Here is a 72,089-nt window from a genome sequence, read left to right on the forward strand (position 1 = left end):
TTAATACAGATTTTATATTCAGTCTACAATTACCTATCCAAGTTAACCGCCATAATAGAATAAATGGCCCTTGTTTAAGCTGGGATGGTGATATGTAATTTCCTTTCCAATTGTACAAAATATTAATACATTCTATTAATTTATATTTTCAAGACTTATTAGGGGAAGTTTTATTTCTTAACATACACCTTAACTATACAATTCCAAAGTGATTCGCATTCAGAACGGCACAGTTAACATTGGGCATAGATCCGTTAATTGCCACTGAGTGCCAGCACCACTCGGAACAGAATATTAGATTTTCTCTTTCGTGAGGCTAATAATCGTGTAAGTGCAAAATTTATATTTTAAAAATACGAACCTCTTTCATTTATTGGGGCTATTACGTTACACAGTTTAGATGCATAATTTGTTAAACATATATTCGTGTGTTCAAACCCTGAAATAGGGAAAGTTTTAGTTTTTCATTGCATGCTCTGGAGACTGCAACTGAACCTGGAGACGAAAAACATTTCTTTGAACTGGAGTAGATCAATAAATAAATACAAAGATTTATAAACTTTTCCCCTTCAATTGCTTCAGATCTGATATTTTCAGTTTATTTCAACAATTTTCTAACTCATGTATTATACGTGCTTTTTCTTTCTTCTCACACGCAGTAGGTAGTGAAATACTGCATTATACACACAATAAATTATAATGTCGTTAATTTACCGAGCAAAGTAGCTAATTTGACTTCGCATTCTGGAGGTAATGAGTTCGATTCGCAACTTAAAATCTTTGACTAGACGGCTTAAGCTCCAGACTCCTGCACCAAGAAGTTAGTAGGCATGTAATAGCCTTTCGTTACTCATAGAAATTGTTCTTTATGTAGCGTAATAAAATTTAACTACGAAGCTACACCAAGTGAATCACTGACATAAAGTTACAAGTATTCACGGTTCACATAGAAATTAAAACTTAGCATGTTACTGGCTATAGTTGAGAAACCAATAAGACAATTATGAAAAAGTATATCTTTTATATTTTCAGTAGTTAAAAACGGGGTTGAATTAGTTCCCCATGTTATATAAAAGAGGGTTCTTTTAAACATTAAATCTCATATTTTGAACATTGGAATTGGAATAAAAACTTAAAATTTGTTTAGCTTATTGATTTTTGATTGTGTTATCTAATAAATCACTAGAAATCAACTTTAGAGAAGTTTTATGAAGAACTGAAAAATCTTCCTCATGTTATTTAATGGAACATCATCTACATCCCGTGATCATTAAGCACTTCCAGTATGACTATAATGATGAGAATTTTCATATTTGTAGTCTCCTAAAACTAATCCACAGAAAAATTGCCAAACGTGAACAATTTTTAGTTTGGTGCCCCGAATAAAAGATCATAACTCGGTATACTCGTAGGGTTTTGAAACTGCTAAACAGGAAAATCGTCACCAAAATCTGTGTTTTGGTTGTTCTTTTTGGATTTCTAAAAGTCGGCCCCATGTATTTTCCTAATATTGATGCCAAAAGGTTAAATTAAAGTGTTTCCTAATCCTCATAAGAATCTTCGTTTGTCTCGATTTACAACTTTTGTTTTGATCCCTTTTTTCTCATGGATAACAAAATAAATGCTGCTGTAGAAATAAAATGCTAGTGAACAAGTATAGCATTAAGAAGTAAAGGCTGAACTATGATGTGCAAGGCTGTAGGTCGAGCAAACATGAGAGTCTGGGGAAGAAACTCTTAGCGGGTCAAATAGTTAATACAAAATTCAGTAAATTGTTTACAAAGATTTTCAAACAATACTTACCAGATATAATTTCATGGTTGTGACGATGTCTCTTATGTTCAAAGAAAAACTGGAATATAAATTTCCCCCAGAAAACAGTATTTATATGCTCGAAGCAATATGCATTTAGACGTGTAAACATAAATTAAGACACTGAAAAACTTCTTCTTAATCACCTGATTTAACATGTTGATTACGGATATTTCTATGGTATTTTTCCTGTAGAATATTTTCTGTATCTTACACAATCATTATGACAGAATGTGAGATGTGGATAAACAAGGAAATGTCATGGGGATAGAATAAACAACATTTTAGCAACAATAAAGTTTCTTCCAAGAAATATATATTATAATAGTTTTCATGAAACTAAAATATGCATATTTATAAATTGCATATATATTACGTGGCAAAAATATTACTACAACGTTCTTTGTTTGATGTTATTATTTGACGGTATCTCGCATGCATAAAGAGTTTCCTACAGTTTTTTTTCTAAGTTTTTCCAAGTGGCAAACCAACGTAAAAAGAATTCAAGTGGATAAGTTTCAAAGCCTAATCTGCCGAATGGGAATCCGGCACACGTATCAGAAGATCATGCCCAGAACTAATCAAAGAAATTTATTTTAATGATTTTCACCTCAAATCTCTCTCTTTTTTGCCTGTTTTTGATTTTGTTGAATTCACTAAGATACTCTATGGCTTGTATAATTGAGATATTTTGATATGAGAAATGTGTTTTCATTTGGAATATTCTTTACAAAATTATTCAAAGATAATTTTATGTTCCGATAACACTATTAAGTCAGTGTACATATTTTTGTATTTAAAAATTATTTCGTTAGAAACCACGATTTTTCTTGTATATATTTCAGTATACGGATCAAAGCTGTAGCAATTAATTTTCTGAAACGACTTACGTTAGAGTTTGGTATACTGGTACATATAAGATACATACTTTTGCTCACCATTATGCACTCATCTTATATAGATAAATAACATGATGTAATGCTATTCGAAAATAAAAATAGGCATACCGAGTGGGTAACATTGCTATATTTACAGCGTTCATGATAATGCTTTTGAATAACCTCTGTAGTATATGTAACGTTACTAACATTTCTTATAGATTGCTTAAGAACATTTGAAGTTACATCGATAATTCGAACATTTAAAATCCGAAACATCAAAAATCCAAACGCGGTTCTTAAAAGCTTTTTACATTTTGTCTTAGCGCTAGCGATGAACCAAGAACGCCGGTCTTGGTCTTGGTCTTGCATTTGCCCATTACTACTTCAGATAATGACCACCTATACTTTCCAAGGTTATATTCCCTCAATAGCAACTACTGTTATAAAAGCTTGTTTAAGTTATGATAGTTTCACAAAAGAAGGAATTTCAGAAGTTAAGGAATTTCACAAAAGAAATTACTTCTACCTACGATTTTAAGCAATTTGCTTCCCTACGCTTATTTATTTAGAGCTTGTTTAGGGGAAAGAGTATACCAGTGCCTCACAGCAGTGGTGCTAACCTCGATTTCCTTATCAGACAATAAAACAATTTTCAACTTGGAAAATTATCTTTCATTTTGTGCGAGGAAAATGGATGAATTATAAATTATATATTTTGAAAGTAAGTGGTTAGGCCCGGCCTAAGGAACCTCTTACCACCTTTCGCCACTAGTAATAAAAGTAATGAAAATTACGTACTTTGTAGTGTAATATACAGGAAAAGGAGGGTTTTAAAAACAAAGAACCAAGATAGGATTAAACAGGTTGTAGCAAGGTACTCATTCCTATACTAAGAGAATGTTAATAGTATCTTGATTCATCTTCCGTTAGAATGGTCAAAATCTGAAGCGAAATCAAGTATTCAAACTCATAGATTCAAATAAGGGCATCATTTAGGGAGAGTAGAGGGCCTGAGTTTGAGAAATATATTCTTTTTAATAAATTGTATAGTATGATACGAGTACTAATGATGGCGTACAATCTTGCTCTTCATCTAGGAAAATTTGAAATGATGTTACTGCATTCAGATGAAATGAGAAACAAGTAATAATATTTTCTATGTGTCTGATGAAGACAACGATAATTTGTAGAAACTGTAATACACCATTATACTTTTAATAAATAAGTGTACTAAGGCCTTATCAGGAAGTGTTAGCTATTCGAGGAATAAGTTCCAGAGCTGTGATGGATAGAATTACATATCAGTGATATCATTTAAAATAATTTAGAAGTTCCATAAGCATGTAAGTTATAACGACTCACCAAGGGTAGTCGTCAACCTGGTCCGTCTAAGTAAGATATACAAATATTGAGTGGTAGTATTAATTTGCATGTAAATTAATTATCTTTAATAATTTTATAGCATTATTCTCACCTTTTCTATTAGAATGATAACGTCGATGAACGTTGCTAAAATGATTTATTAGCTGATATACTTTATAATATATTTTCCTTCAAACTGTCAAGCACACAAAACTTGCTGACTAGGTATCCATAGAACATTTACATAGCAATAACTATCCCATAATAATAATTTACATATCACAAAAACATTCTTCTTTTGTTATTATCAAATTAACATTCTATTAAGTATAGTGCACATGTATTAGCACTTTCTGCCCAAGGTACAGGTAATTATTAATTTATCCAAAGTATTTTGTTATATAAAATGTCGCCCGACAATTGGACTGAATATAAAAGTCATGAGTGAGCTTGGCTTTTATCTTCAAGAACCACTGGTCCGTTTACAATAGTGCTCTTACTTTATATATGTTCTTCATATTTTGATCACACCTCGTATATATCTTTATTACATTTCATATATATATAGATATATTTATAACAAATCGTACACTTCAATAATACTTATCTTTTATTACATTAATTATATTTATTTCATTATTATCAAAAACATCGTCGCTTATTAATATAATTAACGAGGGTGAAACACAAATTACTATGATTAATAGTTTTGATCATTATTAAAACAGTGATGTTATAAATAAATGTTTAATCTTTCAGGGCGCTTTAAATAACAAATAAGTTAGATGTTGCATTCTAATGTATACATCGTGGCACTAAGAGATCATAATAAAGAAGAATCTTGTTCGGATAATATATAGGATAGCTCATAAAAACAGTCGTCGAATAATTAGTTTTATAGAATAGATCTTCTTCTTAACATAATCTTTGACAGTTAAATTTTCAACATAAAACCAATCTAATATAAATAACCTTCGCTTTTAATCATTTATGAATCGAATTATAATTCTTCACATTAAGAAGAAAGAATAAAAATCATTTGAAAATTAACTTTCCAGTCTACCTAAAACTCTATTTAAGCACTTCAAGTATTTATAAGAATCGTTTTCATTATCAACATTAACTCATAAAATTGAAAATAAAAGTTCACAAGAATCTATAACTGATATATGTTTAACCTAATTTCATTAACGGTAATCAGGTTACGTTCGTACTTGCATATGAATTTAATAAAGTACATTGTACTGCACAATCATTATTATGTCCCGTATTATTATTCGGTACAGGAATTACTGTGATACCTGGATCCGGATGTGAAGTGCCATCTTTTGATCTCCAATTATGTCTATCCGCGTAGTTCGCTGTATTGCTAGAATTTTGCCATACATTCGGTCTATTTTTAAACCTATTTTGATTATATGGTCTAACATATGGATTACTACGATTAATTGGGTTAGGCGGATTCCCTACATAACTTTGTCTATTTTGCTCATTTTGATTGCTAGAGTATACTCGGCTTAGGTTATGTTCCGTATTATTCACACTTCGGATATTTAAATTCCGAACAGGCACCAAATGATCTGAATTATTCTTATTTTTACCCATTCCTGCTTGTTGATTCATGGCATGGTATTGAGTTTCATAGCATTGGACAAGCATTAACAAATGGTTGAAACTCATACACTGTGTGGAAAATAAGATCTGTTGCAATTTAAATGGAAGCAAATTTCGAATCGATGCTATTATTCTCGATTCCGATTGCAATGGATTAACGACCTTTAATTCGTTGTATGTATTTACAACAAACTCTACAATAGATTTATGCAATCGAGGATTGAAGTGTTGATTTCTAATGGTAGCATCTCTATTCGCAAGCAAAAAGTCATTTTCATAATTTGCGATTAGTGCCGCTTTGAATTCATCATATGTATTGATGTGATCACGTACAGCTTTAAACCATAATGAACAAGGTGGGAGTAATACATGAGGAATTAATTTCATATATTGTGATCTATCTATACACATAATATTGCATTCGTCCTGGAATTTCTCTAAGAAAGAAGTAGCATTCTCGTTACACCTACCACTGAATTTGCTCATAGCTCGAATTTCACTCATCTTAACACTTAATTTTACCTTCCTTTTATCATTCCGTGTACTTATCGGGTGATAGTTCTTATCCATAACATGATGTGTCGTTACACCATCTATGTTTCGCCCATCTGTACTCTTTGGATGTATTTCTTCCAATATAATATCATCATCAGACACCGGCGAAGGCGAGTTCATCTCTGGTGAGTGGGGAAACTCCAAGCGATCACTACACATGTTATTACGGTATATGTTGTCCTTAACCTGTAGCATTCTAATTTCTTCCTGTAACGTAGCTATCGACTGCGTATTTGCTCGTATGTTGTTAGCATTATTGATGACCTGGATCTTTTGTTGTTGAACAGAAGATTCGGTTACTTCCAAATCCTTTTTTATATCACTGATTTCTTGGCTCAGGTGGTTGTGATTACCCTGGCATTCCTCCGATATTCCTTTTAACTTTTCCTCGAATTGCGAGGTAATATCGCTCATCGTCTGAATAATTAATTGTTTCGTTTCATCCGACTTCTGTTCCATCTTCTGTTCTATCGTCTGCTTCAATTCTTCGTATTGCTTGTTAGATTCATCAGACTTCTGTTCTATTCGTCTACTTAATTCTTCAGAATTAAGCTTCATCGTCTGCTTTAATTCTTCGTATTGCTTGTTGGATTCATCAGACTTGTGTTCTATCGTCTGCTTCAATTCGGTAGACATCTGACTCAATTGCCGCTGTAAGACTAGCAAGATTCGGTCTTCCGATGTCATTCTTGATGTTACACTAGGTTCACCGTTGTCACTATTAGTGGATTCATTCTCCATTACTTCAGTGTCCATTTTCCTTATGATTATTCTACCACTTCTCAATATGGTCAAATTTGTATTCATTAAATTAATTGTAAAAGTAAATTCACCCTTACTTTACTTCGGGGTATATAATTTATGAAAGGTCCCGGGTGAGGTAAACCAAAATTTTTATAACGACTCACCAAGGGTAGTCGTCAACCTGGTCCGTCTAAGTAAGATATACAAATATTGAGTGGTAGTATTAATTTGCATGTAAATTAATTATCTTTAATAATTTTATAGCATTATTCTCACCTTTTCTATTAGAATGATAACGTCGATGAACGTTGCTAAAATGATTTATTAGCTGATATACTTTATAATATATTTTCCTTCAAACTGTCAAGCACACAAAACTTGCTGACTAGGTATCCATAGAACATTTACATAGCAACAACTATCCCATAATAATAATTTACATATCACAAAAACATTCTTCTTTTGTTATTATCAAATTAACATTCTATTAAGTATAGTGCACATGTATTAGCACTTTCTGCCCAAGGTACAGGTAATTATTAATCTATCCAAAGTATTTTGTTATAAAGTATGCATAGTAATAACAATACTTTTTGATAATTCTGGTTATACCACTGTATCCGAGTGGAAACGAAAATTGTTTGGTCCAAAGTCCCGCAAAAATTGAATCCGATCAGTCGACTATTTAACTTGGGAATGTGTGGTCAGCACATTAATATTAAATCCTATCTCCAATTATATTGTTTCCTTTTCCTTTACCGAATTTGGTTATTTTTAGTGGCTCAAACTTCTCGAATTGCCTCATGATATTTGACCAACATTGAAAAGTATATTACCCACCGGGGATCAAAATGGTAACCTTCGTATTGAATGATTTACAACAATATACGCTATTAATAAATAATTTTGTTTGGCTGTGAGTACTCTATTTTTAGCGCTATTCAAAATAGAATAAAATAAAATGTTAAATACGGAAATTTTATCCTAAACACCAAGAATCAGAAATTGATTTTATTACGGTATATTCAGATCTTCCTTTGTCAGTGTTCGATATTTACTTCGAATGGTGGTTCGATGTTTATTTTATTTACTTCTTTGGTAATGTAAATGTAAACCGTAAATCCCTGAATATTTGGTTGTATCCAGATAAATTTTCGCAATTCTTAAATTGTTAGATGGAAAACTTTAAAGTGTTATAACCAAGTATTAATATATTGAGAATCTAAAGAAATCCAATTTACTTAGTAGCTTAGTGTTTATCTAATAGTAAGTGTTTGAAGTGAGGTTCTATGAATTCAAAAATGATTTTAATAGCTTTCCAAAATGATTTTAATAGAGCTTTATGGTTGTACTGGATACGTGTAGCAAAGCAAAAAATAAGTCTCTTCAATGATTTTTCCGAGAACCAGAGCCGTAGCTAGAAACTTCTGCGCCCGGGGCAAAGTACAATTCGGCACCCCCCATACACTCACCACACCAAGTTTTTCCCTTTCTTTTTCTTTACTTACACGAAAAACAGCAGCTGTTGTTATACTGCACTGAATTTTTATTAAGCTGCTTGGGCAGACCATTGGAACAGCCAAAAGCAATCATTATGTATTGTTTTACAAATAAGAGCTGTTTTCAAGAGGCGTATTTTGAACTTTTTGTTAAACTTGACGAAAGTACCTTTGTTGTACACAAATCCACTTGAAGAACAGTTACGAAAATTTACAATAAAACATTTTTTAACATTTCATACTATCGATAAGAAATTAAATTTCAATACATTAGAAACTATATACTTTTAAAATGTTTAAAATGAGTATCAGCATTAATTTCCAGTAATAATTGTAAACTTTTGTAAGTTTATTCTGTATGTAACCACAGAAGTAGCATTTTAATTTCGATTCTTTTAATATCAGCAATTACACGGGTTGACTTTGTTAATGATAAACTTTCTTTAATTACTCTAGGGGTCGGTGGTGTGATATTATTGTTTTAAATGTACATGCCCCAACACAAGATAAGGATAACGATATAAAAGATATTTTTTAAGAAGAAATATCACGGGTATTGGACCAAGTCCCGCGATACCATATGAAAATTCTATTAGAAGATTTCAATGCGAAGGTAGGGCGACAGGATGTTTTCAAACCGGTTAAGGGGAAAGAAAGTCTGCATAAGGAAAGTAATGACAACGCTGTTAGTTTCGTGAACTTTGGAAAATTCAAAAACCTTATCGTGAAGAGTACAAAACTCCTACATCGCGACGTTCATAAATACACATGGCCCTTGCCAGATGGAAGAACACACAATCAAATTGATCACGTTTTAGTAGATGAAAGAAAACAGTCTAGCATAATTGATGTTCGCTCGTACAGAGGACCCGACTGTGACACTGATCATTATCTGGTAGCAGCGATAACGAGAGAAAGAGGGAGATTATCGCTGAATAAAGAGAATATTCAACATCTGAAAACCGAGATATTAAGTTTAAAGAAATTAGAGGAAAACCATTTGAGAGGGGAATACCAGATTAAAGTGTAATAAATTCCCATTTTAAGGAGGTTTTGCGAACACTAATGTTGAAGATACTTGGGTTCAAATTAAAGACAGTATTAAAATTTCAGCAAGAGAAAAAATGGGGCACGCGGAAAATTAACATAGGAACAAATCATTTTTCGACCAGAAATGCACCACACTAACGGAGAATGGAAAATAGGCGAAACTGCGTTGGCTACAAAATCCGAACGATATAACTACAGTAAATTTCGTTGGCATCAGACGGAAAACTTCCAAAATGTTTAGAAGAGAGAAACGCGATTTTTGAAAACTTAATGAACTAGAAGATAATAGTAAAAGAAAAAATCGAGACATGTTCAAGTGTATCAACCTCGCGCGTATATATATTCAAGAGAGACGACGGAACAATTCTTACTGATACAGATAGCATCTTGAATAGATGGAAAGGTTTATTTGACGATTTGCTTAACACACAGCCAAAAACTAATGTTTGTGGGGAAAGGGAAATGTACAGCAGAACCATACATTTCAGAACCTAGCCGAACAGAAGTAGAAATTGCAATAAAGAAATTAAAGAAACATGAATCTCTGGGTGTAGACGAAATTCTGAGTTAATTTTAGCTAAAGAGGACATTTGTAGAACAAGGTACACAAATTCATTCTCCTTATCTGGAACAAGGAAAAAATACCACAAGAATGGAAAGAATTAGTCAGTGTTCCAGTTCACAAGAAAGGTGACAATGTGGATTATAATAATTTTCGAGGCATTTCTCTTGTGTCACCATCGTAAAAAGCTCTCTCAAACATTTTATTAATAAGATTGATCACATACACGGATGAAATTAGAGATTGTTAGTGTGAATTTAGACGAAATCTATCAACTATGGACCGACCAGATATTTACCATTCGACAAATACTCAAAACGAAGTGGGAATACAGTATCCCGGTACATCAATTATTTATTGATTTTAGAAAGGCTTACGATTCTATTAGGAGATAAATATTATACAACATTCTTGCAGAATTTGGAATACCGAAAAAAGCTACTTAGATTAATTAAGATGTGTATAAACGAATCCTATAGTAAAGTCCGAGTAGGAAAATTCTCGTCCACGAGCTTCCTCGTGGAGAATGGCCTGAAACAAGGAGATACGTTGTCGACATTATTATTCAACTTTATTCTGGAGTACGCTATAAGAAAATCATAGATAGCAACCAGGGTCTAGAGCTAAAAGATATTCACCAGGTAATGGCGTATGCTGATCAAGTAAATCTGATAGGAGAAGATAGGTGAACAATAGAAGGAAATGCAGAGACATTAATAAATGCTTGCAGGCTTATAACTAAATGCAGAAAAACTAAATACATGGAAGTTCACTGGGATTATAATACTGCAAATTATGGACGTGTCAAAGTATCAAATAGTATATTCGATAAAGTGGATACTTTCAAGTATCTAGGATCAATATTAACAGACCAAAATCATATCCACGAAGAAATTAAATGCCGACTAAAAGCAGGAAATTAGTGTTATTATTCAGTTCAAAATCTTTTGTCGTCGCAAATTCTTTCGAGAAATTTGAAGACCAAAATATATAGAACGATAATCATGCCTGCTGTTGTGTATTGTTGCGAAACATGGTCGCTTACTTTAAGGGAAGAATGCAAACTGAAAATATTGGAGAATAAGATTCTGAGACGAATATTCAGACCCAAGAGGGACAGCGATCGGGAATGGCATAAACTTCATAACGGCGAATTGCATAATTTACACCCTTTAGCAAACATTGTTAGGGTCATCAAGTCTAGGAGGCTCAAGTGGGTAGGTTGTGTAGCGAGAATAAAAGAAAGCAGGGGCGCTTTCAAAGTTTTGACTGGAAATCAAATCGGAAAACGTGCATTAGGAAGACGTAGGCGCAGATGGAAGGACAATATTAAGATGAATCTCGCAGAAATAGTAATACAAAATAGAAACTGGATTCAGTTGGGTAAGGACAGAAGTCATTGGAGATGTTTTATGAACGCGGCATTGAACCTCTGTGTTCTATAGGCCATAAATTTAGTTAGTTATTTTACGATATCTGTGAAATATATCGGAAATTCAGAAGGGTTGTGTTTTGTCTGTATGTAGATAGATAAAACAGAGCACAACTGATACGTATACACAGAAAACATTTCCTGGCGATACAAGTAGTTGATGGTGAAATGATCCCAATGAAGTCATTCAAATTGGAAGCATTTCATATGTCAATGGAATAAAAAATCACTGGTTGTGATTAGTCTTTGGAAAAGAAGAAATTCGTTGGGTTAAGTTCTGACCCTTTTAGCCCCTACTCTACGATTTCGAATACGTTATTATTCCCCTTGTTTACCTTCATTTTTAATATTCCCGCGCAAACAACAGCTTGCATGCGTCTCTTCCCTCCTTTCATTTTCATACCTTCATTCTCACCATCGTGATTAATCCGATTGGGTAGAAAAACGTGATTAACTAAGCAAAGTCATCACCATCACAACACTGAACACGTATTTCAGACTTGGACCGTTTCCGATTTTGAAAATGCTGCTGCGTACACTATAAGTCATTACTCGACTCCTTGTATATCATATCGTCATTAACAAATCGTATATAATAACTTTCTTTAAGTAATAAGTAAAAACTTTTTGTGACTCTTACTGAAGCGCTCGGGTTGCGAGCGAAGCGAGCAAGAAAATTTTTAACAAGTGTATTTCTTTGCAAACCAACAACAATATTGATTTAGTAGGGTGCCAATTCTTTTAGAGGGCGCCGTGTCGTTTACTCTTTTCCAACACCTTTTCTTTCTTTTTGCTCGTTCGGTGCCCCTTGTTATCAGCGCGCAGCCCGCCTTTCCTTAGCTAAGGCTCTGCCGAGAACAGATTCGTATATACGTATATTCGAACCACTATAGATATGAACGTTTAAATGACAATTAAGATCATTGTGATATTCTTCTTTAACGATTTGAATTCATATCATATTTACTGTTGATGTTAATATTTGTCCTTCCTTAACACTACAAGCACGGAAATTTTGAACCCCCTAGAAGCACGAAGCAGTCAAATTGACTTCTTTTCCGTTTCTGACTAAAATATAGAGTAATAGTGACACAGTATGAACGTTTTTAATGATATTCGTAATGAGTCACATTCACAAGTAAGCCTAGGAAGTATATAGTTATTTTATTATTTTTATTTATAAGCATTAAGTTCATTAATATGATGTATTAAAAATATTTATGAATAAAATATGTTCGATATCAGTATTTTTAAAATAATGAAAAAATAATCAAAGATTACTCTCAACTCTTAGATATTAAATGTTTATTGTAAAATAATATCTCCTATGATATCTTTCTAAATATCTTCTTAGGAGTAGATTATTACAAAGTCGACTACATTTGGCGCAAATTACTCGCTTTCAGATCTCTGCAGTACACATTCCACAAACATACTTTCGACATTTGAAGCATATCTCAATCATTTTGCTGTTTTATACAATTGTACTTGACATTGTCATGTGTGTGTGTGTGTGTGTGTGTGTGTGTGTAAGGAACTTCATCGTCTTCAGATACACTGTAATTCTCATCAGCGACATTGACCATCAACTCCTCGGCCAAACGTTGGAGATATCGTCCCTACTGATTTTATTTCATGTAAATGATCCAGGAATTAAAATATGGCAAATCAACCATGTTTAAGAAAACGTACTTTAGCTACCGCTTACACGCACATCTCACAGTATGTTTCTTCTCTATTTGATCCACGATGCCTATACCAAACTGTGTCTGATTGTAATATGTTATAGTTTCGGGTCTTTCCTTGCTGTTACAGAAATTGACACTGACTTATGCATGGAACTCAACATAAAAACGCTTTTGTTCCGCTTACATTTCTACACAGTTAGTGTACTGCCACTCTGATCGCAGTAAACATCACAGTGAAGTAGGTCTTTGTTTTTATGGGAGGAGCAGGTAGTGGTGGTGCTTTAGGAAACTCTCTTCAGTTTTGCTTTTTTGTTTCAACTGAACTAGTAGAGCTGAACTTTTAGCACTAAGAGATTCAGCAAGTTTCCGTGTGAAGAAGTTATCACATGTCACATTTATTCTTTATTTTAATAAAAGGATTTACAGAGCTAGGCACTACAAATTCATCTTACTCTATTCCAAATCCTTGCCTAGAAATGGAAAGCCATTGATGTCGGCAAGTAACCAGATCTTGATGCCAAATTTATAGGATTTATTTGGCATATATTGCAGAATTCGACATCTGACTTTCGTAGAATAGAGTTCCTTGTCAACAGTCACGTTGTCATGTGGTTTGTAACATTTTATGTAGTTCTCAAGAAAGGTATCCTACAGTTCGGATGCGGTTGCGAATTTGTTGGTTTGAAGTCTTGGAGATCTTGTCACTTTTTCATCAAATCTCAAGTACCGTCTTATTTCACAGAACCCATCTCTATTCATTGTTTTCCTATAAATTGGTGACCCGGTTGTTCTCTCGAAGAACCGTAATGGGTATTGCTGACGCACCAGTAGCACTTCGGTAAATAAAAAGGCTCAAATAAGATTGTAGTTCTGAAAGAGCTAATGTCCATGTTCTTGATTTCAGTTGGCTATTTGCTTCAGGAATGTTGCACTTTGGGATATAATTCATCATTGAGTCATCAAATAGTAAACGAAAAGCACTACTACATTCTTCCTCAGACCTCGTCAGTCCTGGAGCTTCGTGAACAATATTCTGTTTAGATATACGGCAAACGTCACCTTGCCCCAAATCTAATTTTGTCACATTGTTCCATCTGGAGCAATAAACTGTCACCAGTACTGGCGTTGCCTTCCCATCACTGTCTTCCACTTCTTCGTCACATAAAATGTTCTCTTTAGGTTGAGAATTACTTCGGTTTCAATCTTCTTCACTGAATCCTGCAAATTGTCATTATTCTCTTCAGACTCATCTTCTGAGAGATCATATAAAAGTCGAAATATTTCTTGAGGTCTCATCGTAAAATATCACATGTACACAGTTCACCTCAACCAACTACACGTACAAACTAAGATGCAGATATTGGGCACCTGTACTTGAACTATTTTTTTTTTTTTTTGACGATAAATCACTACGAGATATCTTGTAAGGCAATGGAAAAACTTCTATAAAGTTATTGTTGGAACTAGATATCACAATAAAATAATAAGTTATCTTAATTTTTTCTGCTTCAAATTTCAATTAATAAAGGTTTCAATTTTTCTTTTCTCCAGAAACAAGAAGTGTGTTAAACTGCCATTTGTAAATCAGAAATAGATACACTATATTTCCATATTCTTTATAAGGCAGTCAAAATGACTGCTTCGTGCTTCTAGGTATAACTGACACTAGCGCCCCTGTAGAAAGGGGCATAAACTTGCTATTAATACTATCAACAAGTGGACACAAAAATATTAAAAGTCAATGAATTTCAGGGCCTTAGCGGAAACATTACAGTAGTGATACGAAATTATATTTCTTGAAGCAGTCAAAATGACTGCTTCGTGCTTCTAGTGTTAATGGCATAACGAATTGTGATTGTGGAAAAATATTATCTAAGTTAATATATGGTTATACGTAGTTCTAATAATAGGGCAGTTTCCTTCTCTTTTACTACCCTTATGCAAATATATATTGGCTCTTGTCCAGTGTAGAAATGAAAACAAAAGTTTTAAAGAATGAAATAAATTAGTATTTACAATGACTTTCTCTTTATAAAATCGTCCATTTTCGGAAATTAAATTTAAACTCCTGAATCCAGAGAGTTCAAATATAACCTCAGAACTGTTATTACGTAGAAGTAATACATAATTTTACGCATACGTAACAAGACCAGCTCTCAACTATACAATTGATTGAAATAAAACACATTTTATTCGAGTTACGTCGTGAGCTAAAATCAAAATATCCTATGTTCCTCGTTTCACGGAATGTATATCAAAACCTTACAGAGCTATAAATATGCAGATCCTGCTGAAAACATGGTATTGTGTATTCTCCCCTCTCCTTTAGTTTTCAATGGTCAAAATCTCGTGGATGAAACATCAGCGCCCAAAACTCGGCAAACCAAAATCTCACGTAGCCGAAACCTCATCGCCTAAACCTTTGGGTTCAAAATCTTGAGTAACTTAGAGCCGTATCCATAGAAGCATCTTAACGAAATTCTTTCTCAAGATCTGTGTTGGGAGGTGAATTACTATTTCATAATCCCACTCAGACAATATTTTGAGATAAAAGTTTCCAGTAAGAAATTCTTGATGACTTTATTCATAAACACTTCTCAAGACAAGCTTTCGATTTCCCTAATTCATAGTCAAACAAAGTAAACAGTAGAAATGGCCCCATATTTTGTATAAGACATGAATAACAGTCTTGACCAAGATGGGTTTTTGCTAAGAAATTCTCAGAACATATTTAAGAATAAGAGTTGTTTCAAGACTGATATTATATCAAAAAATCTTGAGTGGCCATCATCTATGAATATAGTCCTAGAACCTCTCCAACCGAAACCTCGAGATTGTGACGGTTAGGCTAAAAGAGACGGCGATGATGGGAAATGAATGAAATGGTGAAACGAAGAAAGTGGAAGGAAACGGGAGAACTCCGAGAAATGAAACGCACACAATGTTTGTCACTCAAAGCTCACTTGACCCGAGCTGAGATCGAACCATGGACCCCATGGACCAGAAGTGAACAATCAATCACTGAGCCACCGCGTCTCAAGATGAAGGAAAAGAAAAAGAAAGGCTTAAGTAACATAGGGTTAATAATGCTTACTTTAGACTAGTAATTCTCAACCTTTTTTCATTGACGATACACTTTACTCGTGCCCACACTTATTTGAGTGCCCACTTGTATTTCGCTTTAATTTTTGCTATGAATGATGAACTCAAATAAAAGAAATAACTTTATTACAAGTATTATTAAGTTTCATATATTAGTATTTATGTTAATTTTACGTTACTTAAGCAAACCTAATTTTTGTTTAAAATGAAAACATGCTATTAAATACTTTAAATTTTACGTGTTTTAAAATTTTTGATAATTAAATATAATTATTGAAATTGTCAATTAGAATCTTGTAATACAAAGAGATTACAAGTTTCTGCAACGATCTTAATACAAATAATTCCAGTTTAGTGTCAAATCTTTTAGCACAGTGCACTCTGTTATCTGTACATACAGAGAGCATGGCAGCTCAGTAATAGAACACTCACCTCTGGTGCGATATATAGGCACATATTTATGGTGCTAAAATATATGTCGTTGTTGCCAATTGGACGCAGTTTACAGTTTTTATTCTGTTTAATGTAGTATTTATCTATTGATATATTGCATATAAAAATTGCCTGAATATAGCATTTTATTGATCTATTGCATAAAAAGTGTTTGAATATAGTATTGATTTATTGATGTATTGCATATAAAAAAGTGTTTGAATGTACTATTGATTTACAGATGCATTGCATATAAAATGTATTTTGAATATAGTATTGATTTATTGATGTATTACATATAAGAAATGTTTGAATATAGTATTTAGGCCTATTTATTGATATATTGCATATAAAAATTGATTGAATATAGTATTTTATTGATGTATTGCATATAAAAGCACTTGAATATGGTATTACTTATTTGTGTCTTGTACATAAAAATACACGTTGTTAAGTTGCAAATTATGTCTATTTTGTTTATTTTTTCCTTACATTGACACTCCTGATAATCACTCAGAACTGCTTGTAAGATATGAAACTCATTGGTAATATTATTACGAAAAAAATATCCATTGCATTTCTTCAATAGCTTAATAATACTTTATTTATTGTTTCATTTGCATACATACTTTATATTTATTCATTAACTTACATACAAGCAGTACAATGCATTTTATATCGAACAATAAAGATTGATTTCTTCAATCAAATTTTTCAGTAATAATATTCTACTCTTTGATTTCAACGATTTCAACAACAAAGAAAAGAAACTGGCTACGGGACTCGTGGCTATCTACTGGAATTATTGCTTCGCCTAGGTTTGCTTACATGACAAATTAAATTAAACCTACAGACGGAACATATTTACGCTGTAAAACCCAACAAGATGTTCTGTTTTCTTGTAGATAATATGTTCATTTTTAACAATGCTCCAGAAATAATGTTTAAGAAGTTCTGTTAAATTTGGAAACTTAATTTTTAAGCCTGATTACAGAAGTGTATGATGATACAACTGTGATGATATCTTTAATGTTATACCATTTATAGAAGTGGTAGAAGTTTCTTCGACAATTGTATTATAGTATTGGACAGAAATAATCTAGTTAATACACTGTACATATCCAATATATGTTTTATTAAACTTATTCACTCAACACTATAACTGAGTTAAAACTTAAAAAAAAAAAAAAAAAAAAAAAAAATTAAACAGCATGGTACATGTTTTAGATCACTTGGATATCAACACATTAATAAAACACAGTTTGACCCAAGGATGTTATAAAATAGAGGATTTACCCATACGTATCATCATCATATGAACTCAATGAAGCCAAAAAACAATCAAGCATCGTCTGAGCCGGCACGTCTGATTGGCTACTTTCGTTTCCGCCGTGATTGTTGGCTCGGAACATTGCCATCTTAATCTCGGTTCAGACGTGCAGAAAAGTCTGTTGCGGGCCGGAAATACATTGGTTCTTTATCATTCATGCCACATGTGCAGACTTTCCCGCACGACTCTGCTGCGGACCCGCAACGGGCAAAAATTGAGTTGCGGGGACTGCTGGCTCGCAGCGAGTCCGCACAGGTGTTGCGGGTCGGAAAACCATTGCTGGCAATGATCTAAAGCCACACGTGCAGACTTTTCCGCGCCCGCAGAAATGGAAAGCGAAGAACTGAATGAAGAACGAAATACAAAAATATCACGAGATAGTGCGAAATGTATAGAGATAGAAATAATAATAATAATAATAATAATAATAATAGTAATAAACGGGATGTATGGAATAAGGTGTGTGAAACCTTATGTGAGAAATTTAATGAAAAAACAGAAGAAAAAATAGCATTGGTATGTATTTTTATTACTTTTCAATGTAAAAATCTAATATTCATGCAGTGTTTACATTTGATTTTCGTTTAGCGTCCCTTTCCAGCAGAGAGGCTATGAATACTTTTTTGTGATAACAATAGACAACAAATACGCTTGGAGAAAAAGCCTTTATTGTTAATGCAGTTTCTTTCATGAGATTTCTTGTCACTCACTCCGGAATGAACCGACTGTTGTTTATAACGTACGTTGCATTATACTTTAGTTCGAGGTAAGGGCGCCCATCAGGGGGGGCAAGGTGGGGGCACAATTTAGGGGGGCACAATTTGCCCCCCTAAAAGGAAATTGTACTTGGGAATATCGAAAACCCAATAGAATGTTTACATTAGTTGTAGCAAAAATGAAACTATATTTGAAAAGTCGCTTATATTTGCCCCCCCCCCCTTGAAAACCACAACATGGGCGCTCTTGGGTCGAGGTCACGTATTATATAGCTTCTGTGCTCAAAAGGGACGCTGAAATCCAAAACAACTATCAACATAATAGCAGAACAGAAAAGAAAGAAAAAACATCGTTTTTCGGCTGACAATTGTTGTCTTTATTTGTTTATGTACTAAATTAAAAAAAAAATAGAGTTAACACGAAAATTGTTGAACATCAGGGTACTCATGTGGTTAAAAAATAAAAAAAGCATGCTCGAGATGTAACAGAAATATTTTTGTTTCTCGTGCAATTGATAATATTGTGCACGTCGTTACTATTCTAGAGATAATAACTGAATGTTTTCTTACATAAAGAACAACTTAAACAAAGTTATCTTTCCATGGAACTCTACCTATGTCGATTACAAAATAATCAGCCCATCTGTTTCTGCTTCCGTTTGCTGCGTTGACTCCTTTTGGTGTGCTACACGTATTGGGGATTTCCTCAAAACCTTCTATCGTTAAATGTCACAATTATAAAAATGTTTCCTTTTTCTCACCTTAGAAATGGATTATTCGGAAACACTAAATCCATTATTTTTATTTAAGAGTTTACATTAAGAATTTTACATCTCCAATCCAAGCGAGTCCTATACTTTCTCAATATATAACGGGAAATGTCACTACTATAGGAATGAAATGAAATCATTGAGTTTTACGTCGCACGATTATACCAGGTAGGCTAAAGGAAACAATGATGATGATGATAAATGTATGAAATGGTGGAATGAATAAAGTGGGAGGAAACGGGAGAACCCCGAGAAACTCACGCACACGGTGCTTTTCGCACCACAAAGCCCACTTGACGCAAGCTGAGATCGAACCAGAGATGAACACACTATCATTGAGCCACCGGATCCCACTACTATAGAAATCCCCCATCTCCCCTTCAAGAGAAAATTTTCGAAGACGCTGAAACCTGTGCTCCATTATTTTTAATATGAGCTTACATGCCGAATTTTACATCTCTAACTGAAGCGAATCCTCACATTCGGTAATTTGGGAATAAATAAAGGGAAATTTTACTATTATTGAAACGCCCCCTCTTGAGCGGGATATTCGGGAAGTCTCAAATAAATATCTTATTTTTAATTTAAAGCCACGAACTATGTCAAAAAATCGAAATTAGTCACGCAATTGTTAAACTACGCCAGTGGCCGCTAATAACGTCTGAAAATGTTTATGAATAGGTCTCCGAAAGTTTAACTTTCTGTGCTCTTACAAACGATAATTAGTTAACATAATTAACTTACCTTAATGTAACAGCCAGAGCTCCTCCGTGGCTAAACGGTTAGCGTACCCGCCTTTGGCGTGGGAGGCGCGGGTTCGATTCTCGTCGAGAGCTCATGTGGTTCGGATTCCACGTTAATCAGTAGGTCCACGTCTCATAGCCTCGCTGCTGAACGGGACGTTAAACTCAAAATCAACTCATTAATGTAACAGCCAACATTTCAATTGGTGGTATCGGAAGTCTCATGAAATTATCTTCTGCTTTGATTTTATCACTTATTTTCGATAAGAGTTCATCAAATGAAGTGATGCTCATGCGAAAATAATCAAAGGCCTTTTCTTCGTCATTGCGCAAATCAATAAACATGGAAGAAAATTCACCTTTAAGCAGTCGTGAGCTTACGTACGGATGAACCCAGTATCGTCTGTTTCTTCCTTAGGATTTTACTGGCTAAGTATACAAAAACAGTACGTTTTTTTCTTTCAATTTCCATCTTCATTCAACTGCAGCTGAAAATAAAATGAGCTGTTTTCTATGTCTATGTGAAGTGGTTGGGCTGAGACGCCCGCACGAGTCTGCTGCGGGCCCGCAGCAGACTTTTCTGCACGTCTGAACTGGTTGATGTTTGACGCCCGCACGAGTCTGTTGCGAGCCCGCAACAGACTTTTCTGCACGTCTGAACCGAGCCTTAGTGGCTTGGAGTGGGCAGAGTAGGTGTGGCGAAGCTGTGACGTATGGCTTCACGATTTTGTAGTATGGGCATATCCTCTATTTTATAACATCCTTGGTTTGACCAAATCATTTTGTAGTTACATAATGTGATGTACTTTCTTGGTTCATTAAGTTGTTAAATTGCTTATTTAGACACACTTTAACATTATTTTAAGCACTGTTTATTATACTCCTTCGGTTTGCTTTACATTGTACATTAACTATCTAAAATTAAAGTTCAATATATTTGCTAATAAGAACTTTATTATGTAAGATGTTTTGAACTTTAATTTTAAAAAATTGCTATTTCACTTACTATTATCCACGTATTCTGATTGTTACCAACTAGAATTCTTAAGCATTGAACACCAGTGGAGAAGACATTTTGAATATTTCGTACATCTACTTTACCATTGATAAAAGAAGCCAGTTGCACGAAATCTTTGCAATGAATATGCGTAGAATTTTCAAACGATGTAAAACTTGCTTGTAATACGCCGTCTATTAGTTTATCTGAAGGATTTCTTTTGTCATTTCCAGTCTGCACAATCACTCTTTCAAGTACAAGAAGTTGAGGGAATATTATGTCGAGAGTATCTCCTGGCTTTGGAATTCCCCAAAACATACCTGGAGCTGGACTGTAAGCGTATTCTGGACGAAATCCATTATATATTTTCATAGTTGTGACTAGATCAGCTGAAGGGTTTATTACATTGTATTGTTTTGTTGGAGCAACATTAAAAGTTTTATCTTTAAGTTCTTGTGTCTTATTTATCAAAGTGGAACGCAAACCATTGTGTTGAAATAGGCCAGGAATTCGACGTGTTGATAGGCCAGAATCAGGAACATTAAGTGAAATAAAATGTTCAATAAGAATATCGACTGGTTGTTCTTTATAGAAAAGTTTGAGGAACCCTATGATTCGTTGAAGATCTTCGTCATGAAAGGTTTTTCCGATAGCTAAAAATCCGGAAAACTCTAGTGCTACCCAATAATGATTAGTATTAAGAGCAATGAACTGACGAATTGCAGTGAGATAGTAATCAGCACATATTACATCATCTTCTAGCACCATGTAATACTCGGAAATGTTTTTACTGTAGGACATCAGGTACGCGAAATCAAGCACTTGCTTTGCGCGCCAGTGAACACGCTCTGGAGAGTCATTATAAGTTATTCGGGAATACCGAAAGTCTAAATCAGGATAGATACACAATGGCGCTTGAATCACTTGAAGAAAACCTGATTCCAAAGCCTCTGTGAACAAATATTTGATACGTTGTTTTCGTTCTTCTCTGTAAAGTAAAATATAAAGCCTTATTAATATATAACGATTACAAGTGCAACATGATAATTAAGATTATCTTGCACTTTATCAACAAAATAATCCTTCACACTCTAATTCCAAGCTTTTTGCGATAAACTAATCTTGGTGATTTCCCAAAAGTTTCGTTTATTTACTTATACAAGTATATATAAAAATGTGCTAAGTCTCTGATCAAACTTTGTTATGATGATATTTCTTTTTTAATTTCATCGTCTTCAAAGAAATTAAAATTTAAATCAGGTTTGAAGCACTGATGAATTGTCTTTACTGGCATATATACGTAAAATATAAAGGAAAATTGGTTGACTATGGAAACAGGATGCAAAGTGTACGGAGCGAAGCAAATATGGATTTCGAAATAGTATAAATACAAACCGTGAGCACCGACCGTGAAGTAGCTTCAATAGATTTTCTTGTTACGAATAGGCGAACTTGAAGAACTGCACCCACAACAAGTCTACTAGAGAAGATGGCGTTGTCGTGTAATTGAACTCCGAATGGAAGCGTCGATGAATGCGTCAGTACCGAGGCTATTTGGTTCAATAACGAAGAATAAAATAAACAAGGCAAATATGAATTCCCGTTTAATCATTTGATCTTTAATACCTAGGTAATTTCATTTCGAATTTAGCTTTATATCTCACTAGTAGAATGCCCGTCCTTCCCATGGGAAGAATACTAATGAGTACTAATGAGGGATATTTTGGAGTACTAATGAGGGCTGAATTTGGATTTAAACGGCATTGGAAGTGTCACTGTTAAATGTCAGCAACCCCGAAAACAACGGATTCGGCACTAATATATGTCCATCATTTCTATATGTCTGCCCCTTACCCTCCCTAAGTTGCATCATCAAAGTGTAATGATAGAAACCAACTCAGGCCCAAACCTCACCTATGTTGAAAATTTGATCGAGATCGGTCGGGTGGTTCAAGAATTATTAAGTCACAAGCATAGTCACTTTCATTTATATATATATATATATATAAAGAGAGATAATAGTTCATGACAGGTAAATAATAGTTTTAAACTAGTATAGAAAAATTCAGGAAATATTCTCCGGAGATGACAGGTCAGACCACAGTTTAAACACATAATGACAGTTAGAAAAGTAGTTATAGGTCAAGATAAAATGCGTTTCTCATTTGAAATAAGCCATAATATCCCATAGCTTTTACATTTGCTTGAAGTCGGCATACTGTCGGACCCCAATACCGCATTCCGGGTACCTTTAACTTCACGGGTTCCACAGGTGCCCAATTTACGGAGGCTAAGTGTAGCTTCAAGCCGCTTTGGATCGAACCCGATTTATGTGTAATCTTCTTACCAACTGCGCCATTATGTACCTTACATACAGTTACAGTACCACAAAATTAGGAGAAAAATCAATATCGGCGATTTGAATTTTCGTTTTGGTCCTAAGTCTTCTGATACGTTATAGGAAAAATAAACATAATACAGTTTAACCAATTGTATGTATCGATATAGACACACAAAATAGAAAATAATACACATAGAACCCATGGGTATAGAAATTAGAGCTACGCGATTCTTGCTTTACAGAATTATATCAGGAGCATCATTTGGGGAGAGCAAAGGGACAATTGCTACCTCTGACTTTGAGAAACACATGCTCTTTAATATGTATATTAATTTACTAATAAAAAAATACATCCCACTCTTACGTCGGTTTACAATCTTTTCCTCTGACAAAATCTGAAGTGATGCTATTGGATTGTATATAAAGTGACGTTATATAATTGTAATACTAGTACAAAATACAACCAATTCCAGAATGATTTTGTAGTAATATCTGACCTAATGAACCCAATGATTTCCTACGGTTCTATTCAGTCAGCGTAATAACATGAATCGATTCAGCGATATTTTTCTTCCCATAATCTGATAAAGAAAATAAATCGGAAACCATGGAAAGGTATGCTGTAGTCTAAAAATTACTTTCTCCTTATTTGTGTGTGTTTAGTTATGTGATATAATTTGTGTGCACCTTACATGGTATCGTTTGACTAGTCATAGTTAGTATGGTTTGTCTTGTAGCTCTACCGGACATAATTTGGTTGTACATCTGAAGAAAGCCTGAAGCAAATTCTGATATCAACTTTCAAAGTTGTACATATACTCGTGTTACATTAGAATGGATGTTTGAATGATAGAATCTACGAGGTGCTATGCCAATGAGAAACTAGAATACTTTCCACAAAGACTTACGATTAAATACTTGCAGCCGAAAGAAAAATATTTAATCACGTTTCTGTTTCTTCTCTATGATCACTTAATTAGTTAGAAATAATCTGTACATTCATTTTCAATTTGATTTGTAAGTAGAAATAAAGTAGTTTGATTGCATTTTAAACCATTTTAGTCCAAAGCTTCAAACATTTCAAGTAACACTGAAAGGAAGATTCAATAATTTTTCTATAATGTGCTGTATTTCGTTATAATTCACAGCCCTTCCTGAGATTTTAGACTATATGGTTTACCTGGTATCACAATATTATACGAAAAAGATAAGGTTATAATAATTACCGAACGTTTGTATCCGTGTCAGCAAGAAAAACAACCACAGTCACTCCTTCTCTTTCAACTTCTGTGGACTTTTCTAACAAAGAATTCAACGTTTGCTCCAAATATCTCTCTTGTCTTTCCACGCTTGCTATTCCTATTGTCAAGAACCCTTTATCCTTTCTTCTGTGGCCGAGAAGCGGTGCTGCAGAAGCATTTGGAAACCCAAATTGGTGCCATGGTCGCTGGTCGCAAATTTCATCAAAGGATTGTGTAATGAACTGAGTGTTAGCACGTTTGAATTCTGTAATAAAACAAATTGAGTCTTGAGAGCACTCGTAAATGTCGTAAATGTCTAGTTTTCTAACTTTTTCAGGAGACTGTCTTGAAGTGATAATTGTACCCTGGTAAAGTAGAGAGTTTGAGCTTTGCGAAACTGTTCACTGCCAACTTGCATATTACCAAGGAGCTATTTACAATGGACATACGATATTTGTACACTAAACATAGCAGGTATCAACGTATCGAAATAGCTGACAGTCAATATTGAGAAAGATTGGACATATGACATTTGTGCTTAATATAAAGTAATAATTTATTTGATTATATGTGCATCTCTTCTGATATGGGACTATATATTTTAAAATTACGGAAATATTTCAACATTTTATGCATATAAGAGCGGGGAGGGAACTAGACAGTTGTGGTTTTCATCACATAAAAAAACAACATATTTTCATAAGTATAATGTACAAGATTACTATAGTAAAATTTAGAACATAGAAGATAGATTGTTACCATAAACTTAACCCATATAGTATTGTTCCAAATAGAGTATCCAATCAAAGTACGTACTAGGGGAAGGTAGAAGTTCTTCCAATAATCATTTTTGCGAATATCATTTTGATCGATACTGAACATCGGCAGGAATTTCTCATGTAATGGAAGTGAATTTTCCCAGTTTGTCAGCAAACAGAAGAGAAGTTTAAACACTACTCCTATATTTTACAAAGTCAGATATTTCAAATAGCCACATCACTTTTAAGAGGATATCTTCCCAAATAATTATTGGTTGATTCAGCTTTGAAACAGGAATTGGAAGAAAAGGCCAAATAAGAACAAAGGACTTAGTTTTCCATACTATAATACTTTATTTTTTACAATAGTTTTCCATACTATTGTAAAAAAAAATAAAGTATTATAGCACAAATCATAAGCACCTACTGTGAGTAGACCCCGATTCTTCCGCGCAAAAGGTGCGTAAGCTAACCAAGTTGTCATGGGAAAGTTCTGTACTAAATAGTGTAACAATATTACACAGAGAGTTTACATGGGACAGACCCTAACAATGTTTGGTAAACCGTATAAATTATGTAGTTCTTCGTTATGAAGTTTCCGCCATTTCCCATTCCCGTTTCTTTTGGTCCGAATATTCGTCTCAAGATCTTGTCCTCAAATACTTTCAATCTACGTTCTTCCCTCAGAGTAAGCGACCATGTTTCGCAACCATGCAGAACAACCACGCCCGTATTTAGGTAAGTGCTATTCTGTGCTTGAGCACAGGGTGGCAGAATTTAAGGGATTTAGTAAAATTTTGGATTTAAAAAAATCCCAAAAGAGTAATATTTAAAACTAGCAACCCGCGAGAAATATGTTAATGTGTTTAATTTGCTCTAATTAGAGTAGTTACTAATTAGGTAGCTTATCTGATTATTTTTAACAAGTCTTCCTCTCCCATCCCCACGCAAAGGGGTGAGGATGAACTTGAACGTCATGAAAACTGATACCATTAAACTCAGCGATCTCGAAAATTATTGCCCCCTCCCTGGAGACTGGAGTATGATCTTGAAGTCAAATTGGATTAAAACAGTCACTATTCATCTCAGCGACCCCAAAAACTATGAATTCAACTCTAATATTGGTCTTTTCGATTTTTAAAATGCCCCCATTTTATTCTTATGGGAACTTTGCACCCCCATTTCTCAACTCAAGTGTAACCTAGGGACCTGGAATAGGTCATTTGGATCATTTCTTTGAGAGCTTTAAAACGTATTAAAATTTCATGTTTCTATCTATTATGGTTCTCGAGTTTTAAAGCGCTACAGACAGACAACTTATTGTATTATTAATATAGATACTATTAAATCATTACTGATAGTGAATAATGTAAACAATTATTTTGCTTATCAATAATCACCAACAATTATTGGTATCTCACAGTGACGTCCACCAATGGATGTCAGCCAATCCCAGCTTCAAAATCTCGCCCCAATTAGGTCTCTAGTAGGCTACTCTCTCTCTGTGTGTGGACTTGGGTGTCGCTTACCTTCCAATTTCAAACTATCATGTGTTCACCTTGCACAGGAACCTTCGGGTCAAACACCTACCTTCGGGCAGAACACCACATCATAATCATTGAGAGAATTAGGTCTTTTAAAATTACGTTGCAAATTTTGTAACTTGTAATACCTAAACTGCTACTCAACAAGAACTGGTATGTTTGTAAAATCACGGCTTGTTTCCTTGTTTGAGACATAAGTTTGTGCAGGGGCAGCAAATTATTTAGAGCACAGGGGCGCATAATATATAAATACTGGCCTGAGAACAACAATACTGGCAATGATTATCGTTTCATATATTTTAAGCTTCAAATTCCTTGACAGAATTCGTGATGATAAGAGATTTTGAACTGAATAATAATACGAATTCCCTGCTTTTAGTCGATATTTAATTTCTTTGTGAACATGATTTTCTTCTCTTAATATTGATCCTAGATATTTGAAAGTATCCATTTTATCAAAAGTATTATTTAATATTTTAACGCATCCATAATTTGCCGTATTACGGTCCCGACGCACTTCCGTGTATTTTGTTTTCTCAGCATTTACTTCTAAACTCATGTCCCTGCAAGCGTTTAATAAGACCTTTGCATTTCTTTCTATTATTCTCCTATCATTCCCTATTAAATTTACATCATCAGCATACGCAAAAATAATAACAACAATAATAATGTCTTCGATTTAAAATAAATGTAAGAATTTGTTGTGCAAGATTGACTTAACCGAATGAACTGTTGAATATATTTCTTCTGATGTATCCACAAGCAACTTGAAAATTTGTTCCTGAAACTGCCATGAACATAGTTGTTTAGCAATGTGCTACTGAATTCGTAATTTTGATGGTAAAACATGTTACCCTGTATCCTGGTCCACACAGAAAAACCGATTCAAGAGAAATGGTAAAAGAGCTGTTAAATCTGATAGTACTGAGTCTACAATATCCTTCTATTATACCATCAACGTCTTTCCAACCTATCATCAGACATGTCTTTTGCCTATCCAAAACTTGCTCAGGCTGCTGTTTTGTGTGTTTGTTTCATTTACTAGGAATGAAAAAAAAATAAAAATAACATTTTAACGTCATTGAACAAACGAGTACCTTAGAGCAGTTATTTTTTAAATGCCGTTGTACGACGTAAGAACATTGTTTTATGATGAAAGAAGAGAACAGATAAAGCAATGGAAAGGAAAGGTTAAAATAGGAGAATATAATAAACAAGCGTTGGCAGTGTACAAGGGTAGTCACAGATTCATGACTAGCATTTGACTACGTCATCAATCTTCTTGATTGCCTGTTGCCACTGCCTTTCAATGCCAGATTGTCTGACTGCTCCATGTTCTCTTTTGGTCTATTGAGAATAGAAGCAGTGATATAGGCGATAGAGATAATTTACTTGAAAAAACTGACGTAGAACATAGATAAACAACTATGTTCATGTTGTGTGGTCTATTGAGAATAAGAGTAGCGATATAGGAGATAGAGAGCATTTAGTTGGAAATGACTAACGTAAAACATAGATGAACAACTATGTCATATTGTGTGGTCTATTGAGAATAGGAGCAGCGATATAGGCGTTACAGAGCATTTAGTTGGAAATGACTGACGTAGAACATAGATAAATAACTATGTTCATGTTGTGTGATCTATTGAGAATAAGAGTAGCGATTTAGGCGTTACAGAGCATTTAGTTGGAAATGACTGGCGTAGAACATAGATGAACAACTATGTCATGTTGTGTGGTCTATTGAGAATAGGAGCAGCGACATAGGCGTTACAGAGCATTTAGTTGGAAATGACTGACGTAGAACATAGATAAACAACTATGTTCATGTTGTGTGGTCTATTGAGAATAAGAGTAGCGATATAGGCGTTACAGATCATTTAGTTGGAAATTACTTACGTAAACATAGTTTTACACACACACACACACTTCACTGTTAATTTATTTTTCTTCTTCTCTCGCATTAGAATTGAAGAATGCATTATTGTATACAAAATTATGCAGACATGCACAGATGTATAATAATAACTAGCAGCGTTCACCCCGCTTCGCTGCGGTCACCCCGGAACGCAATAAACTTTGTTACTTAGATAATTTTTACTTTTTCGCTTTCAAGTGATATGATAAAAACCATAGAAGATTGCAGTAAATCTTAACATTATATCGCCTGTCATTTATGTTAACCCGCCCCGCTTCGCTGCGGTCATCCCGGTGCTGGCATATTGTAAAAGTGTCTGTAAAAATAAGCAAATCAATTTAAAAATTTTAAACAGAAGATTCAAGCTATTTTCCGCTGTATATCGCCTGTCATTTATGTTAACCCGCCGAGTGACACGGTCATGCGGGTTGCATATAAATACGTTTATTTTTACCTATGATGAACTAACAAAGGATTTGTGGACACCTGAATGGTCAATTATCTCAAGACACTGGTAATTAAAAATTAAAGTGATATGATAAAAACCATCTAGGGTCCAAATCCTAATAACCCCCCAAAAATGAAAGAAATTGGTTCAGCCGTATTAGCGTGATGAGCGGACAAAGAATTGTACGTTCTCTTTTATATATATAGATAAATTTAACTACGAATTGAATGTTTGTCTCTAAGAAAAGTACACTGAAGTTCAATAAGTATATATAATAAGTAATATATTGTGTATTGCGAGGTAAGTTAAGGGAAGTGAAAATTACATTTACTCACCAGATACAGAAATTTCTCCATTATGTTGTACTATTTTGACATAACTAGTTTTGGAAGTATTAAGCCCATAGAAATTAAGACCTAAAACAAGTAGCACCACTGTGGTTACAGCAAAGAGCAAGCCATTATAAGGGTGATTCATTCCTTCCTGATGTCATAGAATGGACATTTTTATTTTCTGGATGTTCTGTGGTAAATAAAAGCGAGTTAAATTTAACGAATGTTTAAATTATAGTTTTAGTACATTATCATGAATACTCTCCTGTAATTAAATGTCACTTCTAAAGACGCATATACAGCCTTTGTCAAAAGTCTGAGCACAGTATTGATTTTTCACATTTTTCCAAATAAAAGACGTTGTGTTCGTATAAAACTATATTTATTCGACTCGTTTTTGAAAATAAACAACAATGTTCATATAAGGATACGCAAATTTATGATCTTGTTGACATCAAAACAAATTTATTGAGGTAAGTTTGTCAGTAGCTGTCTTTTTACTTCAACAGCTCGATAGGGATGAGCCAGGCTCAATTGAGGTGATGGCTTGAGCCAGTTCGGTTGGGTTGAGCCATCGGTTCGGCTCAACTGAGCCGATGATTCGAACCGGCTCGGCTGGGGTGAGAAATCAGCTCGGTTCGGTTCGGCATGAGTAAACCATTAACTCGAGCCGGCTCGGTTGGGTGAGCTGTTGTCTCGGCTCGGACCGATAATGAACGAGCTGCGAGCAGAGCCGCTTGACAACCCTAAACCCGGGATGAGCGATTTTGTACATGTTTGGTCAACGTCCTATAACTTTTAACAATTTTTGGCTCGAGCTTCTACTTGCTCCTACGGAAATAAAGCAAGAAGCTCGTGACCGTTGTCCTTGCCTCCTGAACACTTCTCGACAACCGAGATCGACAGTCAACTTGTTTTTAGTGTTCAGGTACAAACCACCTACCTTTCATAGTTATACACAGTGTTATAATAATAATAATAATAATAATAATAATAATAATAATAATAATAATAATAATAATAATAATAATAATAATAATAATAATAATAATAATAATAATAAATTGTAGTAGTAGTAATAGTATCATTGATAATTATATTGTCTGTGAAGGATACTTGAAGAGAGTATTTGAAACTACACACAGGATTTAGCTCAAATTGGCTCGACTCGACTTGAAACTCGACCCGAATTCAAGTCGAGTCAGAGAATTTTTTTCGAGCCGAGTTCTCGAGTCGAGCTCAAAGATGTCTGTTTGGAGTTTCAAAGAAACCTCGCCCGAACTCGCTCGTGCCCATAACTACAATTCATAAAGTAGCCGAGACCAGTTTATTAATAGCAGGTTCTATTTAGCTATTTAAGCGAAATGTTTAAGAATACAAACAAAAAGCACTTTCTTTAAAGTCGGCTCAGACAAACATTTCACAGCCAATTGCTTTTGTATTGAAATTATCATATTTTCTGTTGACTGTAACTCTCCGTCCATTTTATTTAAGTACCATCAGAAGAGCAATCAAACAACCTGCCATTACAGAGGAGATTTAATTCTTGCAAGCAAATTGAACAAATAAGGCCATCACACAGGCTTATATTTGCACCTCTAACTCACAAGGAGACTTACGGAATTGTCACTCACCGATTTGAATGAAATTTTGCACACTTGTAGACCATCGAAAAATAATCGACACATATTTTTCTGTTTCGGCAATGGCGAAGATTTAAGGGTAGAAACCACTCTTTGAAAGTTAGAGGTGGACTCTAAGCATAAACAGAATACAATTTTTAATATAGAAAAAAAACACTGTCAGGAGGGTTTTAGGACAGCTGATTCAGAATCTGACGTCAAAATTACAAAATTCAAAATGGCGGATCCAATATAGTGATTACAATTACAAAATGTCTTCTGGTTTGAAATTGTCTGCAATTAGCCAAGAACAATTTTTATGGTTGACAGGGATTACTACGAGAAGATTGCAGACCGATTGCAGACCGATCGGGATTGCAGACCGATTTGAAACCCCTTTCTATTGATTTAAAACCCCTTTATTTTAACGGAATGCTTGATTAAAATGAGTCTCTGCAGCTCTCCCTATTCGGAGTGCTTATGTATAGTGCAGAGTTGGTGTGGGTCAATGAAAACTTGACCCACGACCCACTGACCCACCACCACCTTGACCCAATCTGGCTCATGACCCACCACCCTCCGTGACCCACTCTGACCCACCACCCCCCATGAACCACTCTCATCCACTTCGACCTACTCTGACTCACCAATCCATCGTCTTCAACTCTGAACACGATCCACGGTCTCTTCTGAACTGAGTAAAGGGTCTTGTAATAAAGCAAGACTGTGAAATTGTCACTAATCGGAGTTTGAATTTCTAGTCAATCGCTCAAACACCACTCTATTACAATAACAGTAGATCTGACCTTTACGATATAAAATGGTAAAGTGTTTGTCAGTGAGGAAATTGAAACAGTTCGAGGTGGGGGGAAATTAGTGTGTGCCTAAAATATACTTGTACTAAGAGAGTATTCTTTCAAGTGTTAATTTCTGAACGCATTCCACAAGAAACTTCTATTCGCAGGAAAATACCCCTGTACAATATGGAAAATGTTATGGTTTCTCAGTTCACAGTATTTTTCTCACAAAAGACTTGAAAAATCAGTTGTTCATAGGGTATAAAGGTGTTCGGGTACCCTATGTGAGAGCATTTCCATAAAGTATGCTCATAATTGTAATTTGTGTAATCACTAAACCACCACGTTAAATTTAAGTTACAAGTATGCGTAATTGTAATTATTATGAATATTTATTCAAAGTAGTTTACCTAAAGCAAAGAAGAGACTTACTAAAAATTAGGTACAAAGTTGAATAACAGAAATAAGCCATTAGTAATATTATAAGTATACATTTTCCGTAATTCGTAATTTTCCACCTTAAAACAAATCTGAAATCGGATTTATTTCCTGTTGGTAACTTTTTGGCGGTAAATCATCCGCAGTGGAATGATGTCCATCCTTCAGCCAAGAAATAACTAGCTCGTCTACTTTGAGCTTGTCTAGCGATGGGCCATTAACATTGATGAACAACAAGTTACACAATGTTTGAGCACTTAGTGTATTTCTAATACTAGTCATCTGTAAATTCATAAGCGGAAATCCCCAGTCGCACTCTGTGGTGGAAATTGAAAATATTTCTACCCGATTTCTGCAACTTCTCATCGACAATCTACTTGTTAGACTTAAGCCTGATAACGATTTTTCTTGGTCAGGTTTGAAATACTCAGCAACAAGTATCATCTCTCTATCACCATACAACATCTTTTCCATATCGACCATGTCAGTTGGCAATGTCGACCCATGTAGAACAGAAACTTCATCTACCACGCCTTTGATAGGGAATCTTGTGAATAAATTATCAATTAAAGCCTGATAAACTGATGACTTCTTATTTGTTTATAAATTTAATTTTTGTAATTACACATGAAGGTTTGATACCATTACCAAGTTCCCTCCCCCGTCTAGAAAGCGAAAGGGAACGAAGTTTCTGGAAAGTGTTCAGAGTTGAATGGGAATTTCCCTCCTTCTTCAACTTCAATTACCACACTGCTGTTTGCCATTTCCCAAATTACGATGAATTTCAATTAAATTATCATAGTATAATTATTTCCTTGTTGAATTATCAATACTTTTCAGTGGAAAAAAGGGTGAAATTTCAAAGTTCCAAATCAAAGTAAGTAGATCAACGTAAAGGGGGAAAAAGTGTAAAATTTTCCATACAATTATGCGTACAATCCAAACTTCAAATTTCCGTGTAATTAAGCTTAGAGTACAAATTTTATGCCTATTTTTCTCACAACTTTATGGATTGATTGCCCTGTGCTGTAAGCGCTCCATATAATAAACATAAGCTTCAGTAATTATTATAGCAGAAAGCAATGGATATATGAAGCCAAGCACTGTATTTTTTGTTTCTAATTTCTTTTTCTTAAATAACATTGATCGTTTTCGATCATTTTTACAAACCAGCTCACTACCAATTTTCCATATATAGAAAGTCCCCCCACACACACACATAAAGGAGAATTTAAAAAAAATGCTAGGACACATTCTGTTTATTTTCAATAAAGAGTTAATACACTGAATTTCATCTCCGTAAGTTTAAGGGCTTGCGAGATACTCATTTTTTTCCCCGCAAAAATTTGGATCCTCACTATCTCCTTAGGATATGATGCATTTTAATAAAAGCAATATAACATCCATATTTGGATTAAGGCCTAACTATATACCAAAAGCAATTTCATTTGACTTGGCAATTTGACCGTGATGATCAGGCACACATAGTTACATTTATTTTTTTTATATAGTAATTTATATATTACAGTGATTCAAAAATGCATTTTTTCGAGTAGTTAGCTCCTCTAAAAACTCACAGGTCTCGAAAGCCAAGTAGTAGTGTAAGTCCTTTTGCTATTATTATAATTAAAAATATCAATATCCAAAAGTGCCTGAAGTTTTTTTTTTCACTTGGTTAAATATACTTACCTCAGGTAAGTAGACAGAAACAAATGGAAAAGGAAGGGAAATGAAGGTCTTGAAAGTTAAACGCATACAAATTTACCAGTCTTCAGAAGATACTGTCTACAATGCAGTGAGTAGAGAGGGTCGGTAGATCATACTGAGTCGGTGGGTCGCAGTGGGTCACAGTGGATGGTAGGTCGCAGTAGGTCATGGTGGGTGGTGGGTCACAGTGGGTCATGGTGGGGGGTGAGTCACAGTGGGTCACATGCTGTTGGCCCACGACCCAATGACCTACCCAGAAAACTTGACCCACTGACCCACTCCATCTCTGGTATAGTGAGTATCCTCGCCTCTCACTATGTCAGAACTTGTTAGTATCCTCAATTGTTATAATTATGAATTTATTGAGAAAACGCTTCACGGCAATGATATTTCGCAAAAAAAAAAAAAAAAAAAAAAAAGTTTTTGATGCATAAACATTGTTTACACCAAGCTCACCTTATTACAGCAATAACTGTGACAAATCGCAAAATGCAACACAATCTTCTTCCAAATAACTGTTTTTGTATCACGCATATCTAATAAGATTTGCAAATCTGGGAGAAGAGAACTGATTATGATTTGGATCTACATTATATTATTACGGAGATGTAAATTTATGTTATAGTTGTAGAAGAAATAAGGGTAGAGGATCAGTAAAATGTCTCAAAAAGTTTTTCCACAGCCTAAAGACGAACACATCAAGGGGCTGAATCCTATCTATTGTTAGTGCAGAATGGTTTCTATTTTGAGATAGTCTTTTATTCGTAAAAATAGGCTGAAAAGTTGATGAATTGTGACCACTGCACGAATCTAATAACAAAATGGACTTGATTGGGAGAAAAACCTCTTGAAGCCATGATCTCACAGATCTGATGTTAATTCTCCCAAATTTGATGCTTTCACAAGGATATTTTCAGATTAAAAGAGGTTGTTTTGGATCATAGGGCCAAATGTTCCATTTTTTTCCTGGCAAATAATTAACAACGGTGATAACAATACTATTTTCAGAAATTAAATGTTGTATGGTGTAGCTATGAGTCATAGATTTATTGACTGTGCCACACTTTCTACTATTATAGCAGAATGGTATCCCTGTAAACGCTATAGTGAGAAGTGCAGAGACTCACTTTAATCAAGCATCCCATTAAAATAAGTACAGAAAGGGATTTCAAATTGGTCTGCAACCTCCTAGCAGTAATCTATGTCAATTATAATTGTTCTGGACTAACTGCAGAGAATTTCAAACCAGAAGACATTTTCTAATTGTAATCACTATATTGGATCCGCCAGTTTGATTTTTGTAATTTTGACGTCAGATTCTGAATCAGCTGTTCTAAAACCCCCCTGGCAGTATGTTTTTTCTAAATTAAATGATTGTTTTCGACCTATGCTTCGAGACCACTCCTAACGTTCAAAGGATAGTTACCACTCTTAAATCTTCACCATTGCCGAACAAACAAACAAACAAACAAAAATACTTGTCGATTATTTTTCGATGTTCTACAAGTGTGCAAAGTTTCATTCAAATCGGTGAGTGACACTTCCGTAAGTATCCTTGTCAGATGAAAATAAGATATGTATACTCACACTCTGAAGGGTTTACTGATTGCAGCACTACAGCTATTCAAAAAGAAAGTGTGTTGTCAGTGAAAACAAAATACGGTAGTTCGCATTTTCGACGAATCGGGAAAATTGAAGAAATAAATGAGAAAGCAATAATCTTTTTGTTGTTTTTTTTTTAAATCACTTTGCCGTTTTCAAGATGACAAAGTGTGGGTGCCAATTAGTAAGGTCCTAAGGAAACTATTAGTTTATCATTAGAATTCACAATTGCTCCAGGGAAGACCAAAGATTCAATAGAAACTAAAAACTATGTAGTGAAATCAGTCAAGTTTTTTCCAGTAATGACATTTTAATTAGGAAGATAAGAGTGTTGTTTTGTTTTTTTATTAAGTGTGAACTGTAGAAATAAAAATAATCCCTAGAATAATGTTACTAATATATTAATTTAATTTACAAAACATTTTTATTATGTTCGTACAGCTCACCATTTCTTGTGAAATAGCACCATTGAAAGAAAAAAAAGGAAAGAAAGAAATGCTGACCATATCTCAGTATTAAATTTTAACACCTATTACTACGCAAAGAACAATTATTTGTGAAATTTAAGATCTTTCAAGTGTGTCTGTTTTGAGATATTTCAGGTCGAAGGAAAATTTGTAGTGTTTGAAGAAACCATTAATAAAAATTACACTCTAGATGTTAAACTTTTATAGGAAGTAATATAAAGGGTAATCTTTTTAAAACTCACGGATTTCATTTGGGTCTAGAATTTCTAACTGAAGTACGATTTCCACGCGGTTTGTGGCAAATGATCAAGGAAGAGTGGAAGATTTATGGAACTATTTATGGAACTATGTTTACTGGTTTAAATTCATCCGGGGTAATATCGACCACACTTCAAGAAAAACAGCAAATATTCGTCAGTCTACCTTACAATTGGAATGAGGTTTTGGATTTTTGAAGCGAAATTGCAGAATACAAATTAAGTGTTAGTGAGAATACAAATTAAGGTTTAGTTGTAACTCCTATAAATCACATGTTGAATAGCTATAGACGTTTTTTCTTTCTTTCTTCGACAAAGGACGGAGAGATTTCTTGGGTGACCTAAGGTGTCCATAACTGACATCTTCCACCGCACCATCCTGCGGGAACTGATACCTCCCTGTCTCACTGAAGCGATCGTGTTTTTTTCCAATTTATTCACTAGCGATCATATTATGTTCCTGTCTGGGGCAGAACTTAAGGCAAATTTGTTTCTAAATACCTTTGTATAGCAACTACAAGTTCCGTTCTCCAAAAACGGAACGGAATGAATATTTTGCCATCAGCTTTGCTTCATCCCTTTCCACCTCTCCTCCCTTCCTCTACCCTCTTCAACCTGTCTGTTCTCAGTTTTTGTCTTCTATCAGTGCCACACCGGCCGAAGTACTTTCTCTCCTCTTCTCATTACCCAACAGCGCGCCTTAGGGCCAGATAATGTATATACTTGGTTCCTACACAGTGTTGCCAGTTCGCTTTCTCAACCACCTTTACTAAATCGCTGTTTTGCAGAAGGTGTCTTTCCCGCCAGCTGGAAGAGAGCTAATATCACTCCTGTTCATAAGTCTGTTAAAAATAAAAATGATATGTCCTCCTATCGACCTATTTCCTTATTATTTCCATTCTCATTTGTTTGTGGAAAGATAATCAAAAACATACTCTTTCAATTTGTTGCTCCATTTATAAACTCCTCATAACATGGCTTTCTGCCAGAAAATCTGTTCTTCTGTCCGATGCTGTGGACAGCATCTCAGAAAATTCTCAACTCAACATTTTGTATTTGGACCTGTCAAAGGCTTTCGATTCTCTTCCATGCCATCTTCTTATATACAAACTCAGTTCTAGAGTCACTATGGTTCTAGGTAAATTACTTTGTTTTCTAGAATCCTATATCAGTAATAGGACATAACGAGTTTCAGTTTCAGGTTACTTTTCTGACCTTATTCCCGTAACTTCTGGAGTTCCTCAAGGCAGTGTTCTGGGTCCACTTTTATTTATATTATACATGGAGATCTGCCTTCTTTATTCACAAATAGCTCTACCAATATTCTTCTATCTGCTGATGATTGCAAGCTCTACAGACAAGTTCAATCAGAATGCGACGCTCTTGCTTTTCAGTATGATGCTTCAATTCTTCTCAACTGATGTAACTCTTGGAAACTTAGTTTAAACATCGAAAAATGTGCTTTTCTTACGATTTCTCTAAAAAAAGGAACCTATAAACCACATCTACAAAATTGGTTGTAAGAACATGAATCCTGTCACCTCTTTCAGAGATGTTGGTGTTATCGTTGACAGTAAACTTACTTTTGCAGATAATCTAAGCACAATTTCTTGTACTGCAATGAGAAAACTAGGATTGCTTTATCGCTTCACTGACATAAAAATTCCTAATTCCTTACGTTCGTTCTATAAGTCATATGTTGCTCCCAGTTCTCCTATCTGGTCCATGGCCTGCTCTACTCATCTAAAAAAAATTAATTCCGTAATTAATTTCTTTGTAGCCATTGTATCCTACCGAGTACCTCACCTCCAAACACTTCTAGAAAATAACATTTTAAAATCTCTCAATATCAAACCTTCCCTAGTGAGAAACAAAATTTCTGACTTAATATTTTTGCATAAAATTGTAAATGGCCATATATCATGTAATCAGTTATTAAGTCACATTAATTTTCTCGTACCCGCTAGAACAACATGGTCTAGTGATCTCTTTTATTCTCGAGCGGCGAGAGTTAATATTGTCCAAAGGTCCCTTCTAAATCGAATTGTTAGTACGTATAATCAGTTACCAGAAACTGTATACGTTTTTTTTTCAATTGAGTATACCTTCAGATCACCCATAAATAAGCTATCTTTGTAATGTTGCCATTGTACTGTACCATCTTGAGCTCAAAGCATATAATTGTTAAAATGTTTCAGGGTAAAATGGCCTAGGGCTGTATCTGAAACCTATTATAAATAAATAAATAAAACTTTTAACGATAAAGTCATGTTGCTCCAAATAGTACACTTATCTCCCTGTGTCCTGATCATACTTACACAGTAGTACAAATCTGTACAACACATTTCCCAATACAATGGTGCCATCTAAAGAAGAAACCTCAAATCTCCACACCGCATCGCACCTCATTCCAGTTGTAAGGTAAACTGGCGAATATTTTCTGTTTTTCTTGAGGCGTGGACGATATTACCCCGGATGATTTTAAACCAGTAAACATAATTCTGTAAATCTCCCATTCTTCCTTGATGATTTGCCCCAAACCGCATGAAAATTGGTCTTCGGTTAGAAATTCTAGGCTCAAATTAAATCCGTGAGTTTTAAAAATACCACCCTGTATTACGATACTTACATTTACGATAAAAATAAATGTGTCCTTTTTTCTTTAAAACATTTAATTTCAAAAATGGCGATTTGCGTCATTCAAACTTTAAGTTTCAACGAGTTCTTTTAAAAAATTTCTAGTGTAGTACTGATATAAAACTCTGCACTTGTAACTGTCTTTCAAATGACCTTTGTTTGAAATCATTATTTTCAAAGATAACAGAGCTAAAGCATTTTCTGCAAAGCTTTGTAAATGCACAATTTCCTTATACACTTATACAAAATAGACGCACAATAGAAAACTCAATATCTTTAAAAAATGAGTGAATACTTGTTTTCTACTATCTAAATATAGTACAACCTAGTATACATTTAAAAAATGTCAACAATGTTTTAGACTGAAATTGGGTGATTTCACACGAATTGACTCTAGAGTGGTTAAAATGAACACGGTGGCTCAGTGGTAGGGTGATTATAATTTGTCTTTTTTTAAGACCTCAGAGAGCTATCTATACAAAATGGATTTAAGTCCTGTTTGGAGTCATCAATTTAATAATTCAATAACACTTTATTCACTTCAATTGATTAATATATGACTCATGTCCGGACTTAACTTTCATTATAAAATAATAGGCTACTAGTAGAAATAAAGCTACTAACACTCCGAAAATTCATATTGAAAAATCTGACCTACATTACGAGATACGTATTTAATCTTAAAAATGATTTTATTTGTTCTCTAGAGCGTGTTGGATTGGCTTAAAGTCTAACGTCGCTCTCAGTACAGTGGCTACATGATACGTAAACCTGAAGTTTGATATGGGATCCGGACTACTTGAGTACCCCTCTCGAAATTGAACCTACGTAAAAACTCTGTGTTAACATGTCTAGGTTCAGTGGAGACTAGTATGTTTAGGGATGTGACATACATAGCTCTTAGTTGTACACACTCCTCCAGTAAGTCAGAACCATACATGCTGGAATCTAAGACGCATTTTAGCTCCCAAAATTTCAGACATAAAATGGGGAATGCGTTTTGGAATCGCAATAGCTCCGGCAGTGGGGTTGACTAAAAAATGAAATGAAATCTTTTACGTCCCCGTCTTAAGTTTTACGTCCCACGATTATGCAGGTTAGGCTAAAGGAGACGGTGATGATGAGAGATGAGTGAAATGGTGGAATGAAGAAAGTGGGAGAAAACGGGAGATTGTTTCGTGGATCATTCTAATATAAACAGGCAATATGTTATTTGGCTGAAATGTTGGATGAAAGATGTAATATTAATATGCAGTATGTTAAATATGACAAGATATTGAAAAAGACAGTCAATTCAAGACATAGCAAAGAAAGACATACAAATGCTTAATCTAAAACCAAACACAGAAGGTTACAAAAATATCATTAGATATTGTTGCAACTGTGCAAATGGATTTAGGGAGATTTAGGATTCTAAGGCCATTTAGCCCGTCACGATTTGAGGCCCTTGGCGAACACCCAATTCGGGGAAAGGGAAGGAAGATAGGATTGGGGAAGGAAGGAAGCGGCCTGGGACCTATAAGTTAGGTATCACCCCGGCATTTGCCTGGTGTGAATGAGGAAAACCCAGGAAAACCCATTCAGGATGGCTGGCCTGAAAAAGCGTGTTACACTTTTTCGACCGAGTGACCCCACCGGGAATCGAACCCGCGACCGCTCGCAACGAAGACAAGAGCGTTAGCGACTACGCTACGCGGAGCCACGTGGAAATGGATTGCGAACAGTTGGCTCTTGCTCCTATGTTGCAGCCATTATTTATTACCTAAGTTATGGAAAATATTTACCGAGGATCCCAAAACCAGCACAAATATTGAGCAAAATATTCGATCAGGACATCTGTTTGGTCACAAGTGAAAACAGTGACAAGAATTGAGGTACGTATTATAATTTTCCTTTCATCCTTATTTGTTTCACACATTGAAATATTTGTACTTCCTACATGTAACTTACTTTCCGTTTGCATTATATTTTCTTCTATTTCTTGGATGAAATGTACCTTTTACTCAAAGTTGCAATTTCTATTACTCTACATCTTATCCCCGTCCCTCCTCGGAGGAACTATGGAAGACACTACAACAAAGGTTGCATTACATTATGGTTGTTGTTGATAGTTATTCTTTTTCCAGCTGAGGTTTTTTCACTTTGATTGGAAACTGATGGTATAGGTAACATTGATTTTTATATATATATATATATATATATATATATATATATATATATATATATATATATATATATATATATATATATATATATATATATAAACACTCACAGTGAAACTTTAGGCATCCTCAAATGGGATACTTACGGGGTTCTAATGTCAATTTTAATCTCATATTCATGTTCAGGATGATCGATTCAAATGAAATAAACACCAATATCAACAGTTTCACTTTGGCTCAAAATGAGGATGGGGCGCCACAGGCAGTGATGAAAATTTTCCGATTCATAAAAACATACTCACTTATTCCTAGATCGTTGTTTAGGACAATGTTGTTACAATGTTTAGCCGTGATATGGGGTGGAAAATTTTCTTCTATATTTTTCCAGAAAATTTTCCGTTCTAAACAAATATCAGTGATCAAGTAACAATTCCTCAGTAGTCACAAAGTTGATTGAATTCATGTATATAAATGTTAAAAAGTGAAAGATCGTTTAAAGAATCTGAAAATTTTCATGGCTCAAACAATTTTCAGTACTACGTAAGAACAAGTGATACAATTTTTCATGAATCGAAATAGATTAAAACGAACATGTATGGAGCTAAAAATGTGCACTCATGTCCAAAATTATTGTCGCATGACTATAAATATGTTGCTGTAGGAATATAATATGATAACGAATTCGCCCGGCATTTCTTATAATGTCAGTATGTATATAATCGGCAAATGCATGTGGCAAATTTCATGTCAAAAGAGCAGTAGATAAGAACAATAAGACGAAAATAACAACTTCTTGTTTTTTTTAGCAACAATTTGTTTTACTCATTCTAATTTTCGTATTTATAATTCTTTTCCTATGAAATTTACCACAAATATGCATTTCCTGATTATATACGTAGTATCAGTACTAAAAGTACCCTACAAAATCATTATCAAATTATATTCTTACAAGAAGACAGTTATAGATATGCTACAATCATTTTAGACATGATTGTACATCATTTGTTGCCAATAAATAATGGGTGTGTTACGCATTGTTTATAGTTATATTTATGTTGAATATGCAAGAAAAGCTCTCAGATTGTGTCTTTTCCTAACAGTGACACACACTCTTAGAGCCCTATTACATTAGGCCACTGGTTGCGCCACCGAAGGCCCAACCAGTGGACGGAGGACGTGGCGGGGCATTGAAGAATACAGAGCTTACTACCGTAGGGCAACTGGTGGCGCCACCAAGAAATCGGTAGACGGCTAGTGGAAGAGCTCAGCAACCGCCCGTCCAACCATTGGTGGCGCAAGACAAACTTTGGCTACTGTTCTTAACGTAGCATATTACACTAGGCCACTGGTTGCGTCATCAGTAGCAGGTTCTAGAGTTGTTAGATCATCGGCGCTCACTCTGTGACTCTTCAGACAACAATATATTGTCACTCTGTGTAGTGTTGGTTGTTTCTTTTGATTGGCGAGAAAATGTCAAGTGACAATGAAGGTTGTGATGGAAATGCAATGAAGTTACAAACTGATTCCCAAGGACAATGGATTGGACATTCCAATGCCCAATAGTTCAAAAAAAAAAAAAAAAAAAAAAACGATGACTTTGACATTCTAAAGTAATTTAAAAACTTAGTGCCATCCGCTCAAAGATCATCGAATAGTGTGTAATGTAGTTTTTTTTTTTTTTTTTTTTTTTGTCTTCCCTCGACATCAATATTGGGTTGTAGGTACACTTTCTTTTTACTTCGGCTCCTCTTTTTCATCAAGAGAGTAAGAAGAAGCAAGCTTTGACACACTGAAGACATTTTCTCATGAAAATATTCGTCTTGTTTTGGTTGCGCCACTGGTGGACGATACGCGAGAGTGTGGTTTAGCCATCAGTTGCGCAACCGGTCGTGCAACCAGTGAACTAATATAATAGAGCCCTTAGGAATAATACGCAGATTACCAACAGTTAGGAAGATAGTACTTTAATATCTTAAAATATTTGGTTGTAATAATAATATTTTCACCAGTGTTCTATCTAATATCTTTTCCAAAACAAGAAAAATGGATAAAAATTTATAGAGTAATCACAACTTCGTACTACCAGAGACAGATCTAGAATTTAGAAACTAAGGGGGGGGCGCAAACACCCGGACTATGATAAGTATATCATGAGTTTACTAGAAACTTACAAAAATATACAAATAAAAGCTTAAATTATTTTTATCACTCAAAAAACTTAGGGGGGGGGGGAATAGGCCTTCCGAGCCTGCGCTAGATTCACCACTGAGTTTTGTACTTAATTCCATAATATCTACCATCTTGTTTAGTTCAAAAATACCTAGTTAAAATATAATACACATATAATAACACATAAACAGTGTACTTAAAATAATGAATTATTACAACCATCTGCAAAATAACACAATCATTGAACAAAAAGAGTATAAGTGTAAATGATATTAACAAAAAAGAATAACATATTGCCTAGGAGGTAGCATCTCAGGAAGAAAGCTTAAGTACTGGAACGGGCCATTACACATGGAATATTCACAGTTTCTTTTTTATGGTCACTTATCACAAAAATCACTACGTTTTGTGTAAAAGTAACAAATTAAATGTTTCAGAGTAGTATACTTTTCTCCAATTACAAAGAAGCCGTTATCCGAACAGCGATATATTGAACAAATATACGGAATACTTATGTTTATTACGGAAATCAGTACGGAGCATAAGTTATCCTTATGATACATACTTTTCACGCTTAGATGTTACATTATGCGGTAGCAGGATGTATAACATCTAATAGTCTTCCGTATATTACATACATGTACATATGTTATATACGTAAGCTATATGTTACATACGTCCATCTGTATGTGAGATCCTGACCCTCTATATACATTGCTTCGTTCGTACGGAATCTACGTTTATTCGGAACACTTATACGGAAAGTACGTATCAACATGCACGGCAGTGCATGGCAGCCAAGTTCCGCGAAGCAAATGAAAACTGGCCTGCACTGCCGTAAGCATATTATACACGAACAAGAGTTTTGGGTAAAATCGCTGATTTCGAGGCTTTGTAAAAACGATTCTCTTAAGGGTAGAAACATGAAATTTAGAATATAACGAGATATCCCACAGATGTACTCGTATGCCAAATCTCACATTCCTACCTTCAACCATATTCGAGTACTGGGCCCCCAAAATATGCAGTTTTCAGGCTCACTGACTCACTGACTCACTCATCAAATTGATTAGGTGCTTCCCAATTAGATAGAAATGTGAAATTTTGCATAAAGGTACCCTATAACAATTTGAGTATGGAAAAAGTCCAAAATCTGAGGAATGTTCTATGGGAAATTTTTTATGGGCAAAAAACTGTCCTTAGCCAGGAAAAAAATCGTTTCACTCACTCACTCATCAAATTGATTAGGTACTTCCCAATGAGATGGAAACCTGAAACTTTGCATAAAGGTACCCTATAACAACCTGAGTATGGAAAAAGTCCGAAATCTGAGGAATGTGCTATGGAAAATTTTTTATAGGCAAAAAACTGTCCTTAGCCAGGAAAAAATTCGTTTCACTCACTCACTCATCAAATCGATTAGGTACTTCAAAATGAGATAGAAACCCCAAACTTTGCATAAAGGTACCCTATAACAACCTGAGTATGGAAAAAATCCGAAATCTGAGGAATGTGCTATGGGAAATTTTTTATAGGCAAAAAACTGTCCTTAGCCAGGAGATAAATCGTTTCACTCACTCACTCATCAAATTGATTAGGTACTTCCCAATGAGATTGAAACCTCAAACTTTGCATAAAAGTACTCTATAACAATTTGAGTATGGAAAAAATCCAAAATCTGAGGAATGTGCTATGGGAAATTTTTTATAGGCAAAAAACTGTCCTTAGCCAGGAAAAAAATCGTTTCACTCACTCACTCATCAAATTGATTAGGTACTTTTTAATGAGACAGAGACGTGAAACTCTGCATAAAGGTATCTTATAATTACTTGAGTATGAAAAAAGTCCGAAATTTGAGGAATGTTCTACGGGAAAGTTTTATAGGTAAAAAAAAAAAAATCTGTCCTTAGCCACGCAAGAAATCGATTCACTCACTCACTTATCAAGTTAATTAGGTACTTCACAATTTGATAGAGACGTGAAACTCTGCATAAAGGTACATTATAATGACTTGAATGTGGAGAAAGTCCGAAATGTGAGGAATGTGCTATGGGAGTTATTTATGGGCGAAAAACTGTCCTTAGTTAAACACAAATCGGTTCATTCTCTCCCTCATCAAATTGATTAGATACTTCCCAATGAGATAGAAACGTGAAACTGCATAGAGTTACCTTATAATGACTTGAACATGGAAAAATTCCGAAATGTGTGGCATTTGTTATAAGAAATTTTTTATTGGCGAAAAACTTCTTAGCCAAGTAGAAATCGTTTCATTCTCTCAATCATCAAATTGATTAGATAATTCCCAATGAGGTATAGACGTGAAACGTTGCATAGAAGCACCCTATAATGACTAGAGTACAGAAAAGTCCGAAATGTGATTAATGTGCTATGGGATCTTTTTTTATGGGCGAGAAACTTTCCTTAGCCAAACATAAATATGTTCGTTTTCTCACTCATCAAACTGATTATGTACTTTCCAATGAGATAAAGACGTGAATCTCTGCACAAAGGTACTGTACCGTTATTGAACATATCATGTGCATAGTGATAATGTTGTCAATCGTCTGAGTGGTCGAGTTGGTGCCCTCCTCGTTGGTGTATTAGCTATACTTAACATACGTTATCCATATGTTACATACGCACTGCCCTCTTTACCCTTAGATGTTACACAATGTCGTTCAGGAAGTCTGATATCTAACAGTCTTCCGTACATTACGTACGTCAGCTTTAAGTTACATACGGCCATCTGTATGTGAGATCCTGACCGCCTACATACAGTCTTTTCGTTCGTGTGGAAAGTACGTTTATTCGGAACACTTATACGGAAAGTACGTTCAAATATACTTTTTCAGTTATACGTCTAGTGTACGTTAAGTCCAACAACTACAGGATTTAGATATGTAACAAACGTTTTTACGTACGCCACATACAGTTTTTCTCAGTGTGCGAGTAAAATAAGTGAAAGCTAGTAATAAGTAGTTAAGCAAGTTAATGAGGCACGTTCTGTGAATCAGTTAACTTTTAAAATCGTGGGCTAAGACATGTACATACTGCCGTAAATTTCATGGTTGGAAACCCAGACAAGGAAAGCCAATATTTTGTCTTTATTCGGTGAATATTTTTCCTTTATTGCAGTCATTGGTATTAAATAGATATTGAAATTAATTTGATAAGTAAGATAATGTAGAGGTGAGAATGTTTAAAATTAATGAAGTTTTCGAAGAAATCCAATTATTCGAATTTATATGAGACCAGCAACAAAATGTAACCGATTTCGTAAATATATTGGTACCAGAGTTATATTTCAACATGCACGGCAGTGCATGGCAGCCAAGTTCCGCGAAGCAAATGAAAACTGGCCTGCACTGCCGTAAGCATATTATACACGAACAAGAGTTTTGGGTAAAATCGCCGATTTCGAGGCTTTGTAAAAACGATTCTATTAAGGGTAGAAACATGAAATTTAGAATATAACGAGATATCCCACAGATGTACTCGTATGCCAAATCTCACATTCCTACCTTCAACCATATTCGAGTACTGGGCCCCCAAAATATGCAGTTTTCAGGCTCACTGACTCACTGACTCACTCATCAAATTGATTAGGTGCATCCCAATTAGATAGAAATGTGAAATTTTGCATAAAGGTACCCTATAACAATTTGAGTATGGAAAAAGTCCAAAATCTGAGGAATGTTCTATGGGAAATTTTTTATGGGCAAAAAACTGTCCTTAGCCAGGAAAAAAATCGTTTCACTCACTCACTCATCAAATTGATTAGGTACTTCCCAATGAGATGGAAACCTGAAACTTTGCATAAAGGTACCCTATAACAACCTGAGTATGGAAAAATCCGAAATCTGAGGAATGTGCTATGGAAAATTTTTTATAGGCAAAAAACTGTCCTTAGCCAGAAAAAAATTCGTTTCACTCACTCACTCATCAAATCGATTAGGTACTTCAAAATGAGATAGAAACCCCAAACTTTGCATAAAGGTACCCTATAACAGCCTGAGTATGGAAAAAATCCGAAATCTGAGGAATGTGCTATGGGAAATTTTTTATAGGCAAAAAACTGTCCTTAGCCAGGAGATAAATCGTTTCACTCACTCACTCATCAAATTGATTAGGTACTTCCCAATGAGATTGAAACCTCAAACTTTGCATAAAAGTATTCTATAACAATTTGAGTATGGAAAAAATCCAAAATCTGAGGAATGTGCTATGGGAAATTTTTTATAGGCAAAAAACTGTCCTTAGCCAGGAAAAAAATCGTTTCACTCACTCACTCATCAAATTGATTAGGTACTTCCAAATAAGATAGCAACTTGAAACTCTGCATAAAAGTACCCTACAATAACTTGAGTATAGGAAAAATCCGAAATCTGAGGAATGTGCTATGGGAAATTTTTTATAGGCAAAAAAGTGTCCTTAGCCAGGAAAAAATTCGTTTCACTCACTCACTCATCAAATTGATTAGGTACTTCCCAATGAGATGGAAACCTGAACTTTGCATAAAGGTACCCTATAACAATTTGAGTATGGAAAAAATCCGAAATGTGAGGAATGTGCTATGAGAAATCTTTTATGAGCATAAAATTGTCCTTAGCCATGAAAAAAAAATAGTTTCACTCACTCACTCATCAAATTGATTAGGTACTTTTTAATGAGACAGAGACGTGAAACTCTGCATAAAGGTATCTTATAATTACTTGAGTATGAAAAAAGTCCGAAATTTGAGGAATGTTCTACGGGAAAGTTTTATAGGTAAAAAAAAAAAAAAAAATCTGTCCTTAGCCACGCAAGAAATCGATTCACTCACTCACTTATCAAGTTAATTAGGTACTTCACAATTTGATAGAGACGTGAAACTCTGCATAAAGGTACATTATAATGACTTGAATGTGGAGAAAGTCCGAAATGTGAGGAATGTGCTATGGGAGTTATTTATGGGCGAAAAACTGTCCTTAGTTAAACACAAATCGGTTCATTCTCTCCCTCATCAAATTGATTAGATACTTCCCAATGAGATAGAAACGTGAAACTGCATAGAGTTACCTTATAATGACTTGAACATGGAAAAATTCCGAAATGTGTGGCATTTGTTATAAGAAATTTTTTATTGGCGAAAAACTTCTTAGCCAAGTAGAAATCGTTTCATTCTCTCAATCATCAAATTGATTAGATAATTCCCAATGAGGTATAGACGTGAAACGTTGCATAGAAGCACCCTATAATGACTAGAGTACAGAAAAGTCCGAAATGTGATTAATGTGCTATGGGATTTTTTTTTTATGGGCGAGAAACTTTCCTTAGCCAAACATAAATATGTTCGTTTTCTCACTCATCAAACTGATTATGTACTTTCCAATGAGATAAAGACGTGAATCTCTGCACAAAGGTACTGTACCGTTATTGAACATATGTGCATAGTGATAATGTTGTCAATCGTCTGAGTGGTCGAGTTGGTGCCCTCCTCGTTGATGTATTAGCTATACTTAACATACGTTATCCATATGTTACATACGCACTGCCCTCTTTACCCTTAGATGTTACACAATGTCGTTCAGGAAGTCTGATATCTAACAGTCTTCCGTACATTACGTACGTCAGCTTTAAGTTACATACGGCCATCTGTATGTGAGATCCTGACCGCCTACATACAGTCTTTTCGTTCGTGTGGAAAGTACGTTTATTCGGAACACTTATACGGAAAGTACGTTCAAATATACTTTTTCAGTTATACGTCTAGTGTACGTTAAGTCCAACAACTACAGGATTTAGATATGTAACAAACGTTTTTACGTACGCCACATACAGTTTTTCTCAGTGTGCGAGTAAAATAAGTGAAAGCTAGTAATAAGTAGTTAAGCAAGTTAATGAGGCACGTTCTGTGAATCAGTTAACTTTTAAAATCGTGGGCTAAGACATGTACATACTGCCGTAAATTTCATGGTTGGAAACCCAGACAAGGAAAGCCAATATTTTGTCTTTTTTCGGTGAATATTTTTCCTTTATTGCAGTCATTGGTATTAAATAGATATTGAAATTAATTTGATAAGTAAGATAATGTAGAGGTGAGAATGTTTAAAATTAATGAAGTTTTCGAAGAAATCCAATTATTCGAATTTATATGAGACCAGCAACAAAATGTAACCGATTTCGTAAATATATTGGTACCAGAGTTATATTATAGTTACCACAGTTGTTGTGTAAAAATGTTCTTGATACTTCGTGTCTCTATCTGTGAACAGTGTGAGAATCTCTTACGTATCAGACTTTTCATCAACAGTGAATTTCGTGCCTTTTGCTCTTCATATTTTCTGAATTTGCCCTTCGGGGGTTCGCCCCCACATCCTCGCCTTTGCTCGTCTTACTTCCTCACACCTCTTAAGCATACAATTCCCGAATTTCAAGTTTCTTTTCCTATTTCAACTATCTAAAAGATAAGATTTTGTATTCCAGGAAAACGCCTATTTAAATAACATGGTGATTTCTTCATCTTCCTTTAGACTCCTTAAAAATTAAAAATATTCAATTTTAGCAATTTTCCTGTTGGTTAGTCCCGGGAGGATACAATCGTGCCAAATTTCATCATTCTAACCCTGCCGGAAGTGCCTAAACATTTCGGGGTTTAGAAGACGTCCAATATAAATAACATGGAAAAGGTTTTTCTGTTCCCCATAAAACCACTCTAAATTTGGATATTTTCATTTTTACTGACTTATTTAGGTAATACTAACGAAAACGTTGAAGTATACCGATTGTCACGTTTGTATTCCAATTTCAATTACCTAAAATATGAGATTATTTGTCCCAAAAAAGGCCTATTTAAATAGCATAGGGAATTTCTTCATCTCCCCTTTAAACTCCCTAAAAATTAAAAATATTCACTTTTGGCAATTTTTCTGTCGGTTAGTTCCGAAAAACTACAATCACGTCAAATTTAATCATTGTAGCCCTACAAGAAGTGCCGTATAATTTTGGGGTGTAAAAGGTGTCTCATATAAATACATACCATGGGAAAGATTTTACAGTTCCCCAGAAGACCACTCTAAAGTTGAAATTGTTTATTTTTACTGATTTATTTAGGTAATACTAATGAAAACGTACAAGCTTACCGAATTTCAATTTTTGTATTCCAATTCCAAGTTCCTAAAACATGAGATTATATGTCAAAAAAAAAAAAAAAAAAAAAAAAAGATCTATTTAAATAACATGGGAAAATTCTTCATCCCCCTTCATCATTTCAACTTTCCACGTCAACCGGAAGCACCCCTTTAATTTATGCCAGTTCATGTAGCTTTATATACAGTTAGGATATGTTGGTGGCAAATATTATTAAGTTTACAAGCTATTTGAAAGGTGTATATTATTGGAAGGAAAACCCGAGGCAGTATGAAACTGCGCAAAATGCGCGTCATGTAATGAACTCCGTAATTTCGCAATGTGAAAAGGTAGAGAACAACTAGGTATATTGAAACACCAGCTATGTCTAGTGATATAGCAGCGAGGATTCAGCATCAAAGGTTTTGGGCCCTGTTGATACTCTTCGTATTTAGGCAATGAAAAATGAGATGTTAGCGATCGTGATTTTGTAGTTCGGGTAAATGAATTAGAATTTCGTTTGGACATAACGCTCTGACAGATATTTGATAGGATAAATCCTCCCCGCTGTTCTAGTGGCTAGCATGTGCGCCTTTCTTGTACAGGTCTTGGGTTCGATTCCCGGTGGGAGAGCCCTTGGGAACTAATGTTGTATGTGACACATTATGACTCCTTTAAAAATGTACAATTTTAAATTTAAATCCAGCAATATGCCACAATTGAGAATTCCAGTATACGATATTGACATGGTGAACTACAAAAAGAAGTGAAATATGAACAAAAACACCAGAGGTGCAAAAAGTGCAGCCAAGTTCGTCAGCCTCAAAAAGTGTTGAGATGAGGATGGATGAGCCAAGTTCCTTGGCCACTGCATCTGAAAGGGACACTGGAACTTGGCGCGAGGTGTCAAGGAAAATGATGTTAAGGAACCTTAGGGATAGTGGTGGTGGGCGTGGTGGGTTTGGGACCACCATCAACCTTAGGAATATCAACTTTGCTAATGAGCTAAGGCACATATACAGAATACTGCAGTAAGATTGGTGGTTCGAAACCCAGATAAGGAAAACATATTCCTCCACGAAGTGTCAAAGTAAATGATGTTAACGAGCCTTAGGAATGGCGTTTGTGAGCGTGGTGGATTTGGGGGTCACCACTAGCCTTAGGACTGAAATGTCCCGGCCGTGAAACTAGGAACAGATATCTTAATGTATTCGAATATGTTAGACACCTCGCGCCAAGTTCCAGTGTCCCTTTCAGATGCAGTGGCCAAGGAACTTGGCTCATCCATCCTCATCTCAACACTTTTTGAGGCTGACGAACTTGGCTGCACTTTTTGCACCTCTGGTGTTTTTGTTCATATATACTTTATCAGTTATACGTTTGCTGTATCTTAAATCCAAAAACTACAGGATTTATACGTGTAATCTACCATATATGTTTCTTTTTCTCAGTGTATTCTAACTTCTGTGCTGTACTGTGGGGTTTTAGACGTTGATTCACTAGATACATTAATAATGAAGTGGTCTTATAAGAAGCAAATGCATTTTCTTGATAATGATAAAAAGCAGCATAAAACTCGTAACTGTTGGTATACTTGTGGCATGCCAACAAGCCATAACAAAGATGGCTAATAGCACAGCTGTGCGATGATAGATACGTAGCCTAAAGGCTTATATCTCTACAGCAATGTCTAGGAGACAGCTAAGAAATAATGTATTAAATTTTAACATGTGTACAAGCTATGGTAACTTGTAATTTTTTAAAACTTCATCTACAAAAGGGACATTCAAAGTATTTCTATAAAATTTGTCGAATGTTGATAGATGAAAATTCAAATTTTTTAGCTCACATAGAAGATTCCATATTTCATATTCTAGGAAAAGAACCCTGCGTAATTGTATAGTATAATTGGACAGTTATTGTGTGAGAATCCAGGAAGTTAGATTTATCATGCTTAAAAAAATTGAAATACATTAGAAAACAACTTTAAAATATTTGATTATAAATTTAGTTTTATTGGAAAATACTGATAGTTTTTTTTAACAAGTATAGGATATCACAAAAATAACATTTTCATTATCTTAATTGATATTTAAGTGCATATGTACATGCTGTTTAAATGTATTTAAAGATTGCGTTCCAAAGAAACACTAGTGCCAATCCACTATTGTTTGTACACATCACATCAGTCACCAATATAACCATGAAATTATATTTGGTAAGTAATTTTTAAAACTTAACAAAAATAATTAGCTGACTAGATATAGTAATAATACTGTACATAATGAAAACTTTTTGTAAAATTCGAGATTCTGCCCTGGTTCAATTTAATAATAACTCTCTATGGCCTATTGTACCCGGAGGTTCAATGCCGCGTTCACAAAACCTCTTAACTGACTTCTATCCTTAGCCAGCTGGATCCAGTTTCTGTTTTGTATTCATATCTCTGCGAGATCCATCTTAATATTGTCCTCCCATCTGCGTCTAGGTCTTCCTAATAGTCGTTTTCCGATTGGTCTTCCAGTCAAGACTTTGAAAGCATTTCTACTTTCTTCTATTCTAGCTACATGACCTGCCCACCTAAGCCTCCTATACTTGACGACCCTAACAATGTTGGGAAAACCGTATAAATTATGTAGTTCTTCGTTATGAAGTTTCCGCCATTTTCCATTCCCGTTCCTCTTGGGTCCGAATATTCGTCTCAGGATCTTGTTCTCAAATACTTTCAGTCTATGTTCTTCCTTCAAAGTAAGTGACCATGTTTCGCAGCCATACAGAACAACAGGCATAATTATCGTTTTGTATATTTTAAGCTTCAAATTCCTCGACAGAATTCGCGATGACAAGAGATTTTGAACCGAATAACATGAATTCCCTGCTTTTAGTCGACATTTAATTTCTTCGTGAATATAATTTTCGTCTGTTAATATAGATCCTAGATATTTGAAACTATCCACTTTATCAAAAGTATTATTTAATATTTTAACGCATCCATAATTTGTTGTATTACGGTCCCGACGCACTTCCATGTATTTAGTTTTCTCTGCATTTTCTTCTAAACCCATGTCCCTGCAAGCGTTTAATAAGATCTCTGCATTTATCTCTAGTGTTCTTCTGTCATCCCCTTCAATTTAATAATACACACATTAAACAGCCAGTATCAATCTTAGTTGTGCTAACTTTCATCAGCCTCCGTCCGTTCTTTCAGTATAGATCTGCGAAGTTTAAAGTAATTATTTATGAAAGTACGGATTCTGGACTCTTTAAATGACTGGTGTTTAAATGTCTGTAGATATGCTTTAATTGACAAACATTGAGAAATTCCAGTAAAAATGTTTTAGTTTGTTTCTGTGGTTGAAACACGATGATCCCATAATTTTCTGATCATAATTTCATAATTTTAAAAATATTTTTGTATTTTACTTTTGTATTTTAAGCACTCTGAATTTAGAATTCCGTTTGTGTATTTATCTCCAAGCAATATTCCCCTAAAATAGCTAATCCTGTGTTGATATTAAGTGTCATTGCCTGATAATATGCTCAATTTAAAATTAGAAATAACCGTCGCCGATTTTCCGAAATTCCATCAGGGATACCAACGTTAACTTTGTGATCAGTTCATGTCTCTCTTCCTCTCTCTCTCTCTATGTGTGTGTGTGTGTGTCTATACACGGGAGCGCATGTTTATGAGTCTATAGAATCTATATAAAGATAATATAATGGTCCCATAAAGCCTGAGTAATGCGTGCTCATAATTTATATAGATCATATATGTATATGCAGTGCGTATAAATATTTATTTATATGTATATACAATATATTTTGAAATCCGGTGTTAAACTTCGAGCTAGATGATTAGGGATGCGCTTGAGTCGAGTCGAGACAGAATTTTCCTGACAAAATTCGAGTCGAGTCACAGCTCTTCCAATAGAAAAATATATATTTTTCGAGTCGAGACATCACTTTTACAGCACATTTTCGAGACGAAACAGTCTCAAATCTCGTCTCGTGCTCATCCCTATAGACGATTTCTAATATCAGATAAAATTTTAAAAAAACGTTATAATAATTGTGGTTGAGTTTAGTTTAGTTTAGCGTCCCTTTCAGCAGCGAGACTATATGAAACGTGGACCTACTGATTAACGTGGAATCCGAATCACATGAGCTCCCGCCGGGAATCTGACCCGGGTTTCCCACGCCAAAGGCGTGTACGCTAACCGCTTATCCACGAGGGAGCTCTGTAACAGATATGGGTCTATGAAGGTGTATTCCTGTTTTGCGACCATTTCAATTATTGTGCTTTATCCGATCAATCGTGATTGAGAAGTAGATAAGATTTGTCAACAATGATAAAATATTCCTGTTTGCGACCAAATGATGACTGATTCTCTGGGAAGCATTAATTATTGAACTGGTTGACAGGATCTATTATTTAAATGTGGGTGAACACTAAATTTACCATTGCTTTCATCAGATTAAAAGTTTCTGAAAGGATACAAGAAAATACAACTCTAAATCAGAACTCTGAATTTAGAATTCCGCTTGGCATTTTAATCTACATTTCCTTTAGGATCTCTTCGTCCCGACGGAAATAAATGCAACCGAACTCACGTTAAGGGTTCTTTCATGAAATGGATAATGCCTTTTTAAAGCATTTACCTTGTACTTCTCTCAGCGTTGAGTTTTTTGGGGAGCAATGCCTCCTATAGAAATGAAGTTTTGGAGGCACGCCCCAAGAAGATCCAAGAAAGAAGACTATAGTGACATAGCCATCTAACAGAAAGAACAAACGACTGTGCGATTAAAAGAGAGATGGCAATGGAAGCGGATAGGAAGAGAGGTAGAGGGAAACCTACAAAGAAATGGATGATACGGTTAAGAATGACTTCAGATAGAAATATCTAACAAGGAAGAAATTGCAGGACAGGTCTCTATAAAGGAGACTAATCACAAACGTCGAGCCCACATTAGTGGGAAAGAAAGAAATAATTATTTATCTTACACATCAAATGTAAGGGATGAGTTCCAAACTGTTCAATAAACATTTTTTCTATATCACTTTCGTGAGCACCACTTACTCGGCATAAAATATTGTACTCCGACAATTTTTCAGTTTTACACAATAACCCTCTGATAGAAATCCTGATAATTCTGCCCACAATATTCACAGTTGTCTTCAGTTGTCTTATGTGCTGGTAATAGAAATACAAGAAGTTCTCGTTTTATCTTTTTTTTTTTTTTTTTTTTTTTTTTTTTTTTTTTTTTTACAGAAATTAAAATAACTACGTTTTTTGATTTTCTTGTTTCGAATCCAAAGATTTTGCGTACAGGCTTTCTTCCAGAAAATTTTGTCCGAGGGGACAATATCAAAATATAAAGTAGCTGCACTTGAATTTATATTTGCAATACCAACTTAATTTTTCTTAACTCCGATAAAATTCCTCTTAAAGTATACCTGGAAGAAATTTTTTTTGCATACTGATATTTTTTTAGGTTCCATTTTTTTCTTCAAACCTCAACTCGTTCCATCGATCCAACCGAGAAACAAGGAACTTACTGACATGTTCTACATGATTATTACATATGAGTCTCATTAAATATATGATTGGAGCGTAATCATAGATCACGATTTAAAGATGGTGTATGAAATTTAATTGATAGTAGTCATAGATTATTTAGAATTTTGTACGAAAATAATTGCATTTTGAAAATTAATATATATTAACGTTCACTAAGGTTTTATTCTAGAGGTGAGAGAAGATATCACAGAGATATTAGGTCAGCCCATAATCAGAACATCATGTTCCCAAGATATTACATGTATCAAGTTCTTAGGCTGGAATTATTCAACATGTAGAAAATATTACTCAGATAGGTTAAAACCATGAATTTACACTTTGACTACATTACATGTATACAGTTTTGTTAACTTTATTAAATTATACAACACATCACATATATTGCAATATACCTATTAAAAATATTTTCTTAAGTTTCAGGAATCCAAAAATTGTTTCTTACCTGTGCACCAAAAAAAAAAAAAAAAAAATCGCTTCTCAGGAAAAATGTTCTAATATTCTCATTCATAAGGAACACAACAGCATAATTTTGAATTCCGCTTTATACATCTGGTTTCACTTTTCTGTTACTCGTATTTCTCTTCAATGCGAACTTCCACCTTCGTTTCTAAGAAAAGATATTTTTGGTGCAGAGATATGAAAAGGTTTTTATTTTTAATATAATAGAGTATTTTTAACACTCTAATATTATAAGGAGGAATAAACGTTGTTTCTCTCCTCTTTCATGTTCCTAAACTCTTGAAATTAATGAATTGTGCGGTACACTCAACATTTTTTCATACTTGTACATTTATATACAAAAGTAGGATTCAAAAAGAACTTTTCATTCCCAGAAATAAAGAGTCTTCATGAATGAATACAAAGAATTATAAAATACTATGTAAAAATGTTTTATGATAATTGTTTTCAAAAGGATTAAGTTTAAACCATAGTTTTTTCTTTCATTTTCAATACAACTACTCCAGAATATAATTTTAGTGTATATATATATATATATATATATATATATATATATATATATATATATATATATGTATATATATATATATATTAGTACACTAAAATTTAAAATTTATTTAAAACATTCCCTGATTTTATCTTAAATTTATCAATTTTATGTGTTTTTGTTTCAGATTCTGTTAGTAATAGAAGTTTTCGCTTTGAGCGTTGTGGCTCACAACAATCGTCAATTTGGCGATGGGTACGGAGGTGGATATGGAGGCGGATACGGTGGCGGATATGGCGGCGGATATGGTGGTTATGGACTTGATAGACTCAGATTCTTTCACAGACTATTTCACAGACTCTTTCCCAGACAGTTTCACAGTCAAATACACTCTTTTCTTCAAGGCTACCGGAGTAACCATCACTAAGGAGGAATCTGTCTATAGCTTATAATAAAAAAAATATAAAAAAAATAGACAAGATAATTTTAACAGTAAATATAACATTTCTCTCTTTCTGTTAATATACGTGTAAAAGTAAAAATTATGTTTTATGAATGTTAAAGAATTAAAATAACTGGCAAAATCATTGTTTGTATGAGTGATCAGTGCAATTTCGTGTCCCACATTTATAACCTTTTGGCTGAAATAAAGAGATGATTAATGAAAGAATTATCTAGAATACCAGGACTAGAAGTATCCAAGCCAATGATGGGGATTTGCATCGTAATGTTCAAAACAAGCAAGTAATCAGTTTGACGTGTAAAACTAACTAAAAAATACGTTCTTCGCATGTTATGGAATTATTCTTTGCGAAATATAAAGCTACTCACTTCGTTAGCATACACTTTTCAATTAAAATGGGATGATAAAAGCTCGGGTTAATAAAAGCTCTAAACATGCTTTAAAAATGAATTTTAAACGTTTGAAATATTTCCACGCTTTTGCCATTTTATATAGAAAATATACAAAATGGGCATTTGAGATATTTTAGAAATTGGCCCTTTTACCACCTTTCCTCGCAGGCGAAATTTTGGAGGATGTTAAAGCATATTGTTACATATTTTTAATGAGGAACTTAAATGCGTATTTTCACTTGCGTAAGATCTAAGATGGTTGACTCATGATATGTTTCATTTTGGAGTGCATTTATAGTCCTGCTTCTCCCCCTTCCCCCACACACTTAAGATACACATGTTAATGAAAACAATGTGATAAACAGTGAAGAGTTAACTACGTTCAGAAATTCGTTTGAAACGGTTGAGCCATTTTCCCGTTATGATCAGACAGACAGTCTCAATGTCAATGTCATTTTTATACATTGCGATCTTTTCTACGTCCTTCTTTCCCCCACATAAAAGGAAAATCTCTAAAAACGTTGAAGCACATCCCATACTTGATTTTACAAACGTGTTCGGTTTACAAAAAAAGAAAGTCCGATTTAGGAGGGAAAGATCTCTTTCTGAATATAAATATTCCTCTATTAGTTTTGGGAGAAACAGAAATTCCTATTTCGCGAAAGATGTGGAATAAGACAGGTATATGATAGTTGGGTTGCTTAAGACATTTGCTAAAACAGAGGACATGATTATAAACATATAACAAATTCGAGCAAACCAACCTAGACGGTGCAGAAAACTTGATATGGGTTCATTCTATTTCCAACTTTTGATTATTTTTAACATTGCCTTATATATGTACTATAATGTGCAGCTGACAGCTTAGAAATTATGTAATAAACTTTAATACGTGTACATTATTGGTAAGTTAGGTCAAAAACAGAAGAGATATTCAAATTATGAGTATAAAGTATTTCGAATGTTGATAGATGAAAAATCAAATTGTCACATATAGAAAACCCGTATTTCATATTCTAAGAAAATAACCTGCGTAATTGTATACTGAACATTTGTAGCGTGACACACCGGGAAGTTAGATTTATTATGTTCTTAAAACATAGAAAAACTTTAGAGAACAACTTTAAAATATTGGATTATTTATTTAGGAATTCATAAAAGTACTGATAGTTATTTAAGTAAGCATACCATAAAAAATAAAATTTTCATTATCTTAATTGATATTTAATAGTGCGGGCCCTAGCCTGTGTCACGTGTGCATTATATGTGCCCTCATTTTGACTGCTTGGTATTATTACCCACCTAAAAGAGAATTAATTTCTTTTGGTCACGTGATCTGATTCATGCTCATTTAGTCGCCATATTGGATTCAAGATGGCGAATCATAACCGTTTTTAAACGCTCATAAATTGGCCATTTATGGACGAATTTGATCACCTACTCTAATTTGGAAAGAGAAAATTATACTCTACACTTTTGTATAATAGTAAATTTCGCGAAATTTGCGCCGTCTTCCCGAGAAATTGGAAGTTGTAGAATTGAAGGTAAAATTTTATTCTATTTTCGCAATTTTCTCGAAAATGACTAAAACATCAACATTTTAATAATACATAAAAAACTAGAATTTAATATGCTTTAAAACGTTATACAACATACTTTATTATTTTAAAACTAGGCTATATATTAAAGGAAAAGTAATAGTATGTATGATTTTTGTTGTTGTTACAAAAATAGCTTTTCCCCCGTTTTTATTTTCTAGCAATATATTTTACCTTCTATCCCACCTCATATGCGAAGAGTTATATCCCCTATGTATTGTTGTAGGGTTTGTTAAACACCTATACGAGTGTAAAAACGGTCAAATGATCCAGATCACAGTCGTTTGGTTGCCATATTTAAAAATGGACGTCAAATTACTAGATTTTTTGTCTAAGTATATCTCAGTACCCAATGGTCCGAATTAACAGCCTGGTTGCTCATTATACTCCTTTGTAAAGTAAATCTCATAGTTCTAAATTACTGCATAGTGTAATTTGAAAAATGCAACAATGACGTATTTTCAGATACATTTTTTAAGTGGATTCAAAGAGCAACAAGTATTTTTACAAATAGAAGAAGTATGTACACTGAACCACAAAAGTATCTCCCTCCTAATTACTTGGGGTCCAGTTCATTTGCAGTTGTGAGAACGCCTAGACAGATGCAATCCAATTTACCCGTATTTCTTCTCGGCACTGACAGCAGTTCGTAGCACTGAATCAGGTCTTTATGGAAGTAAAATTGTGAGTACATGTCGCACGAAACATTTCTCCATTCTGAGATGAATCTCTCTGGTTCAGGGCGTGTTGTCCAACATGAACATCATATGCTAATCTCAATATTGCTGTGTATGTAATGTATTATTTCATTACATACTATATATTCAAAGAAATAAAAACACTGATCACATATGAATTGGAAAATGCTTGAAAGTGAGTTCGTAAATTACTGTCTCCATTGATAGACCTTCTCCAATTCCCCTTATTCCAACATATTTTTCTTTGTAGGGAAGAGAAGATTTTGCTTGTCACACTGAGTATGCACTGAAATTGAAATTGAAACAAAAACAGTTGAAAAAGTGTCAGCCTTACTGGGATACGAACTCGGGTCTACCGAATAAAGTTCCATGCATTAAACACTCACCTACCGCGCCACTTCATCTTCCACTCAAACCAATACCCAGTTAAAATCGTTTGATGGAAAAATATAAACAAGATTCTAATGCTTGTGTAAGTGTCGCAATGACTTACTCGAGATTTCCTTGTTAAACCCAAAAACAAGTTATATAGACGTTCCTGAATGTGGAAAATATCACGAAACGTTCTTCAAGTTTAGGCTATGTCATCGGTTTCAGGGATGGTTCCGATTTACATTACATTTCTTCTTTACCATAACTTCTAATTTCCAAAGAAGAAAAGACGACAGAAGTTATTTTCAAATTCCTTGAATTATATCAACACGTGTAGAAATTGACAGTTCTATGTCGTATGTTTATGTTACTAGCTTATTTTCTTATATTCATATAAGGAATTTGTGGGAAATGGAGCCAGTGCCACTAGCCGAGTGATCTCGGGCGTTCCGCTTCTGATCATGAGGCGCAATCCAGTAGGGGTTCGAATTCCTTTGAAGAGCAAGGTCGGAAATTTAACTGTCCTCAGTATTTCTGTGTTCGTGTCCTTGTAGTGTTTGAAAGACATGAGATGCCAGTGGCGAGCAATACCTCGGTTGAGGCGATTTGTTTAAAAAAAATGTAAAAGCAGGAAACTCCCATTGCAGCTACCTGGGTTCAAATCCAGTCGTGGCAATTATTATTTTTTTTTCTGTATGGGACGGTAATGTTTATGTAATTGTTATTGTAATTATGTTATTCCTTTATTATTATTATTATTATTATTATTATTATTATTATTATTATTATTATTATTATTATTATTATTATTATTATTATTATTATTATTATTATTATTACAGAAAGAAAGAAAACGTCACATAGTCGAAGCTATTCATTGGAACAGAAAAGATATACAGTATGTCAGATATATCTTAAGTTTACACGTGAACGCAATAATATTAACACATTTATGGATTTACGGTTAGAATTATCATTTTATGACGACAAGAAATAGAATATAAATATTTGTTAGCTGATAACAGTACTGCATTTTGTTTCGCCCTTGTTTTAGGTAGAAAGGTGAGGTGGCATCTTAAATAAGATCATTAATGTGACTAGAGTTGTAAGTTCGATCACTATTTGCAATTTGTGCACAGCTAAAAACAAATCCTTGGAACTCATTTTTGACCCATACTACAGCAGTAAGTACGTGTTTAGCCCTTATGTAGTTATCAATTCTTTTCCGAAGACGTTATGTTCTCATCAGTTAAGAATGAAGGTTGATACGGATGACGTAATTTTGTGTTGTTGACATTTCAGCTGCGAAGGAAGTGGTTTCAACTCGTAGACCAAGAGAAATTGAATATTTTTCATGTTAGTATACATCAGAAGTATCAGTATTGCAACTTATAAAAATTTCCTTTTCTCAGCGCGAAAATACAGAAACATGGAGGACAGTAAAAATCACAAACACTATTCGCTCGTTCTTCCCTTGCCTGAAGTAAAACAATAAAATATGGCGAAAATGCAATTTTTGGTCTTCCATCTTCTATTTGTTGTCAAATCCAGATTTGAAGTAGGTTAAATAGATAGTTTTCTGAGTGGGTCAGTGGATCGTGGGTTAACAGCATGTTGACTATCTAAATCTATAATCTATAATTTTTGCTCCTTTGCCAAAACATTGCACTAAGAGATAACTACAAGGTTTAACAGAGTATAAAGGTATCAGAATCACAGAAAAAATAAGCTACGTGTTTTTCTCTTACGAGCATCATTAAAGTTTAATTGAGCGAACCTGTAAAGCCTGTCGTTTAGAATAGAGAAGATGCTGCCGAACCTAAACAATGTTTTGTTAAATATTTGTATTTTGTCTATATTCAAAAAATATTGTGCTATTTTTTGCAGTAAGAAAGAATAAAGACATGATCCGTGATTAAGAAATTTCATAACAGGAATCAAATGTGCGAGCTGAGGTAGTGTGCATCGTTAATCTACTATAAAATTCTGGAGTAATGCTACAGAGCTGATATTTTGGCAACTTCAGGTATGTTTGAGTCAACGGGTGTGTCTGGATCTCCTGGCTTGCCCGGGTCACCGGATGAGGCTCGAGCTAAGAAGTGCCACCGAGACCCCAGATGATCCGGACAAAAATTGTAAAGCAAATGACCCGTGATCCGTTCTATCACAGTTTTCCAACTGGTATGTCGCACAGTTCTACGAAATATGAGCGAAATTATGTCATCCAGAAGATCTACAAGTCTAGACTTTATACATTTTAATTTTAGAATGAAGCCTTTAATAAAAAGTTAAAACCGTTTTGGAGACAGATTGTAACAGTTAACGCCTGCAATGGTAGCAGCGATACTCAATTGTGTATTGTAAAGTTCTTCCCATTGAAGTGGTAGGTAGAGCTAGATTGAGTAAATCAGAGTCCAGAGTCGACTCCCACTACCAGTTTATTGTAAAAATCTTCCAATATGAGACAACAGTATTTACAAAAAATACTACAAGATAACTTTAATGCGTGGTAGAGAAAAAGTAGAACAAGGCCTTACAGCCTAAGAACAGGATTTCTAGAGAGCTCTAGGCAATCTAAGCAGAGTGGTGTTGGAAACTCGATGCTCCAAAGCAAGCTAATTTATTGTCTTATACTATTACTCGTATAATTTTTATTATTAATAATAAAAGATCAAATAAATGTTTTGCAATGTCATGGATACTCAATAAAGCATATCGTCAGTCAGAAAATGTTGGGAAGCACTGCTTCAACTTCCACGAATGTTCTTAATCAAAATACTCAGACAAACACATCTATAATATGGTTAATTTGACACAAAAATGAAATGTCTAGAAAACGGTTCCGAGAAGGATACAACTGATTCTAGTAACTCCGGAACAAGTTAATTTTCATAAACTATTGTAAAATGTTGCAATAGTAATCTTCACAAAAATTAACTCCTTATCTAGTTTAAGTATTCTAGGATTATTGATATCGAGGCAAAGAGTCAACACTAGACAGACATTTTACTTTGGATAATCACTAGAGGAGAAATTGGGTCATGATGGTATAGTTTAGTGATTATTATTGATTTGTACAAACCATATGATAATATCAAAAATAAAGGCAGACAAATTAATGGAATTCATTATAACCGCTACCAGGTTATAGAAGGACTTTTTGTGGACACTCTGTATATTTCGTAAAGACTGTGATTATTATTTTCGATTTATACTTTATTCTGCAACGCATATAAGTTCTTTCTTCGGTGGGAATCGCTTCTTTCTCACACAATTGGACAAAGAAGTCTTTCATCGTTTTTTCATATATATATATTTAAAACGTTGCTTTTGGTGAGAACCTTTCAGTTACTGACAAACCATTTCAGTGTTTCTCCCTGACTTATTATATGCACAGTATATATTCTGCAGTTATTTGGAACTGAATTAAGTGCTTTCTTTAATCGCTTATGGAAATATTGCAATAGATTAGAGAAATACGGGCTGACCAGATGTTCCAGTGACCAAAGTGGCACCAACTGCGTTGTTTCGTAGTTCATTATCTGTACTTTCTCACGCCAAAGTTATCGCCGTGTCTAGTGCATTATAGGCAGTAGACTCAAATTAATATAAATTGTTTTACGTATTCTGTTTGTATGTGCATACAGGTGAGTTAACTGAGTGATTTTTGGAATGGACTGCCAACACTTTTTAGTTGATCATTGCAACCCGTACCTTGAGTTTTGATGCTCAGGGAGTTCGACTCCGATACTGTACGTAGCCACCACGCACTTTGCGTCGGGAACCAAGTACGATTGTGTGTGAAGGGGCACAAGCTATTAGCCGGTGAAGAACGTTTTCTTACGGCTAGCCTTAACCAGTGAAGTCCCAAGTCCGCAGACCTTGTGCGTACATGTAAGTTATGCACGCGTCCTCCAACATCAGCATTCTACTTTGGAGAATTTCTTGTTCAATTTGCTAAAGATTCATCTTTACGCCGCAGGATTGTCGGCACAGCAATTGGATTCATCGTGGGACGATCCAGACAACTTTTTCCCAATGCTAATCCCCCAAGTGTGTCAATGGTGTGAGAGAAGCATTTACAGTGAAATCCGAATTATAATCTTATATATTTAAAGGGCTATCGCGCACTGAAAAGGCAAAGTGTGATTTCAGTGACGACAATCATTATACATATTCAGTGTTCAGTGTGGTGTTCATTCTTCCTCGCTATTTTTTATATTATAGTGTTCTAATAAATAAGTATAGTGTCATTTAATTCAGTGTGTTTTCGTTGTTTGTATGAGTGATGTTTGTGTGCGTTATGGTCTGGATGACCGTCTGATCGTCCGTGAGGTTTTCGAGACGAGACACCCGAACCTCTTGGCGCCTAATGCTCATCTCATTATTGAGATGACGACGATTTGGAAACAGTTTGTAACCTTTTCTTGGAGAGGTTCTTCATCGTCCTGTCCAGGTAAGTTCAAGTATCAGGAAGGTACTTATTGGTAGGACCACGAGCCACGGACAGCGACCAGATTACACGAAACGGTTACAAATAAATGTCCGCCCAAACAGAGACCACAAACTGAATTGGTTACAAATAAATGTCCGCCCGAACAGCGACCCGAACCAAGCGGTTACACCATATTCAATGTGCAGAATAATCGGATTCTTGCAGTTTCTAAGACTGTAACTCGTTATTACTTTGTTTCTTTCAGAATATTGTAAGTTCAGCAGTGTTTCTAGAACGTCGAATTGAAGTTAGATGTGGTTATGGGTGAGTTTTGGTGAACTTCAGTATGTGAATGCTCACTTCTCATTTCGCGTTACTTTTTTATATTTACAATTTATATTTATATTATTATTTATATTATATTTATATTTATATTTATTTTTTATATTAGGCGGATATTGTTCAAGAAAGACGCAAGTTATTGTGACATCGAACAAAAACATTTCCCTAACTCAAAGAGAGATTGCTGCTAAATGTTGAACCGTGTAAACACAGTGTTGCCCAAAGTGTTGTAAGTAAAGTTCTTAAGCTGAAGAAAGAAACGGGTTATGTTCCTCGATGCACGAAAAGAAAATGCGGTGGAAAACGCGCAACAACCGCTAAGGATGACTTACTTGTTGCGAGAAAGTAAAACTGACTCACAGATTAATAGTTTTGACCTTCAAAAAGATCTTGCTTACGCAGAAATTCATGTTCATAACTCAATTATCCGTCGATGTTTGTTTGAAGGTAGTCATGAGACAAGAAGATTAATTAAAAAAGCAATAGTGACAAAGACCATGGTTAAGAAACGTATCCAATGGGGAGCAAAATGTAGAAACTGAACAAAGAAACAGGAGTTCTGTGATGAGAGCCACTTTCTGGCCGACGAGGTGTGGTTTAACACTCCCGCCGAGCGACTGGTGATTTCATTTCACCGAAACATAATCACCAAACAGTAAAACACTCAATAAATATGATATTTTGCGGATACGCTCCAGCAGTGGGTCGAGAGCACTTGTCTGTATTGAAGGAATGATGAACAGTAGTAATTAGATTTATGTGCTACAGTTCAGTGTGGTTCCTGAACTCAACAACTTCAACGGGATGGGTATGCCATTTTCCACCTAAGACTTGACTCCTTGTCACATGTCTAAAAAGTGTCAAACAATTTTTCGAATAGAATGAAGTAAATATTTTAGACTGGCCGGGAAACTCATCTGATATGAATTCGATCGAACATCTGTAGTCTATTTTCAAGAATAAAATCAGGAAGGAGGTTTGTACTACAAATACAAAGTTGTATTCCTTCTCAATAAAGTGTGCTTTCATAATGATACAGTCAGGATAGCATAAAAAAAATTGAGGACCTAGAGTATCACAGAGAATACAAATGTTAATTCATGTGAAAAGTGCATATATTGGATGCTAAAATACATTTGCGTACACATTTGCGTTTTATGTTAATATACCTATTTCTATGATCCAGAGAGCAAAAGTATTTGATTTCATTAATTTGAACAAGAGTATACCTAGGAAAAGCGGGGGTTTCCTACGTATCAGGAAAGTCGTTTGAAAAATTAAAAGTTTCAGTTTTACGTATCACGGTTATTGTCCTAATTCTTAAAGATGACAGTGGTAATGAGAATGAATGAAATGGTGGAACGAATAAAGTGAGAAGAAACCCGACAAAACTCATGTACGCGGAATTTATCAAATACAAAGTCCACTGAACTTGACCTGGGATCGAACAAGGAATCCGATGCACCAGAGTTGAACATTCTATCATCGAGCAACAGGTATATTATTGAGTATGTTATTATTGACGAATGACATATCTTTTCGCATCATAAAAATCGTTTTGTCGATTTTCTCGAAAATTAGAAATAAATATTGACCAACACTTTATCCACTTCCATAGATTAATATATGACTCATATTCGGACTTTAGTTTTCATTATACACGAATACTATTGTAGAAGTAATACTGCTAACAGTCGGAAGATGTATATTGAAAAATCTGACTTACATTACGAGATACGTATTTCACCGTAAAATTAGCTACATTTTTTTCATTAGAGTATATTGGATTGGCTTAAGATCTATCGTTGCTGTCGGTACTAAGGTTCCATGCGATTTAGACCTAAAATTTGATATGGGATCCGAACCACTTGAGCATCCAACTCAAAATCGAACCCTCGTAAAAACTCAGTGTTAACATATCTAGGTTTTAGTAGAGACTCGTATGCTTATGAATGTGATATACACAAGTCTTAGCTGTAAAAATTGCTGCAATAAGTCAGTATATTGCAGAAGATTATCTAATTTTACTTTAAAGATAGGATTTCATGGTTGAAACGGAACCTTATGCCTATATCCAACGAAAACTTGATTTACATAATCTTTCGCCAAAAAGCAGTTTTTCCATTTTCAATTTTCATTATGGACAGTATCTATACAAACCGATATATATGACAATGAAAACATTCTTCTAACGAAAATCTTTCATTTAAAGTTAACTGCTGATATTCCTAATGGTCATTTCCTTTTTCCAAACACGTTACAAAATCTATAAATGAGTAATAATGTTTTTAAAACATGTATTCTAATATGTCTCTTTTTGTGACAAGAAAATAATATTATTTTTTGTTGCCAATTGCAAACTATATCTACGTTTCCTCTTAATGGACATCCCGAAGCGAAACGATAACTTAATTGTGTAGTATAGCTACTGAGATAAGGAAAGCACTTAAAAGTTCGTTTCACCTTTAATGTAAAAGTATATATATGAAAAGTGAGGAGGTACACGGAAACAATAATTGGAAATTAATATTAGTGATAACACATATAGAAGTATTGACTAATTAGGGCTTTAATATGCAGTAATTGACTGTTACATGCCAATTAATATTTCTCGACTGGAAAATATTCTGATTTGTAATATCAATAAGTTGGATCTTTGATAGAGAGTAAATATTCAAAATGTTATTTGCAAATTACGAGTCCAGAGGAGGGAACGTGTTAAATTCATTTTTTTCGGATTTAGAGCTAACGATACCATAATACAAAGATGTGAGAATGTAATTTAAGACGTTCCTTTATTATTTGTGGAAAAATAAGGACACGATGGTAGATACCTGCCTCTGGTGCATGAGTCCTTTGTTTGATCCAATATTATGTGCATTTCTAATGGAAAACATCGTGACCGTGGCTTTTCTCGAGGCTCTCCCATTTCTTGATACATTTCACCTTTTCTCTTATGATTATTCATTTTTGAAATGCTTGTGTGGTGTAATCGGCTGGTCTAAGATATTATGCTTGTGATCATGGAGTTTAACGCATTAGGGTTCAGGTATCACCAAAAAGCACAGGCGTTTCTAACTATCCTCGACGTTCCTGTGTTTGTTTCCCGGTCGGGTTTGCAGGAAATTAAAGTTTAAGATAGAATTAAATAAGAAACTGAAGTATGTTCGGTAGTTCTGTTTTAGAAAATAAATAACAGTGTCACGTGTCAATCACGTGAAGAAGTTCAGTTTGTACGGTAATACATTTTCCCAACTAATATTGGAAACTACTTCCGGTTTTAGTAAAGAAGTTTGAGTGGAATAAATTAAAGTTGGAGTGGAGTTGAAGTAAAGAGGTTGAGACACTTAATTGACTTCAGAAAACCAGATCTTGATATCTCTTACTGTTTTTACTCTATAGAAATCAAAGTTAAAACCGGAAGTGATTGATTTTAATAGAGTATTAAGAGGGAAGACGGTACCTTTTATTAGAACGTGTTACTCGATCTTCCTCCTCTCCTCCCAAGAAAAGATGCTTCTCGCTATCTCTTATAGTTGTTTGTTTTATGTAAATCAATATAGAAACCGAAAGTTGTAGTGGATTTATATTATTTCCGGTTTTAGTAGAGAGTTAAGAATGGAGATGTAGTGTATCATTACGATGCTTAAGCAATTCCAGGAAACCACGTCTCGCTATCTATTACCGTCTTACTCTATAGTGGTCAAGTTAAAATCGAAAATTATTTATTTCTACCACTTTTGAGGTTTAAATATCACCTTCACTAACGAACTCCATTCGTAACTTTTGAATCTCTACATCCTGGACAAAATTGATGCTGATCCATTAAGTAAATTTTGAGATTTTTTTTTGATAAATTTTGAGACAGACACACAAGGTGAATATATAAAACAAATGAAATTAAACTTAGTTTAACGTCTCAAGATTAAGCCCTTTAGTTTAAAATGGATGGGAGATTTATGAAGGTGAATGATTGTGAAATTGAATTCCTTGACTCTTCGACCGGAAATCGCCACAATACCAGCGAAGAGGTAAATATATAAACGAGGTTCACTAAACCGAATTGCTTTAAAAAGTGGTAGGACGTTCTTTAGGCACGAGGTGTCCCTATTTTAGATCCCAGACCAACCGAGTTTGTGGTGCAGAACATCGTGCCCTGGGTTCTTTCCGGGTTCTTTCGTTCCGTTTTCTTTCACAATCCGACTAAACTCGATTCTATCGTTTATTCACTTTCATTAATCATGTGTTTCATTTTTCCCAAAGAGCATAACCGGAAAAGTGACATTAAAAAAAAGTGAAATGAAATCTTTAAGATTTACGTTCCACGATTATGCTGGCTAGGCTAAAGGAGACGGTGATGATGAGAAATGAATGAAACGATGGAGTGAAAAAAGTAGGAGGAAACTAGACAACCCCGAGAAAACCCACGCACACGGTTTGTCCACCATAAAGCTCACTTGGCGCGAGCTGGGATCGAACCAAGAATCCCTGCACCAGAAGTGAACGCTCTATCACTGAGTCACCGCAGTCCAAAAGTGAAATATTCATTTTTTTTATTTTGTGAAAGGTACATCAATATAGATATTCACAATGAATTCGAAAGCAAAAACCTATCTAGAAGAGAATATAAGTTCATTAAACCTCGTTTGAGATAACGTTTCTTATAAAATATATAATCGTGAAGATAAATAACTTGAGACACGTTTTTTCTGCACATTTTAGATGTTTTGCATTTTGCCACACACATGTTTTACAAATAATATCTTACTTTCGTGCCCTCTGTTTTGAATTCAGACAGTTTACTTACACATTCATATTTTCTGATGCAAAATATTTCCTGTGTTTACGTTCAAAACTTAAGTATAGATTTAGTCTTAAGTAGTAAAATTCCCCCGTATCCTTTCATTTAGAGAATTTCAGAAAGTCAAAAATCACATAGTCAAAAATCACTATGATCCACAAACTACATTGAAGAAAAATTTATGTAGTTAAAATTACCAAACATCAATGTAAAATCATGTACCCTTCATTTTGTAACTTGATATACATTTCTTTAAATTAAATTACAAAATTTGTTGTTTTTTTCCTTTTACAGATGTACAGTAAATTTATAAGAAAATGTGATATTTTTATTGATAAAAATGTAATTTTACACCATTTCATGTTTGTAATTTTACTATATAGGTGGAAATTGATTTACACAGAGGCTTGGCAAAGAGATTGCCAATGTCTTTTGTAAATTTACCTTTGATTTTTTTTACAGTGCAACTTTTGCATGGTGCAGTTTACAAATTCATTGCTAGAGTAATACCGTTCCAAATTTAAGTCGTGGAAGTATTTCATTTCTTATGAAACAAAGCGTATATACGTACGTATGTCTAGTCGTTCAAAAGAGCACGTGGCAATGTTCTAAGTTTTTCTCTCCACCTCTGCGATAAAATTTCCAAAACTTTCAGACACTTTTAGCACTAAATGATGACTTACTACCAAACCAGAAACGATATCAATGTAGAAAATAGTATTGCCTGCTGATTCAGTCTCCAAAGTTAGGCCTATCTTTTCTTAGTATTTCATAGTTTATATTCTTGTCATTGAATCCTAACAATAAACGGTAAAGTCTGTCTATCTTTACTAATAAACCGTCACGTTAAGATTTGAATCTACCTGCGCTATTACTTTCTTTTCTGGTGCTAATATTACGGTTCCAAACTTTTCGGGTTTGGGCGGGATCAAACAGTAATTCTACGTCTTGTTCCGGAGGATTTTATTTGTCCACCGGCTCAAATAAATAAATAAATAAATAAATAAATAAATAAATAAATGCAAGTTCGCAACTATCATTGCAGTGAAAACTTTAAAAACAATACATTCTAAATAATATTTTACTTCATTTGATATTTGAAGGACCAAACTTTTGTTAACTTTTTCCATCCGAGTATGATTCTGAATTTCTTTTTAAGTTGAATATGCCAAGACCAAAAGTAATTTATTTCTGTTGTGATGATGGTAATGATACTTTAATTTCTCATAAATTTACTTACTCATAAAATATGTGTTGTTATATGCTGTAAAAACGGAAATCACACATGGGGAGATTTCAATATATATGTAATACTTACATATATTATGTAATACTTATGTAATACTTACAAATATATATGTCTGTGAGGCAGCAGGACATTTCTCGACTCTGAAGTCAGCACCAAATAAGGGAGTATGCACAAGTTTATCGTCAAATATTTGATCAAACATAGGTCAACTAATGTTTTTTTTAGTGCTAACCAAAAGCTAGCTACCTTTTAGAGCCTACATCTTCTTTCAAGGACGGGATGTGAAGGCAAAGTACGATGTAATGCAAAGGGAATACCAATAGTTGGGAACCATAGCTAATATATCTAGATATTGCTACGGGGTTATCGGCCGCA

At 34.5% G+C, this 72,089-nt stretch overlaps 2 protein-coding genes and 1 long non-coding RNA gene across 3 annotated transcripts in view; 1 reads left to right on the forward strand and 2 right to left on the reverse strand.

Annotated features, from left to right (window-relative positions):
- The window catches only part of LOC145666202 (uncharacterized), a 4,367-nt gene extending 2,131 nt beyond the window's left edge, over window positions 1-2,236 (reverse strand). The window contains exon 1 of the long non-coding RNA XR_014127703.1: window positions 1,804-2,236. This is a non-coding gene — a long non-coding RNA (uncharacterized LOC145666202). The remainder of the gene's footprint in view (window positions 1-1,803) is intronic.
- A 15,293-nt stretch (window positions 2,237-17,529) lies between these two features.
- LOC145686249 (alpha-1,3-mannosyl-glycoprotein 4-beta-N-acetylglucosaminyltransferase C-like) lies at window positions 17,530-36,168 on the reverse strand. The gene is made up of 4 exons (XM_081759361.1): window positions 36,023-36,168; window positions 29,875-30,061; window positions 24,857-25,136; window positions 17,530-22,277 (listed from the first exon to the last, which is right to left on the reverse strand). Exons 2-4 carry the CDS (start codon window positions 30,014-30,016, stop codon window positions 21,275-21,277), a joined length of 1,425 nt encoding a protein of 474 aa, XP_081615487.1. The 5' UTR covers window positions 30,017-30,061; window positions 36,023-36,168; the 3' UTR covers window positions 17,530-21,274.
- A 16,786-nt stretch (window positions 36,169-52,954) lies between these two features.
- Window positions 52,955-57,951, forward strand: LOC145686255 (uncharacterized). The gene is made up of 2 exons (XM_081759369.1): window positions 52,955-53,057; window positions 57,552-57,951. The coding sequence occupies exons 1-2, from the start codon at window positions 52,959-52,961 to the stop codon at window positions 57,789-57,791; spliced, it is 339 nt and encodes a 112-aa protein (XP_081615495.1). The 5' UTR covers window positions 52,955-52,958; the 3' UTR covers window positions 57,792-57,951.
- The last annotated feature ends 14,138 nt before the right edge of the window (window positions 57,952-72,089 follow it).

The sequence above is a fragment of the Thermobia domestica genome, chromosome 1 (genome assembly GCF_964235325.1).
Source record: "Thermobia domestica chromosome 1, izTheDome1.hap1.1, whole genome shotgun sequence".
NCBI classification, from domain to species: Eukaryota; Metazoa; Arthropoda; class Insecta; order Zygentoma; family Lepismatidae; genus Thermobia; species Thermobia domestica.

Excerpts from the sequence above, each read along its gene's own strand:
- LOC145686249 (XM_081759361.1), bottom strand. The coding sequence starts at position 30,016 with ATGAATCACCCTTATAATGGCTTGCTCTTTGCTGTAACCACAGTGGTG. Across the intron at positions 25,137-29,874 it reads TGGAGAAATTTCTGTATCTG|AATTCAAACGTGCTAACACT; the intron begins GTGAGTAAATGT and ends GTTTTATTACAG. Across the intron at positions 22,278-24,856 it reads GACACGGATACAAACGTTCG|AGAAGAACGAAAACAACGTA; the intron begins GTAATTATTATA and ends TTTACTTTACAG.
- LOC145686255 (XM_081759369.1), top strand. The coding sequence starts at position 52,959 with ATGTATTTAAAGATTGCGTTCCAAAGAAACACTAGTGCCAATCCACTA. Across the intron at positions 53,058-57,551 it reads TAACCATGAAATTATATTTG|ATTCTGTTAGTAATAGAAGT; the intron begins GTAAGTAATTTT and ends TTTTTGTTTCAG.